Source organism: Oncorhynchus tshawytscha, linkage group LG22 (assembly GCF_018296145.1).
Source record: "Oncorhynchus tshawytscha isolate Ot180627B linkage group LG22, Otsh_v2.0, whole genome shotgun sequence".
NCBI classification, from domain to species: Eukaryota; Metazoa; Chordata; class Actinopteri; order Salmoniformes; family Salmonidae; genus Oncorhynchus; species Oncorhynchus tshawytscha.
In genome coordinates this window covers 10,861,644-10,933,628 of record NC_056450.1, presented here as the reverse complement: position 1 = coordinate 10,933,628, position 71,985 = coordinate 10,861,644, and the positions used below count along the sequence as shown (strand labels likewise).

Genomic DNA, 71,985 nt, shown 5'->3' with positions numbered 1-71,985 from the left:
TCATTGTGAAAAAAATATTACTTCTTAAACAACATCTCTTTCTCTGAGAAATTGTATTAGTATAAAAAATTATAATTTCCCCATTTCATTTAGCATAGCTCAGTATTGAAATATTTATTTTGTACAGTCAATTTTGCTAATTTTTATCAAGGGTGTCAATAAATTCGGAACCCACTGTATATGCGAATGTCAAAGCAGCTCATAAAAGTCCGTCATTGGTATGAATACTTGGTAAAACTGTAGTACATAAACCAGCTACCCTCTGAATGTACACATGGTGCTGTATTGTTGTGTATTATCATAAAGATTCTACTGAAAATGTTATATACTGTAACTTAAAGGATTTGGGTATGCTTTTTAAGCATGCTGTCCTCCCACTGAGCACAGACGTCAGTTCAACATCTAGTTTGGATTTACAATTGGTTGAGTTGTCAACTTACGTGAATTCAACGTGAAATCAACAAAAAAATGTAGGTAGAAGTCAGGTGAAAAAAGACTAAATAACCTTACGTTGATTACTTTTTGCAAATCCAATCAGTTTTCCCCATTGATTCAACATCATCAAATATATTTTTGGGGTTGAAATTATGTGGAAACAACCAGTTTTAGCCCAGTGGGATAGCCCCTACAGTACCACTCCCATTGTTTCACACTAACAGTGATGCTAATGCTGGCTGTGGTAAAGTAAATAAAGAAAACTCAGTTTCACTTTTGGAAGTGAATTGAATCACTTTTTGTCAATGAAATTAAGCATATTTCAAATTCTGGTCTACTGCCCCTTTAAATGGCAGTTGTTTTTACCGCAAAAGTATGACAACATTTTTTATTTCTGAAAAATTCTGAAAACGAAATGATACTATAATCAAATGATAGTAAATGAGATTTTAATACTAATGTTTATTGAACATTGGAGAAAACAAATGCACATAATATAAAATAAAATGAAGATTTTATATTTTTGTATTTCTTTTCAGATACCATTAATTACATGTCTAATGATGTTTTGATAAGAAATAAGTTGATATTTCTCTCTGATTGTTGCTTTTTCCAATAGTTGGTAATAAAAGTACAGTACGGACACACCTACTCATTCAAAGAACACATATGTCAATAGAGTGCAAAGCTGTCATCAAGGCAAAGGGTGGGAACTTCCAAGAATATCAAACATAAAATATATTTTGATTTGTTTAACACTTCTTTGTTTACTACATGGTTCCATATGTGCTATTTCACAGATTTGGTGTCTTCACTGTTATTCTACAATGTAGAAAATAGAAAAAATAAAGATAAACCCTTGAATGAGTCCAAACTTTTGACTGGTGCTGTATGTAAAAATACGTTGGTAGCTTGAGGGTTAAGAAGACTTCTAACATTCATCATGTAGAATATTGCTTCAATGGAACCTTCAAATGCAGATTATGCCTTTTCTACAAATAGCCTCTGAAACTTTCCATAAATCTAGAAAAAAAGTGAGAGTACATTTTTGTTTTTCACTGACAGACTAGTCAAATGCAATTCCAAAGGGAGTAGCGTGGCGTGATTATACCCTGTGTTACAGCGACTACTAGTGTAGAATACAAGGAGGAGCAAAAAGGAACCCTATTCGGAACATGCTGAGTTGAGGGTAATGTGAACTTGTGCAGTATGGCTATCAGCACAGAGGCCATTCACTTCTATGGAAGCATAGTAAAAGGATTACCAGGTGACATTATTTGTGTCATGTCTCAGTGTAATATTCTCTTGTCTTTTTTTTGTTGTCTTTGTTTGCATATGCCAGCACTTCTATCGGTCTGAATTGAATTCTGCAATTTGCAAAATGCAATTAGCGTGAACATTTTGACAACAGAAATGATGAAGATTGTATGAGAACATACAATTCCACTGCATAATCTGTCCGTCAAAATAAGTAGGCCTATTCAAACACAACAATCCTTCAGAGTACTGTACTGTATGTGCAATCTCCACATGCAGAAATGAACACGTGGGAAGAGTAGCCTAGGCCTAACTACAATGCACAATGCCACACAATTTATCCCATGTGCTCTTCCATTTGTCTATCTACAGTATGGCCACAGTTTACGGCTGTACCAGGTATGTATGTTGTTAGAATGGTTCATTATTATTACCATTCAGTCTCATTCCCTCATTGCCGCAGATGGAACAATAGTCCTACCACTGTAAATATGCCTGCCGCCCACCTAGCTTCAATTGGAGATAGGTCATCTATATATTGTAGTCCCCTGCTCTTGTTGTAGTTAAGAGTTCCATGTTTTACATAATGCTTCATAGCACTGCTGCAGTCTACTTTTCTGCCACTTGAATGGCCTAGGAGCACAGTTAGACTGGAACTTTCTGGCTGTTTAGTGTGGGAAATGCGGCTATAACAATTGAATTTCAATGTTGCGTTATGCTTCTCAGATCTCAGAAGCTACAGTTTTCAAGGGTCCTTTCCCTGCAGCGTGTAGTTTTATGTACAATACAATATTTCCAGCAGATTAAGACCAGCAGATTGAGACCCATTGCCAATGAGAATAAACTGAGCATTTTGTTCATGACATCATTTTGTCAGCTACATCATACACCAGAGATGGATTCTCCTGCACAATGTCTCACAGCACGGCTCTGCCTTGAGATAATGATTATTTTGGCCTTTTGTGAGTTTAAGGGATGACCTTTTAGCTCGCTGGTGCAATATATAGCCCTATAAACTATAATAACATGATTCTCCCAGTACCATAGGTCCCTCAACTAAGATCAGTAGTACTCATGCTATACCTCTTGAGTATCAGTCTAACACTCCTTGGGTTCCACTGTTTGTTGTGGACATGTTGCTCTGCAGTAAAACACACGGTTGCATGTCAGCTCTCTAGCTCTTCACTCCTTTTGGAATTTGTAATAGGGTCCACTGAAAACACAACATTGATTTTTTTTAAATTTAGCAGACGCTCTAATCCAGAATTAAATACAGGGGGGGACTGACGTCTGAGGATCTGTGCTCAGTGGGATGACACAAATAATGTTTCCCTGTGGGAGGGCAACACTGTGGAAGGAGCAGATCTCCATGTCACTTGGTAGGAGCGGCCTCCCAGGTAGGATGCAGTCCAAGAGTGTGCAGAGCCTGAGACGCCCAGTCCTGAGAGGAATGGAGAAGAGGGTCTGATGGTTCACGGTGTTGAATGCAGGGGACAGATCTAGGAGGATGAGAACAAAGGAGAGAGAGCCAGCTTTGGCAATAAGGAGAGCCTCCATGACACAGAGAAGTGCAGTCTCAGTTGAGTGACCCGTCTTGAAGCCTGACTGGTTAGGGTCAAGAAGATCGTTCTGAGAGAGAGATAACGAGAGAGTTGATCAGAGACAGCGTGCTCAATTGTTTTGGAAAGAAAAGAAAGAAGGGGTACAGGTCTATCGTTTTTGATGTCAGATGAGTCGAGTGTTGGTTACTTGACGAATGGAGCGACTCTGGACATTTTGAAGTCAGAGGAGACGCAGTCAGTGGTCAGGGATGAGTTGTGACTGTTGGCTTTTAACCAGAGAAGATGACCTATATGGTTTCTAACGGAGATGAAGAGAGGGATGAGAAAGCACAGCTAGATTTTACTACACAGTGCAAACAAAAGCCTGATGTATTATTCCTCTGCTGGCTGCTAGCTAATGATTGATATCAAATCAAATCAAATTTTATTAATCACATACGCTGAATACAACAGGTTTTACAGTGAAACACTTACTTACAAGCCCCCAACCAACAATGCAGTTTAAAAAATACAAATAAGAATAAGAAATAAAAGTAACAAGTAGTTAAAGAGCAGCAGTAAAATAACAATAGTGAGACTATATACAGGGGGTACCGGTACAGAGTCAATGTGTGGGGGCACCGGTTAGTTGAGGTAATTCAGGTAATATGTACATGTAGGTAGAGTTATTAAAGTAACTATGCATAGATAATAACACAGAGTACCAGTGGCGTAAATGGGGGGTGGGGAGGCAATGCAAATAGTCTGGGTAGCCATTGGATTAGATGTTCAGGAGTCTTATGGCTTGGGGGTAGAAGCTGTTTAGAAGCCTCTTGGACCTAGACTTGGCACTCCGGTACTGCTTGCCATGTGATAGTAGAGAGAACAGTCTATGATTAGGGTGGCTGGAGTCTTTGACAATTTTTAGGGCCTTCCTTTGACACCGCCTGGTATAGGTCCTGGATGGCAGGAAGCTTGGTCCAGTGATGTACTGGGCCGTACACACTACCCTCTGTAGTGCCTTGCGGTCGGAGGCCGAGCAGTTGCCATACCAGGCAGTGATGCAACCATGGTGGTGCAGCTGTAGAACCGTTTGAGGATCTGAGGACCCACGGCAAATATTTGTGGCTACTTGAGTTTGTTGCTTTTTATAAATATATTTGTAATTGATTACCAGATGCCATAGAGGAGGTGCAGGGGAAACGGAAGTGTGGTGAATAAATGTGTCTGTTTGCCAATAAGTTTTGTCATCCTCCAAGTAGTGCACAGTAATTCTGGCATGCACTGTAATAAGGAAAGTGGCGTCGGCATGAATACAGATGTGGGATCTTAATTTGAGCCAGATTCTTAAGCAAGAATATAATTCTGCATGAACAGGAAATGTGAATTATTATGTGCATTAATGTCACGGGCATCGTAAGAAGTGGACCAAAGTGCAGTGTGGTGAGCGTACATTTTCCTTTTTAATAGAATGTCGCCAACAGAAACCATTCAACACTACCGTGAAGCTTACCAGGGCTATGATGCCTCTAACAAAGTTAACTACCCACACTGAAAGGAGGGAAAAATGGCTACCTAAGTATGATTCCCAATCAGAGACAACGATAGACAGCTGTCCCTGATTGAGAACCATACCCACCCAAAACATAGAAATAAAGAAACATAGAAAACAAAACATGGCGTGACAATCAGGGCGTGAGAATTAAAGTAAATATACATTTTTGTAAGGGTTGATACATCTTTCATAATGAAAAAATGTAGTCTGAAAATTCTATTTGGAAATTACAAACTTCAGAAGCCTTTTTGAACCTCAAGTTGCATTGCAGGAAATGTCTCCTGCAACTGGGTGATCAAATTAAGGTCCTACATCTGTGACAGCGCATGGTGCCCAGTATTACATTATATCAACTCTGCCACATCCTGTCAGGCTCTCAGATTTCAGATGCACTCAGGCCTGTGGGAGGGAGAAGTCAGTCTGTCCAGGAAATGAAGGTGACAACAACAGAGACTGACTGTATCTTCTATTCCAGCCACGTGCTTCCCAGCTAACCGGTAATGATGGCCATTGTCTACCACCCACATACTTAGTCTTCTTCTCCTTTCTGTGAAATCACCATGCAATGTAGTATATTGAACTCCATGCATTATTAAAATATACAATTTATATGCATACCCAGATGCTGTTAGCTGAACACCAAAAAGGAAGATTCATTAGTGGTTGATAGTGGATGGTTTGACAATTTGTCATTTTTCACTTGACTGATTCTGAACTAAATTAAATGTGTTGACAAATGTGTTATTGGCTGTCCAATTAGTGAGAGAACCCCATGTAGGCCTAATGGGACAACATTTCCATTTCCTTTGGTTTTCCTACTGTTGGGGGGGTGCAATGCTCTGTGTATTCCTTGCCTGTTCTATTTAATTAATCAACCTAGCAGAAAAGCTTATAAAGTTTATATGCTCTACATTACACATTCTAAACGGTATAATATAGTCCACAGCTGTAAAGGAATACAAGGGTTAGGGTTGAACCAGGATGTGGACATGAAGCTAGGCTTATGGTTGGGTTTAGGTTTAGAGTTGAGGTTAGGGTTGAACCGGAATGTGGACTGGGAGTTAGGGTTAAGGTCACTAGCGTCCCACACCCCCCTGCAGACCCTGCAATATGGGGTGTCTGCAATATGGGGGGTCTGACCTCTAGGGGCCACAATCCCCTAGAGGTCAGGCCCATCCCCAGATATCAAATGAACACGTAATAAGCCAAGGCTTAATGTATAGAATTGCAGGTAATTAGCTTTAACCCTGTAGAGTCGATTGACACACTGGTGCATCAATATAAGTTACAAAACCAAAAATCCCCATCAAAATCCATAATTTTAAGTTAGAAATTAATTTTTTTGCGTTGGAAGCGTCTGAATCCACCGCATCTGCCAGTGTTGCACTTCCGCATCTGCGATGAAAGGTGACAGAGCTAGAGCGTTGTCTGTCAGACCACGAGACATCACCAAAAATTGGTCTTCTCACAAAAGAAGACGGATTTTTGACCCATAAACTATTAGGACCACAGCTCTATGTAAAGAGGAGACTCATTTTTGCTCTACAACCACCACAAGTGTCAGAAGACTTGTCTGAAGTTGGTACCGTTGATGTGCCAACTGCTGTTTGGTAGCGTCAGAATGGTGGGCTACAAACTAAAGACCCCACTGTGGAAAGGGAAGATTACCACGAACACGATGGTGTTCTCTGTTTTTCTCTACGGTTTAAAAAGCAAATGGAAGTGTGAAGGCAGATTTTTCCTAGCCCTAAATATGTGTAAAAATAAATCAATATAAATATTAGTACCAGTCAAAACTTTGGACACCGCTACTCATTCAAGGGTTACTCTTTGTTTGTACTATTTTCTACATTGTAGAATACTAGTGGACATCAAAATGATGAAATAACACATATGGAATCATGTAGTAACCAAAAAAGTGTTAAACAAATACAAATTATTTTAGATTCTTCAAAGTAGCCACCATTATTCTACAATGTAGAAAATAGCAAAAAGACAGAAACCCTTGAATGAGTACTGTAGGTTTGACTGGTACTGTATATGTGTGTGTATATATATATATATATATCTCCTAGATTTAGGACAGACAGAACCTTGTTTCGTGTGATTTATTTTATTAACTGTAATTTATGAATGTGTTATTCAATGTGTTTCTTTGGGCTTTGGTAGTAAAGGCCCAAATAAATATGTTATCAAATTATTTTTTTATATATATATTTTTTATTCCTTCAAGGGGTACTAAAATTCAAAATAAAGCAGATAAATTATCTATAGTATGACCATCTTAAAGCAATTGTCAGCTAGAAATCTGAATAATCAAGATGTTTTCCCCTCAAGAGATTTAAATTCTATGTTGAGTGCAACACCTGAGGTGAAAAAGCAGATACTATTGCATGCATTTTCACATTTTCTCTCTTTGGTTTGTACATTCTTGATATTTTGACTCAATGGGCTTTACTCATTTACATGAACCACGACTAATGCCAAGTTGGCTCTGCATTGAGAATCTATATTTTCTCTGATCCTTACTTCATTAAAAATAAAAACATACTTGTGCCGAGTTGAACGGAGCCAGTCACCAAAGGCCTCCTGTTTGGTTTCATCTTCCATGCCCCAAAAAATGCAATTTGCACTGTGAGAGACTGGCTGTTGCTGATAGTGTGTGAATGTGCATGGTGTGAATAACCTTCCTCATCATGAGATATACAGTATATCAAGTTTTAATGATGGCCATGACTTCTGTTATTCCATCAACCACAGAACATAGTCAAATCTCCAATGATTCACTCTCTGTTGGAGATCGTTATCATTTACATTACCCAGTTTATCAAATTAATGTAAAATGTTACACTGTATCATAAATAGATTAATTGATTGCTATGTTACCATTATCCTGGTCCATGGTCCCTTGAACCATAACATGCAGGTCAATGAAGCTAAACGAACTGAGCCTCAACACAATAAAACATTTACTACATCATTTTGGAGCTAAGATTGTGTTATGTTCCATGGCCAGAAACTTGCATCGATTGCTTTGGGGAGGGACATGCTATTTTGCATAATAGAAATCAACATGACTGCTGAGTTTTACCCATGCCAGCTCCATTCTCAGAAAATATTAGATATATACTCTAACTGAACCAATGGTTCTGTCACGTTCTGACCTTTATTTCTGTTTTTGTCATGATTTAGTATGTTCAGGGCATGAGTTGGGGTGGGCAGTCTATGTTAGTTTTTCTATGATTTTGGGATTTCTATGTTTCGGCCTAGTATGGTTCTCAATCAGAGGCATGTGTCATTAGTTGTCTCTGAGAATCATACTTAGGTAGCCTGGGTTTCACTGTTTGTTGGTGGGTGATTGTCTATGTTAGTTGCTTGTGTCAGCACAGTTCTCATTATAGCTTCACGGTCGTTATTCGTTTATTGTTTTGTAGAGTTTGTATTCAGTGTTCAGTACTTTCTTTAATTAAAAAATAATCATGAACACATACCACGCTGCGCTTTGGTCCGCTTCATACGACGATCGTGACAGGTTCATTGTAACAAATTCAAGTATTTCAATCTATATAGATTTGTCTCAGATTTTGTGAAAAATTACTTTCATCGTAGCTAATGTTACTAACTTCATGACAAATAACTTACTATAATTGTATGTAATGTCTAAATAGAGTACCACAGAATGAGTCATAATACCCATAAAACCCAGCAGTCGAACAGGGAAATGGTTCCAATCGTTTTTCCACAACTCATTTTTCCAATAGGGGATTAGAAACACTTAAAATAAGGGCTGCTTACCCTGGCGTGACGTTTTGATAACCATACAAATATATTCATCACATGCACATGAAAAAGTATATAAATATATTCGCCTGTATTTACCCCAAACAAATTAAATGCAAATTAGCTGCTAATGCGGCTATCCTACAGAACTACAAATGCCACTATGATCTGGACAAGACTGCTGAATTGAGGCAAAGGTAAGAACCTTTGGATTAATTATCTAATTTTAGCTAAATGTAGTAATTAATACATTGGCAAAATGTCTTTAAATGTACAATTCTGTTAGCTCAAGTGTCAGCTAGAGATGTAGTGCAGGAGTATACTTTGATGCTAATAAGCATTTTCAAATCTGAGAGTAAATAGAGTTGAATTTATTAATAAAAGTCACCTTGTCCGAGAAAGATTACATGGTAATCAAAACGTCACGCCAGGGTAAGCCTACATGAAACACAGCCCTTATTTGAAGTGTTTCTAAAATCTCCTATGGGAAAAATGATCGGAACCAGTTCCCTGGGGCGGCAGGGTAGCCTAGTGGTTAGAGTGTTGGACTAGTAACCGGAAGGTTGTAAGTTTAAACCCCCGAGCTGACAAGGTACAAATCTGTCATTCTGCCCCTGAACAGGCAGTTAACCCACTGTTCCTAGGCCGTCATTGAAAATAAGAATTTGTTCTTAACTGACTTGCCTGGTTAAATAAAGGTAAAATAAATACGTACACATGAAGACAATTGAAAGAGTGAAATGAGAAACGTCATTGTTTGCTAACTGATTGACTTTGATCATGGGGATTATAGATTGTATCACCATTCACCGTTTGTATTCTTTCATAATTTATGATAAATAGTTACGAGCCTAAATAACTCGCGGATGATTACTATTGACTTCTTAATGAACTGGACAGTTGAATTCCCTAAATTATGTTAATAATGAATGATATGATTTGATCTTTGATTATGAATTTGATTGGATACATGTTATTTGTTTCCTTTGTGATGCAGCACAGACTACTCAGTAAATATACCACTTTATGGTTAAAGGAATTCCTGCCTCAGTCTCATCCATTCCTCTGTCACCTGACACGTGACCACCTGTTCACCTTCACTGTCAGTCATCCTACCTGTCCAGCTACCCACACAGATTCCACTAATCTTTCAGTCACACTACCTATTACCCTATATCAGTACATGGGTAAATGAATTGACTTGCCAGTGATGGTGAATGATAGTCTTGTATCAAAACCTCCATGTAGCTTTTGCATGGCAAATTCAGCAAATGTTATACCATTTTTAAAAAAAAGTGTTCTTGAAATTCACATGATTCTGATTGAAATCAATAAAAAATTGTCAATTGATTGAAAACATGAAACCTACTCTACTGTAAAGATTCAAGATGTACACCATACATGGAAAACACAGTCTCCCCACTTCATGTCTCAACTCTGTCACATAGCAACAATATGGTATCCATAGAAACTGCTTCAAACTAAAAAAGTATATATTTATCTCTTTTGTTAGAATAAAATGGTTCTCTAATTAGGGGTGGATTATTGCCAGTGAATCATTCTTGTTTATTTGTATTTTACCTTCTGTAAGACTTTACAATGCCTTTGTCTAGATTACATGTGCCCAAAGGAACTATTTATAAGGTAGGGAAAATAAGCGTTACGTACCATGTGACTACAAATGTCTTCAGGAAAAGGGTACAAAAAGTGTATTGAATTTTCTCCACTGTGACAAAAGAGAGCCTACATACTAAAACCTCCACAGGCATCACTCATACAGTACCCTACACTCATACCCTACACATGTGAAACAGCTGTTTTCATAATTTGAGCTAAAATGAAATAATGTTTTAACATGTGCACTCTAAATGTAATACATGTGAACACAATCTTTTTACATGACGAAAATAGCATGTTTGCACCTCACATGTGAATTGCAGTTTCACAGTGAAATTTGCAGTTTCACATGTTAAAAACGTTCACATGTGAAAATTGGATAGGCAGTTTTACATGTGGAAGTGCACGCACATGAGAGGTAGACTCAGCAATATAACGTACAGTGGATGCAGAAAGTCAACAGCATACTTAGTGGGTGCAAAGGCTCAACTTCGCCACTGCACAAGGCTCAACTTCTCCACTGCACAAGGCTCAACTTCTCCACTGCACAAGGCTCAACTTCTCCACTGTTTTGGTCCCATGGCTAACACGCTGTAACAGTGTGAAGTGAACCAGTGTACGTGCGCAGATACTGTGTGAGAGGGAAGTCTTACATCTCACTCATCTCAATATCTGCAGTTTCTGCTCGTGGCAACGTCATTTCGCTGATTCTACCTTTAACATGTTGCAGTAGCAATGTTTCCACCGGTAGAATTAGTGTGACCACATCTAAAAAGCCCAAATGCAGGACAAGGGAATGAATTTTTGGGACATTCACGGAACAGTGGACCATTTTCTTTGGTGGGAGCGGGGCAGGTTAATGTATCACGTTCAAATGGGGACATAGTTCTACTGTATGAAGGTCACTGCCTGTTACAGGAGAAATCCTTAGTTGCTACATACATTTTTGGACTTATAAATGAATGATATGACGAATATAACATATAAATGCCTCATGTGCTTAGTTCAACTGTCGTACCTCATCAGAACCCAAAATAATCGCTTGTTTCTAAATTAAGTAAATGTAAGTGAACACTGGTCACATACACATATTTAGCGGATGTTATTGCTGGTGTAGCAAAATACTTGTATTCCTAGCTCCAACGGTGCAGTAGTATCTAACAATTCACAGCTAATGTTAGCCACCTAGCTAGCCTAGCTAACGTTAGCCACCTACCTAGCCAAGCTAACGTTAGCCACACAAATTGGAATTTGTGTCATTTACACAAATGCATTATGAAGAAAGAAATGGTGTAATACACACAAACTGTGTTATGATGAAAATCGTATAACATACATAAACATACATGGACTTTTTCATGTGCATGTGATGAATTTCGAATAAGTAATTTGTGTCTATTTCACAATAAATTGTGATAATGTGTTGAATTTTCCATATCTTTGATTATTGTTACCCAGGCCATTTTACTTCGCTGCCTTGTTTCCAGTCTGATGCTAAGCGGGAACAGTCCTGGTCGTTCCCTGGATGGGATACCAGATGTAGCTGGAAGTGGTCTAAATAAATCTGTGGATTTGTTTTTTTACATGTGGGGATTTTTTTTTTATTCATGAGGGAAAAACATGTCAACTGTGAAACATAAAACGTGTCCAAAAAAAACAAGTGTCTGACTCATGTTAAAATAAAATGAAAGAAAAAAGTTTCACACGTGTCTGAAAACCACATCTGTTCTTTTCACGTTTCACAATTTTTTTTTATGGTTATCAAAAACCTTTAAAAAAAAGTATTTAAATAATCTATACAGTTGTCTAATATGATTATATCCAGCCTAAATGGACAGCAAACATCTTCACATGTGACATTTGTTCTGAGGTAGAATACTTTTAGTTGGTAGCAGTATTTCTTCATCACATCATCCCATCAGTACTGCTTTGTTTCAATTATTCTAAAAGCCAGATTCCCAATTAAAAAGGTACTCCAACTGAAACACTATGCCGTCCCCTATCAACAACAACACTGGCGCCCGCAATGAAATTACATTTGAATTGCAAATCTGTCTGCCTTTTGTTTGCTTTGAATAAGATTTGGATGTGCATTTTGTTTGTTTTGGGTGTGCATGGGAATTAAAATGGAGTCCTGGAAGAGTGACTGTGTATTGTAATAGATCTGTACTCCTCGTTTTCATAACAGGTTGTGTATTAGGCTGGTTAATGTTGCTGCAAAGGTCACATCACTTCATTGCTCTGAGGAAAGCATTTGTAGATGTTGTGCATATGTTATTACTATGTTACTATGAATGAATAGATTGCTAAATGCTTCTGACAGAGTTGCCAGACAAAAACGTTGCCAGTCAAAAATAGGGATAATTCACACAATTGTCATGCAGTCTATGTGGACTTTTTGACTGTAAACACCAACAGTGGATATATGGGAATGAAGTTATAAACAGACCGAACCAAAGATGTGTATGCTGCTCACACCGACAGGACCATGAGACATTAAAGAATGTCAAGTACATTTACTTCAGTCGTTAACCTGGAGCTACGCTTTTGAACAGTCATTTTTGAATCTTTTAATAGGAGCCTCTTGAGTTTGTTTTCTCGTGTGCTCCGGTCACTAACCTTCCCTCCAGGACAATACATCACCATCATTTTGCTTTGTTGGAGAGAGACATCCTCAATTCCCACAGAGATGGAGAAAGAGACGGTATGCGATTTCCGCTAGGATGAGGCGATGAGGCGATGAGGTGATGAGGCTTGGAGCTGTCTGGAAAGGACCAAAGGTCATGAACTGTACAACAACAATCACCAGGTTGACCAGGTTCCTAAGAGCTTCTCAATGTGGGCCGGCTGGTCACGAGTTTTGGGTTTGAGCATCAGTGTTCTCCAGTTGTATTTGAGGGGAAGGAGAGTGGACAGGTGTATATACTGTACCTACAGTGAGATCTTTTAAATTGTTTGTGGCGCAACCAAGATCACCAGTGTGCTGTGGTTTCTACCTTTTCATTGACTAACCTGGCTTTTTGTAGACACCTATTAAAATCTATGACAGTAATCTGCTGTTGAATAAATTCACAATCATACTGTACATTGTGCAGTGTAAATTTCAACCAGCGCATAAATGGAGATGTGGCTCTGATTTGAACTCCGGCCAGTCAGAGCAAGCAACCACTCTCCAATAAACAATTGAACAACAATATGTTGAAGCTCTCAGGAATTCAAGTGATATTCATTACAAAAAGGTATGTTTTAAGTGAAATATTTAGAGTATGTCAGAAGTCGAAAAAGACAGGAAATTCAAATGAGCATCAAAAGTGAATTTGACCTATGCACTAACAAGGTTTTTCAGCATATGCCGCTTTGACACCTGCTAGAGTACTGTAGCTGACCTGCTGCTGCTAATGTGGAGGCTGGGTTCCAGTAACATAGTCTGCATCCCAAATTACACCCAATTCCCTATATAGTGCACTACTTTTAACCAGAGCCCTATAGGCTGATTCCAAGCCAGTGGCAGTGGAATATATTTGGGTATCTCAGATTGTTTTGGCAATTCTCACAAAGAATTTCATTGGGAAGAAGTACTGTTTGTTTAACATTTTTTAAAAGTTTGTATCACTTCATTTGTTTTGGAAAGTCATAATAAAAGTGGCCATTTTGGGCCCTTTACATGCCCCCTGTAAGACCCTACGATCCAGGAACCGTACTTGATACAGACAACATCTTGGTGTCATTATACTCCTTATAGTGTGCTCTCAAATATGAAGTATTTTTTTCTAGATTCTGAAAAAAGATTTTACATTCATTTATTCAAAATAAAAAATATGAAAACAACTAATCCCTTTGAAAATGGCCCATGTGGCATCGATATGAGTCAGAAACATTTACTCAAGTGTCAGAAACAAAATGATGCCCCCCTTTTCCCAAGCTCCACGTGCAAATTGCCCCTCAGCCCACTTCGCTTATAAAAATGTGAAAGCAACGATAAGGTTGGTTCCACCAGGCTAATCATAACCACCATTGATAATGTAATCAGTGCTCTCTGTGTGTGTGTTTGTGGGGTGGGGCTCTGGCACAGACCCCCCTCCAGCCTGACCTCTTGTCTATTCACCAATGTTTGTCGATGGGGAGAACAGAATTAGGTAGGTTTAGTCTGACTTCAAACTTCAACATAGTATCTGTTTGTGTGTCAGATATCACTTATCCTAACTGCAATTGGTAATATAACTTGGACTATGCGTGTATGTGTACACAGAAACATGTACTAAGTATTGGTCTAAGTATTTTGTGTTTTCTTTATTATTTTGGTCAGGCCAGGGTGTGACATGGGTTTGTTATGTGGTGTGTTTAGTCTTGTTTTTTTTTGTAGGTATTGGGATTGTGGTATAGTGGGATTTTCTAGAAAAGTCTATGGTTGCCTGAAGTGGTTCTCAATCAGAGGCAGGTGTTTATCATTGTCTCTGATTGGGAACCATTTTTAGGCAGCCATATTCTTTGAGTGTTTGGTGGGTGATTGTTCCTGTCTCTGTGTTAGTTTGCACCAGATAGGCTGTTTAGGTTTTCACGGTACGTTTGTTGTTTTGTATTGTTCGTGGTTATTCGTTTTATTAAACATGTATCAAAATTACCACGCTGCATTTTGGTCCGCCTCTCTTTCCCCAGAAGAAAACCGTTACAACATGGACCTGTTACTACATTTGAAAGTTATCAAAACACTTATTTTAGAATATATCTACAGAAATTCAGAAATGGTATTCTTCTAATATTACTCTGTAGGCTTCTGACCTCTTCAAAGCTTCCTCTGGCATCTCCACATACATTTGCCTGTAGTTATTGAACTCAACGTTCTGGAGGTTTGTTTGTTGTGATTGAGTGGGGGAAAACAGCTGCGAGCAAGGTTCTGACAGATGAGTGTGTCTTGGTGGTGGCAAGAATCACCCACATCAAACCACACTCCCAAGCCAACTCACGTCTGGCTTCAGTCATTGCTGCCAAAAACGAGGCCAATTCAGCGGGTGCAGTTCCCCTTTAATTTGAATATCTCAAAACTGCCCTTTTGATTTTGCTTATTTTTAGACAACATATTTATAACAATATACTCTTCAAACACGTACAATTTCCAGAGTGGTGCTCTGGTACGTTTAATGATGACCCATTTTAAACATAAACATTTACATTATAGGTCATTAACCAATCACATCCCTCCTTTAGGATTGCACATTAAGCAAATCACCAGCAGAGGGAGTTCCCTTGGACTCTATTTACCATTCACTGTATATTGGTGGTACTCATAAAATGTATCATAAACTCAGAATTAGCAGAGAGCCCACTCTCTAAATTTGATGTTCTTGTAGAGTATATTGTTCCAAACAATGTGTCTTAAAATTACAAAAATTAAAAGTTAGTTTTGAGATATTCATATTTTTTGTGTTGAATATATGAACGTGAACATTTGTATTTCAGAATCTGAACATACGTCATATGTTAGAGCAAGTTCCCATGTGAGAATTGCCAGAACAATCCAAAAATATTGTGCACTCCCTCTGGCGTGGAATTGCCCTAAAGTCTTGGAAATCCTTGACCTAAGGGCAATGTCAGAACATTGTTAATGTGGGAGGCAACCCGTCTTCCTAGGGCGACTAAGAGCCATATGGATCTAGGTCAAACGTAGGGCACTATATAATGAATAAGGTGCCATTTTGGGACACAGACACATTGTACCAGTGGGCTAATATTAGCATGTTAAGAGAAACAATGTCTAACAGAGTCGCACTGTAATATGGTCTCCGGAGAGGAATACACAAGACACTTATCCATGGCAACAACACAATTATCAACACAGTGCTGAACATTTAAAACCTCCCCTTCAACAGCTCTGTTCCCTCGTGTCATAACTCAATTACCACACTCATTCCTGTAGGGATGTGAAAATTAAGCACAAATTTGTCAGGTATATGCCAAGCCAAATGTGTCACAGTCACACAGTGAAGTGTCAGCATACCACTCGCTACTCTATAGATTATATCTGATTATATTTAATGTAACTCATGTATATTATACATTTTCAACTTTGCAATACGACGTCTGTATCAAATAATGTAATAATTTTGAAAAAAGATGGACTGCATTTAGCCGAGTAAAATACTGACACTTCAAGTACTGTATTATCATAACGATTAAAGGTATATAGATCAAATCTAATCGGATCCAGTGTCCTCCACGTGATTGATGAGGAATGCATTTCACTCGTTAGTTACTGGTCGACAGAGAGCGATCCAGGAAGCTTATGCTCCCTCAATCTGTGATCTATTAAACTCTGCGGCGCTAATTGTTTTTAACACATCATTTTTCTCTCTGAATATAAATTAGTAGGCTTACCCTCACAGTCAGAGCATTATAGGATACGTGCAGAAGAAATTGCACTCAAGCAGATCAATGAAGTGAACTCTTTTTTTTATGAACTCTTCTATGTTTCATTTATTAGATTTAGGTCATGTGCAAGAAATACAGTATGTTGAGTGTGAATTTACACTGAGACTTGCCCGCTTCATGAGTTCCTTATCCAAATAGGGTACTTATGGGATTACACATATGTGAAATTTAAAAACAATTCTGACAGGATTTTCATGATTTATTCCACTGACTGGCATGTAGATGAAGATGAAAATTACAGGGAGGGAATAGATGACCCTTTTAAATGATGGAGATTGAAGGTCAATTTTTCTTTTGATTACTGTCTCTGAACCTTTTTCCATTATCATCATTTTGACCATATGTGTTCAGAAATGAATTCCAATGCCGTATTCTCTCCCATCATGACATTTAATGGATTTTCATCAAGGAGATTCAACCTATAGGTACTGTTGCATGATGATTTTATCAGAGAAAAATATTAAGCTTTTCATGAACATCGCTATTCCATCTTCCGCGACGCATATAAGGCCCTGCCCCGCTCTCCTTTCGGAAAAGCTGACCACGACTCCATTTTGTTGATCCCTGCCTACAGACAGAAACTAAAACAAGAAGCTCCCGCGCTGAGGTCTGTTCAATGCTGGTCGGACCAATCTGATTCCACACTCCAAGACTGCTTCCATCACGTGGACTGGGATATGTTTCGTATTGCGTCAGACAACAACATAGAATACGCTGATTCGGTGAGCGAGTTCATTAGAACGTGCGTTGAAGATGTCGTTCCCATAGCAACGATTAAAACATTCCCAAACCAGAAACCGTGGATTGATGGCAGCATTCACGTGAAACTGAAAGCGCGAACCACTGCTTTTAATCAGGGCAAGGTGACCGGAAACATGACCGAATACAAACAGTGTAACTATTCCCTCCGCAAGGCAATCAAACAAGCTAAGCGTCAGTATAGAGACAAAGTAGAATCTCAATTCAACGGCTCAGACACAAGAGGTGTGTGGCAGGGTCTACAGTCAATCACGGATTACAAAAAGAAAACCAGCCCCGTCACGGACCAGGATGTCTTGCTCTCAGGCAGACTAAATAACTTTTTTGCCCGCTTTGAGGACAATACAGTGCCACTGCCCGCAACTAAAACATGCAGACTCTCCTTCACTGCAGCCGACATGAGGAAAACATTTAAACGTGTCAACCCTCGCAAGGCTGCAGGCCCAGACGGCATCCCCAGCCGCACCCTCAGAGCATGCGCAGACCAGCTGGCTGGTGTGTTTACGGACATATTCAATCAATCCCTATCCCAGTCTGTTGTTCCCACATGCTTCAAGAGGGCCAACATTGTTCCTGTTCCCAAGAAAGCTAAGGTAACTGAGCTAAACGACTACCGCCCCGTAGCACTCATTTCCGTCATCATGAAGTGCTTTGAGAGACTAGTCAAGGACCATATCACCTCCACCCTACCTGACACCCTAGACCCACTCCAATTTGCTTACCGCCTAAATAGGTCCACAGACGATGCAATCTCAACCACACTGCACACTGCCCTAACCCATCTGGACAAGAGGAATACCTATGTGAGAATGCTGTTCATCGACTACAGCTCGGCATTTAACACCATAGTGCCCTCCAAGCTCGTCATCAAGCTTGAGACCCTGGGTCTCGACCCCACCCTGTGCAACTGGGTACTGGACTTCCTGACGGGCCGCCCCCAGGTGGTGAGGGTAGGCAACAACATCTCCACCCCGCTGATCCTCAACACTGGGGCCCCACAAGGGTGCGTTCTGAGCCCTCTCCTGTACTCCCTGTTCACCCACGACTGCGTGGCCACGCACGCCTCCAACTCAATCATCAAGTTTGCGGATGACACAACAGTGGTAGGCTTGATTAGCAACAACGACGAGACGGCCTACAGGGAGGAGGTGAGGGCCCTCGGAGTGTGGTGTCAGGAAAATAACCTCACACTCAACGTCAACAAAACTAAGGAGATGATTGTGGACTTCAGGAAACAGCAGAGGGAACACCCCCCTATCCACATCGATGGGACATTAGTGGAGAGGGTAGTAAGTTTTAAGTTCCTCGGCGTACACATCACAGACAAAATGAATTGGTCCACCCACACAGACAGCATCGTGAAGAAGGCGCAGCAGCGCCTCTTCAACCTCAGGAGGCTGAAGAAATTCGGCTTGTCACCAAAAGCACTCACAAACTTCTACAGATGCACAATCGAGAGCATCCTGTCGGGCTGTATCACCGCCTGGTACGGCAACTGCTCCGCCCACAACCGTAAGGCTCTCCAGAGGGTAGTGAGGTCTGCACAACGCATCACCGGGGCAAACTACCTGCCCTCCAGGACACCTACACAGGAAGGCCATAAAGATCATCAAGGACAACAACCACCCGAGCCACTGCCTGTTCACCCCGCTATCATCCAGAAGGCGAGGTCAGTACAGGTGCATCAAAGCTGGGACCGAGAGACTGAAAAACAGCTTCTATCTCAAGGCCATCAGACTGTTAAACAGCCACCACTAACATTGAGTGGCTGCTGCCAACACACTGACTCAACTCCAGCCACTTTAATAATGGGAATTGATGGGAAATTATGTAAAATATATCACTTGCCACTTTAAACAATGCTACCTAATATAATGTTTACATACCCTACATTATTCATCTCATATGTATAAGTATATACTGTACTCTATATCATCTACTGCATCTTTATGTAATACATGTATCACTAGCCACTTTAACTATGCCACTTTGTTTACATACTCATCTCATATGTATATACTGCACTCAATACCATCTACTGTATCTTGCCTATGCCGCTCTGTACCATCACTCATTCATATATCTTTATGTACATATTCTTCATCCCCTTACACTTGTGTCTATAAGGTAGTAGTTTTGGAATTGTTAGCTAGATTACTTGTTGCTTATTACTGCATTGTCGGAACTAGAAGCACAAGCATTTCGCTACACTCGCATTAACATCTGCTAACCATGTGTATGTGACAAATAACATTTGATTTGATTTGATTTAGCTAAAGGGATGCAAGATCCACAGCTATTGTACTCGTCCTGGCCTCAAAGAATAACAGAATATACTATTACTGCAAACTGTACGCATTGTTAATTTATCAATTAAAGGCCATTTGATCCACTTGGGAAGAAGTGAATCTGTTATGGTCACTCTATTCTACAGTGAGGCTAATGGGGATACTTAGCCCAGTTCTGCAGCCTCTCACTGATACACTGAAATGAATATGTCGGACAGATAAATGATCACCAAATTGTACATAAAAAGCATTTAGAGTGTGTGCCATAGTTGTCAATTGTAGATCTGTGGGACCATTGTCTGATAATGTTCTGTTCATAAAAGGGGATATCCTGGTCCATAGCAAGGTTGGGTCATCCCATTTAAAAAAATCTCCTCTCAGGGTGAAAAGGCCAGTGTGAAAACACCTAGCTACCAACTGACAAACCCCTTGCGTAACAGACATGCTGTTGTTTCTGTGATCAGCAAATGTTGTTTACTATCCCTTAACTCTAAGCCATACCCAAACATTTGGAAATGAATGTTATGTCCTGAAACTAGATAAACAAATCCATTTTGACATGTAGTCAATAATAATGACTTTTCCCATGTTTTCTTCAGCCCAGGTGTCAATTGGAAACGGAAAGCAGACACAAACAGTGCTCTTAGCAGAACTTGGCTAGGCGAAGTGAACTGTGCTTGCATACTCCCTAAAGACCTACATTTGTCCCTCTTGATCCATCGTAGCAACAGCATAGCTATAACACTTCCTCAAAATAGTCAGAACTAATCTAAAATAAGTTTTTGCAGAGGAATTTTTTAGTCACATGCAATTTTACATCTAACTAAGATGTTTAACGCAAATTGCATTAGAACGAGTCATCTGTTGTTGAATGACAACAAACAGTTCATTGAAGAATCCCGTCCATAGTTCCCACTCCTACCATTAGTTTTACTGTTGACCAATCACCGACAAAAGGGCATAGACTTCGGCTACCGAACATCGACTTGCCTCAAGAAAAATAATGTGTGCAGGAACAGCCAAAAAACCCACCAAAACAAAGAAAAAAACCTTTGTTATAATATATGTGTGAACTGTTTCAACTGGGAAATTCATGCAGCCACGTTACAAGTTCAAACACTCTAATTAGGCATAACCCCCCCCATCCAAATGAACATGAAAACATGCATTAGCCTGACATCATTGGTTTGATATTTGAGAGTCATTATTTTCTAACTTTGATGGAGCTTACACTTTCTAGCGCCGTTTTGAACTCATAACGGAATAGGGATAATAAGGAAGCGATTGGTCTGTGACACAGAAGAGCAGCCACTCACCAATAGCCTATGTCAGCTCATACTGCAATACACCTCCATATCCGTCGAAACATCTGCTATGTGCATGTCGGCCAACGATGGTTAACGCTCAATCTGATTGACTCTAGGTCTAATGCTAATCCGTTGACTGACAAGACAGTTCCACCATATACAGTTTTCTTCAATAAGGTCCTGTGATGATACGGTGCTATAACAAAGCAATGAGAGCACAAAGAAATTCACTCTTCTAGTTCAACCCTTTCTTCTGCTGTCAAAGGCATGCTGCTTCTGATGATACCTCCATCCAATAAGAGCTGGACGAAGTAAACACTTTTCATGTCCTTTTACATAGGAACATACAGTCCCATTTATTTGTGCTGGACTGAAGAGAAAAATAATTGCGAGACCAGCAAGCAGTGGTGGCAGCCTAGACCAGCTGGACCAGAACTCAGTAAATGACAAACGAATAACTTGTTTTGCTGTCGGTAGCTAGCTAGCAATATAAGCTTTCTTTTAACCGAGACAGTGTTGTTCAGTAGAGTACACTTTAGTGATCGATTCAGCCATAAAGGAGCTTGCTAGAACCACTACAAGCCAAGCTAGCCAAGTTTAGATAGCTAGCTAGCTGTGCTGTTTATCTTGATCACTCATATTAGTCTTGTAACTATTGTAACTATACCTGAATGCTGTAGCTAGCTAGCTAACGTGTGTCTGAGTTTACTCATATTTTACACCATGCTGCTACAATTGGAATACAGACAGTACAAAATGATTGCCATGAATGTGTAGCGTTTTCGTCTTTCTGTCACAGACAAAACAGCTTGGCTACAAAGAAATTGATGACTCTCAAGAGGAGATGTAAAAGGTCACGTAACCACAACTCTCCTTATATAAAAGGTGACTCTGAACACCTCGCTGCACCATCCAAACATACCATTTGCAAGTATTACCTTTGTACTACTGTAGTATTTACTATACGCGTTAGTAGTATATTTGTTTTTAACTGTATATACAGTGCATTCGGAAAGTATTCAGACCCCTTGACTTTTTCTCCCCACTTTGGTACGTTACTGCCTTATTCTGAAATTGATGCAATAGTTTTTTTCCCTCATCAATCTACACACCATACCCCATAATGACTAAGCAACTGTAATGAATACTCAGGGAGAAAAAGGTGTTGATTCACGCGCAGAGAGTGGCAGGTGTTTATTTCGCCTTCACAGAAGGCAGGAATCGTGGTCACAGGCAGGCAATGGGCATACACAGGTAGGCAAACAGGCAGGTGAATCAAAACTAAGACTGAAGGCTTCAACTGGTTCTAGGAAAGGCTTAGTGAAGTCTAAACGAACAATACCTCACAAAGGCACAAACAGAATGAACTGAACAAAATAAGGAGCTGATGAGACCAGGTGAGTAACTAACACAGGTGAAAACAATGAATAAAAATGAAAGACAGGGCTACGTTCAATAACACAAAGAAACAGGGCTACGTTCAAGAAGACAACAAAACAGAACACAAAGTTGACAAAGAAAATAAATACAGAACCTTACAGCAATAACAGGTTTTTAGAACATTTTGCAGATGAAAAGAAAATACAAAAACTTAAATATCACATTTACATAAGTATTCAGACCCTTTACTCAGTACTTTGTTGAAGCAATTACAGCCTAGAGACTTATTGGGTATGATGCTACAAGCTTGGCGCACCGGTATTTGGGGAGTTTCTTCCATTATTCTCTGCAGATCCTCTCAAGCTCTGTCAGGTTAGATAGGGAGCGTCGCTGCACAACTGTTTTCAGGTCTCTCCAGAGATGTTAGATCAGGTTCAAGTCCGGGCTCTGGCTGGGCCACTCAAGGACATTCAGAGCCTTCTCCAAATGTCATTCCTGCATTGTCTTCGCTGTGTGCTTAGGGTCGTTCTCCAGGTGGAAGGTGAATCTTTGCCCCAGTCTGAGGTCCTGAGCGCTCTGGAGCAAGTTTTCGTTAAGAATACTTTGCTCCGTTCATCTTTGCCTCGATCCTGACTACTCTCCCAGTCACTGCCGCTGAAAAACATCCCCACAGCATGATGCTGCCACCACCATGCTTCACCGTAGGGAGGGTACCAGATTTCCTCCAGACGTGATATTTTGCATTCAGGCCAAAGTGTTCAATCTTGGTTTCATCAGACCAGAGAATGTTGTTCTCGTGGTTTGAGAATCCTTTAAGTGCCTTTTGGCAAACTCCAAGCGGGCTGTCATGTGCCTTTTACTGAGGAGTGGCTTCTGTCTGGCCAGTCTACCACAAAGGTCAGATTGGTGGAGTGCTGCAGAGATGGTTGTCCTTCTAGAATGTTCTTCCATCTCCACAGAGGAACTCTGGAGCTCTGTCAGAGTGACCATCGGGTTCTTGGTCATCTCCCTGACCAAGGCCCTTCTCCCTCGATTTCTCAGTTTGGCCGGGCGGCCAGCTCTAGGAAGAGCCTTGGTGGTTCCAAACTTCTTCAAATTTAAGAATGATGGAGGCCACCTTAAATGCTGCAGAAATATTTTGGTACCCTTCCCCAGATCTGTGCCTCGACACAATCCTTCAACCTCATGGCTTGGTTTTTGCCTGACATGCACTGTCAACTGTGGAACCTTATATAGACAGGTGTGTGCCTTTCCAAATCATGTCCAATAAATTTAATTTAGCACAAGTGGACTTCAATTTAGTTATAGAAACATCTCAAGAATGATCAATGGAAACAGGATGCACCTGAGCTCAATTTCAAGTCTCATAGCAAAGGGTCTGAAAAGCTATTTTGTATTTCTTTTTTATACATGTGCAAACAATTCTAAAAACCTGTTTTTGCTTTGTCATTATGGGATATTGTGTGTAGATTGATGAGGAAATGTTTTTATTTCATACATTTTAGATTAAGGCTGTAATGCAACAAAATGTGGAAAAAGTGAAGGAGTTTGAATACTTTCTGAATGCACTCTATGTGATGCACTGCCATCCATAATTGTTCCTGCATACTGTTGTGTAAACTCACCTCGTCTCCAGAGAAAATAACCTTTGTCTTGAATACAAGCCATGCCTATTTATTTGCTATATTGACAGACTAATGTACTGTTTTATTAAAGCATGTTCACTTGCCAATAAATTACTGTAAATGATACACCAACTCCTCATCATTTGTTTTAGCAGTAAGTCTAAAGCTAGTTTATCTAATTACAATTCATGAATATCACAATGAATTGATCAAGAAGTTGAAGTCAACACTTTAGTCACATGTAAAAACATTTTTTTTTTAACAATGATGATATAAAACACCATTATAAACATACATATGTACAACAGCTAGCAATATCTATACCACAATGCAGTTGTGAGCATACTAAGCATTCTACATTATACTACAACATCAAATCAAATCACATTTTATTGGTCACATACTCTACACATATTAAGCAGATGTTATTGCGGGTGTAACTGAATATGGATGTTGTGTGGGTTGAATGTTCCAGGCAGTTTCCAGAATGTTCTTCAGCTGGTGAACCTCTTCTTGTGTTGGGTAATGGCAGCTGATTTAGCACGCTTTGTCACCGTGGCAATGTTGGCAGTGATGTTGGGTTAAAGGGGCTGTGGTCGGATCCTTTCTAAACTCTACAGCCAGGTGGACAAGCCTCTCGTACACTTTCTTCACCACCCACTGCTTCGACCTCTTACAGAAGATTTGTTTGTAACGCAAGTCTCCTGGAAAGACATGAAGACTGATCATGAGGATGTGTAACCATACAATAAACCATGTGTAACCAAAAAAAGGTACAGTAGACTGGTATGTGTTTTGTTACACTCTGAGTCAATAATGCGGAATTGCGATTGGCTTTTAGCAAAGAAGTGAAAGGTTTGAGAGGGGGCTTGACTTGTAGAAAGTCTAGTTGTGTTTGGTTGTGTATGAGCACCTACAGTTGTGCTGTTGAGTAGACAAGCACTGCCAACAATAGAGTGAATATGCTAGAAGAGTACACTAACAGCCCCTCTCCTGCATGCCAAAGAACTGACTGCAAAGGTGTGAAAAGTTTGAGGAGCACTCATCTTCTAGAAAGTGTATTGATGATTTTGTTTTCTCAAGGGGGTATTGTGCATTTAAAAATATTGTTGGGGATACAAGTTAGGGATATTCAGCTGTGCAGTTACATGTGGCCATTACAGTCTTCACATACTAAGTAAACTCATAACATTTCCCAAAATCAAATACAAATTCATCACACAGACAGTACAATACTGATCTGAGAGGCATGTACTGTAGGAGTTCTTGCCAACATCAGTCAGTGTGTCTGGTTATGACCGGTTACAATTATGTTCCCAGTTCCCCCATGTTGTTTCTATTAGATTCCAACCTCCGATGGTAGATAATGGCAGGTAATGGGACAGAAGCACAATCAACCTGTCATCTGACTTCAGCGTGAATAGATCGTACTGCTGCCTCCACTTTCCCCTGAGGCTGACAGCAGCAAGCTAACAGAGTATTCCTTCCCACGGAAATGTAAACAATGCTAGCAGGAGTGTTGTGAACCTCTTGTTTGTTTTCTTTAGGAAAGTGGCACAGATGGGCAAATTCCTTCTCTTGGACTAAGTATGTGTAAAATAAACGATATCTTCTGTATTTTAAGTGAAAAAAATAAGGGACTAAGCTCAATGGACTTGACATTCCTTAAGGCTAGTACAACAACTAATCTCAGTCATACACCAACATCTGAAACCAGAAAGACGACACAAATAATCTGCTCTACGGCAGAGCTTAGAGTATGATGGTGAGATATGCCTTGGTATTTATCGGAAGGTAGTCTACCAGTTGATATTGCTACTGTAGCTAGGTAAACAAATGGTTTACAAGGACCTCTGCAAGGTTTAAATGAAAATACACATAAAAAACTACATTTTGGTTTTTGTTTCATTAGTCCACTGTTAATATAGTCCCAAAATGTTTTGCAGGTTGGCAATCAAGTTTTCAAGATATAGAACGTTCAAAATAGAGAAAGTGTAACAGCAAGGTGCGTTTTGCATCATACGATGATCCGGCTTTGCGTTATAGCACTGGGAAATTGCATTTGAGTCATTTGCTTTCTTGTCCAAAGTGACATGTAGACCACATAAAAAACTATTGATGAAGCAATTGCGTTTTTCTCTTCCTTCCAGTGACATGACTATTAATTCAAGCTTAATCTCTGGCCCTTGATATCTGTTATCAAGCCTGCTCAGCTTTTTTTGTAGCAAGCAGAGCCGTGTTGCAGAGCCGTGCTGGAAGTTGTACTGTGACAAATGAATAGGCCTACTGTACATTCTTCTACAAAAACATCCCAGATGGACTAAGAATCTATCAATAAAAGGATTTGCTGATCCAATGAACGTACCGATTAGACAAGTAAGACACAAATGGCCTACGTTTCACATCCTGCGAATGTGCTCTTATCGCTTTGTCTTGGAGCACCTATAGTATTTATATGTGCCATTGTCTTGACTCTCTGTTGCGACTAAACTTGCGGTAACACCTTCATAGATTACCCCCTGAAGAGCCCATAAAAGTAATTCAAATTTTAAAAAGCAGCAACAAAAAAGTCTCCAACAGCAGAGTGGAGCAGTCAAATTCATCCTCTCCTTATTCACAGATCTGTGATCACCTGGCCAGAATTACAAAACAACCTAAGCTACTGTAGTTGACAGATAGAGATGAGTGTTTTATTGATGTTTCCATTAGCATTACTTTAGCGTTAGTATTGCCCCTGACAGCATAAACAAAATGGCTGCCGTTAGATTTGTATTTTTTTAAAGGAAGGCTACAGTACAATACACAGTACCTCCCTAGTTCTGATAACAGCCACAATAACACATCTAGGTTTCTCCAGTTTATTGTGAAACTGATGCTGGATAGAGAGGTCTAGGTATTTTCCGCATATATTTAAACTTTGATGTGTTTGTTGTGTCTCAGAATTTGAGTGTGGCCAGGCTGAGGCAGGATGGGTTTTCCGACATGCATAATGCATGTTCACAATGGCTAGATAACTCAAACTGGAGAGAGAGAAATTGTTTATCCACATTACAGGAGTTGAGTTATAATTTGAGATGTATTGATCCATTATTGATATATCGATGTACAGAGAACCCTCCAATGCACACATCTCAGTTTATTGCCCTCCATCGACCTCCATCGTTACAGTAAAATTCTGACCCATTATATCTAGAACTGCTTAATGAGAAGAACACTCAAAAAAGGGTTAACTTAACTTAACTATACCTCTGCTCTTCCCCTGGCTAATGTTCATACTTCAGACCATTGGTTGGGGGGGTATTTGGGAGAGTGGAGAGGACACATCTTCAAATCTTTAAAAATGTGGTTAAAAAAATCATATAGTTATATTTACATGCATTGGGACATTTTGTATGCTGTTGTTTTTGTGGGCAGAGCAGGTTATATTACTCCAGCATGGTGAGACATATGGTTCTCAGACATGTCACTATCTCCACGCTGCTCAAATGAGATTCTGCTCCAGCCCCGATGGTTTGGAGGGGAATTGAGTTTACCACTGGTTCCTAATTTTTGTCATTAAAATTGCAATAAAAAGGGAGGGCAAATGGCAGCGAGTCAACGTGCCAATAAATCTCAAATAGAGGCCTCAAAACAACCAACTTGTAACTAATTGATTGTTTTGTATTTCGGTCTAGAGAAAGCTTGATAAACAGACTTTCGTAAGTCGTTTTTTTTGTCCTGTATGTTAGACAGAAAATCCCTGCTTATTGAATGTCCAATTGAATTATGTAGAAAAACATGTTCAAAGCATTCTTGCTCTTTAATATTCATCTGTTTGTATTAGAATTAGCCCTATATGTAATACATGTGTCAATATACATTTACTTTAGTGTACTGAATAGTTTGATTCATTATATTCATTGTCAACATGGATAAACATTGAGGAATAAAGACAGGTGGAATTTGATTTCCAGGATATTTTATTATTGTTGTAATGAACACGAGGGGAGACAGAGAGCTGGTTTCAAGAGCAGGGCGCAGCAGGTGTTTATTACAAAGTACCACAGGAGGAGGCAGGTAGCTGGGTCCAGGGGCAGGCAGAAGGTCATACACAGGCGGTCCAAAAGGGCAACAGTACAGGCAGGGAAAAGGATAGTAACGTAGTCCGGGAGATCAGACAATAGGTAGATAACAGGAAATCCGATAGGCTAAAATACAGGCAGGGAATAGGCAAAAGGCGTCGTTAGTGAGGCAGGCAAAAAATATCATACACAGGAGGAGTAAATCACGGGAAAAACAGCGCTCCGAAAGACGTGTCACAAAACAAACAATACCTCACAGTGATGGGGTGCAAAGAACAGAACTAAATAGCTAGTGGTAATTACATATAGGTGTGTGAACAGGTGATTAGAATTCAGGTGATTGGGATCTGGAGAGTGGTCTGCGTTCAGGGGATCTAGGTGTTTGAGAGTGTGAGCTGGAAAGTGGGCTGGAAAGTAAGCTGCGCTCAGGGGATCTACGTGTTTGAGGGTGTGAGTTGGGAGCAGACGTTACAATTGTAAAAATGAAATAATATAGCCAGTGCATGCACACATCCAATACACCACTTACAGAATTTAAATCATTGTTCACGGTAAGTGATATGAACAATATGTTATTCCCATGCCATGGTCAAATACACTAATTAGGAACATTTGATTTTGGATGATTCATAAAATGCTTTCATGCTGTTACTGTAACCCAAACTGCTTGAACACTTATCAAGTCTCTTTTTAATTCATAGTGGCCATTGCCCCAAGAGGGTGATCTGATCTGTAAGCGACTGTTTCTTATACTTTGGGAGACTTACCCTTTAGCAAAATGGTTCTCACATATACAAATGCTAGCGTTTCTGCCAGGAAGTCGTTTCTAGTACAAATGAATGGAATAGATGCTGCTTTTAGAGCTACCAAGAGAATGGCTTAACATTTCATGAGGTGGGAGGGGAAGTGTGTCGAATACCAAACACTGTGTTTGAGTTCATACTCTTAGATTTGTGTTGTGTGATGATTTTTTTCCCCACAATGCTGGCCCTACAGAGGAGGATGTTATGGGAAGTGAGTTGAATACCAAACACTGCAGAATATAGTTGTTTGAATTAATCATTTTTTTCAAGTGGAGTAGCTGCATGTGTCCAAAATGACTGCTAGCTGATTCTGATTATTTTTTAAATGTAATAATGCTGTGCGGCTGTTATCCACTGGTAAACAAAGAGAAGGTACAGTACAATCAAGCTGTTATGACAGACCTGAATTACACAGGGATTCTGTCACAAATAGGCAGAGGTCACGGCCCATCCTACATACAGTTGAAGTCGGAAGCTTACATACACTTAGGTTGGAATCATTAAAACTCGTTTTTCAAACACTCCACAAATTTCTTGGTAAACAAACTATAGTTTTGGCAAGTCGGTTAGGACATCTACTTAGTGCATGACACAAGTCATTTTCCAACAATTGTTTACAGACAAATTATTTCACTTATAATTCACTGTATCACAGTTCCAGTGGGTCAGAAGTTTACATACACTAAGTTGACTATGCCTTTAAACAGCTTGGAAAATTCCAGAAAATTATGTCATGGCTTTAGAAAGCGTCTGATAGGCTAATTGACAACTCAATCATCAAGTTTGCGGACGACACAACAGTGGTAGGCTTGATTACCAACAACGACGAGACGGCCTACAGGGAGGAGGTGAGGGCCCTCGGAGTGTGGTGTCAGGAAAATAACCTCACACTCAACGTCAACAAAACTAAGGAGATGATTGTGGACTTCAGGAAACAGCAGAGGGAACACCCCCCTATCCACATCGATGGAACAGTAGTGGAGAGGGTAGCAAGTTTTAAGTTCCTCGGCATACACATCACAGACAAACTGAATTGGTCCACTCACACAGACAGCATCGTGAAGAAGGCGCAGCAGCGCCTCTTCAACCTCAGGAGGCTGAAGAAATTCGGCTTGTCACCAAAAGCACTCACAAACTTCTACAGATGCACAATCGAGAGCATCCTGGCGGGCTGTATCACCGCCTGGTACGGCAACTGCTCCGCCCTCAACCGTAAGGCTCTCCAGAGGGTAGTGAGGTCTGCACAACGCATCACCGGGGGCAAACTACCTGCCCTCCAGGACACCTACACCACCCGATGTTACAGGAAGGCCATAAAGATCATCAAGGACATCAACCACCCGAGCCACTGCCTGTTCACCCCGCTATCATCCAGAAGGCGAGGTCAGTACAGGTGCATCAAAGCTGGGACCGAGAGACTGAAAAACAGCTTCTATCTCAAGGCCATCAGACTGTTAAACAGCCACCACTAACATTGAGTGGCTGCTGCCAACACACTGACACTGACTCAACTCCAGCCACTTTAATAATGGGAATTGATGGGAAATTATGTAAATATATCACTAGCCACTTTAAACAATGCTACCTTATATAATGTTACTTACCCTACATTATTCATCTCATATGCATACGTATATACTGTACTCTATATCATCGACTGTATCCTTATGTAATACATGTATCACTAGTCACTTTAACTATGCCACTTTGTTTACATACTCATCTCATATGTATATACTGTACTCGATACCATCTACTGTATCTTGCCTATGCTGCTCTGTACCATCACTCATTCATATATCCTTATGTACATATTCTTTATCCCCTTACACTGTGTATAAGACAGTAGTTTTGGAATTGTTAGTTAGATTACTTGTTGGTTATTACTGCATTGTCGGAACTAGAAGCACAAGCATTTCGCTACACTCGCATTAACATCTGCTAACCATGTGTATGTGACAAATAAATTTTGATTTGATTTGATTTGATTTTTGACATCATTTGAGTCAATTGGACGAGCTCTGACTCCTAGAGATTAACTTTGGTGTGAAAAGTTCAAATCAATCCCAGAACACCAGCAAAGAACCTTGTGAAGATGCTGGAGAAAACGGGTACAAAAGTATCTATATCCACAGTAAAATTAGTCCTATATCGACATAACCTGAAAGGCCGCTCAGCAAGGAAGAAGCCACTGCTCCAAAACCGGCACAAAAAAGCCAGACTACAGTTTGCAACTGCACATGGGACAGAGATCGTACTTTTTGGAGAAATGCCCTCTGTTCTGATGAAACAAAAATAGAACTGTTTGGCTATAATGACCATCGTTATGTTTGGAGGAAAAAGGGGGAGTCTTTCAAGCCGAAGAACACCATTGCAACCGTGAAGCACAGGGGTGGCAGCATCATGTTGTGGGGTGCTTTGCTGCAGGAGGGACTGGTGCACTTCACAAAATAGATGGCATCATGAGGTAGGCAAATTATGGGGATATATTGAAACAACATCTCAAGACATCAGTCAGGAAGTTAAACCTTGGTCGCAAATGGGTCTTCCAAATGGACAATGACCCCAAGCGTACTTCCAAAGTTGTGGCAAAATGGCTTAGGGACAACAAAGTCAAGGTATTGGAGTGGCCATTACAAAGACCTCAATTCTATAGAAAATTTGTGGGCAGAACTGAAAAAGAGTGTGCGAGCAAGGAGGCCTAGAAACCTGACTCTGTTACACCAGCTCTATCAGGAGGAATGGGCTAAAATTCACCCAACTTATTGTGGGAAGCTTGTGGAACATTTGACCCAAGTTAAACAATTTAAAGGCAATGGTACCAAATACTAATTGAGTGTATGTAAACTTCTGACCCACTGGGAATGTGATGAAAGAAATAAAAGCTGAAATAAATCATTCTCTGTACTATTATTATGACATTTCACATTCTTAAAATAAAGTGGTGATCCTAACTGATCTAAGACAGGGAATTTCTACTAGTCAGGAATTAAATGTCAGGAATTGTGAAAAACTGAGTTTAAATGTATTTGGCTAAGGTGTATATACATTTCCAACTTCAACTGTACTTCCACACTGTGTGATGCTGCTGCTGCATGGTAGATCTACATTCTAATGATAACAATATAGTAATCCAACCCTACTGTAGGAAGCGGAGTGGCAGCTGTGTGGCATTCAGTATCAAGACTAGTGACCATCAACCAGCACACAAATGAGTGTCACAAATAGAACACTGGAAATCATATGTATTGCATAAATTGAAAACATATACATATGCTAAGCATTGTGTTAATTACTCTTAACTGAATATTAACTTTATTTATCTTATGTACTGTAGTCCAAATACCAAATGACAATTTTCTGTCGAAGGAAAACAAATGTAAATATCTAATCATGTCTCTTGTTGATAACTACGAGTAGCCACATTATTTAGTGCCTTGAATAAACCGTCTGTAATACATTTCTTAGCCACTTCCTCTTTGTGTGTGATATTCAGTCATGATATATAAAGATATGTAAACAAGATGACAAACAAATATTCTTAAGTAGGCATTAAATGTATTCACTGGGTAACCAACCCCAAAAGTCATGTAGTGTGAGTTGATCAGAAACACACTCTTTGGCTCTCCAAGTGAAGTATAAGCATTACCACTATCAACATTTGTCGGTTGCCTGAGGGAGATGCAACTGTGGATTTTGGCTCCAGAATGCCAATAGTATTTATCTACCAAGAGACAGCCCACTGGGCACACCACCTCATTTCAACGTGGAAATTTGGGTAATATTTAGTTGGATCAATGAGTCTTCAACCTTTTTTCACCCACTCAAAAAGATAGCCAGAATTTGATCATTGAATTCCCAAAGTGTTACCGCTAAGCTTTCAACCATCTAAGCACAGCCCGGTTCCAATGGAGAAACAATGTCTGATTTTGGGGGGTTTATTTGTTATTTGAATGTGTTTTCACTGCACTTTCAACCATTTAAAAACACAACAAAGATCAAATGGGAATGTAATGTCAGATATTTTGTATTTTACATCAACTTAATGTGTTATCACTGTGCTTCATCTAATAACACAACCAAATGACCTGGATTGCAGTTGAGATTACATTAAAAAGTACAAAGTGGAAGTGATCAATGCTGTTCGAGAATGTCCACAGATTATTACAGCAATTGTGAAGATATCCACAGACCTGCGACCTTTGCATGCTATCTTGAACATGCACACTTTCTATGCTTACAAAAGAAGACATTGATAGTTACAGTAAGCTAACCTCAAAACATGGCCATGGATGTTACTCCTTTTAATTAAGGTTGAATAAAAACATTTACATTAGTTTACAAGATTGCCTTAACTTTAGGCTATTTACTGTATTACAAAAGTAATATTAAATTGGAGTCTCCCGTCAGTCTCCCGTCAGTCGTGAGCCGTCAGAGTCTCCCGTCCGTCCTGAGCCGTCAGAGTCTCCCGTCCGTCCTGAGCCGTCCGAGTCTCCCGTCCGTCCTGAGCCGTCCGAGTCTCCCGTCCGCCCTGAGCCGTCAGAGTCTCCCGTCCGTCCTGAGCCGTCAGAGTCTCCCGTCCGTCCTGAGCCGTCAGAGTCTCCCGTCCGTCCTGAGCCGCCAGTCCGTCCTGAGCCGTCAGAGCCGCCAGTCCGTCCTGAGCCGTCAGTCAGCCAGGAGCTGCCAGAGCCGTCAGTCAGCCAGGAGCTGCCAGAGCCGTCAGTCAGCCAGGAGCTGCCAGAGCCGTCAGTCAGCCAGGAGCTGCCAGAGCCGTCAGTCAGCCAGGACCTGCCAGAGCCGTCAGTCAGCCAGGACCTGCCAGAGCCGTCAGCCAGCCAGGAGCCGCCAGAGCCGCCAGCCAGCCAGGAGCCGCCAGCCAGCCAGGACCCGCCAGAGCCATCAGCCAGCCAGGAGCCGCCATAGCCGTCAGCCAGCCAGGAGCCGCCAGAGCCGTCAGCCAGCCAGGAGCCGCCAGAGCCATCAGCCAGCCAGGAGCCGGCAGAGCCGTCAGCCAGCCAGGAGCCACCAGAGCCGACAGCCAGCCAGTAGCCACCAGAGCCGTCTGTCAGCCAGGACCCGCCAGAGCCGTCAGCCAGCCAGGAGCCACCAGAGCCGTCAGCCAGCCAGGAGCCGCCAGAGCCATCTGTCAGCAAGGACCCGCCAGAGCCGTCAGCCAGCCAGGAGCCGCCAGAGCCGTCAGCCAGCCAGGAGCCGCCAGTGCCGCCAGTCAGCCAGGAGCCGCCAGAGCCGTCAGCCAGCCAGGAGCCGGCAGAGTCATCAGCCAACCAGGAGCTGTCAGAGCCGCCTGTCACACCGGCGGTGCCGGAGTCGCCCTCCTGTCCGGAGCTGCCAGAGCCGCCAGCCAGCCAGGAGCCGCCAGAGCCGTCAGCCAGCCAGGAGCCGCCAGAGCCGTCAGCCAGCCAGGAGCCACCAGAGCCGCCAGCCAGCCAGGAGCCGCCAGAGCCGTCTGTCAGCCAGGACACGAGAGCCGTCAGCCAGCCAGGAGCCACCAGAGCCGTCAGCCAGCCAGGAGCTGCCAGAGCCATCTGTCAGCAAGGACCCGCTAGAGCTGTCAGCCAGCCAGGACCCGCCATAGCCGTCAGCCAGCCAGGAGCCGCCAGAGCCGTCAGCCAGCCAGGAGCTGCCAGAGCCATCTGTCAGCAAGGACCCGCCAGAGCTGTCAGCCAGCCAGGACCCGCCATAGCCGTCAGCCAGCCAGGAGCCGCCAGAGCCGTCAGCCAGCCAGGAGCCGCCAGTGCCGTCAGTCAGCCAGGAGCCGCCAGAGCCATCAGCCAGCCAGGAGCCGGCAGAGTCGTCAGCCAGCCAGGAGCTGTCAGAGCCGCCTGTCACACCGGCGGTGCCGGAGTCGCCCTCCTGTCCGGGCTGCCAGAGCCGCCAGCCAGCCAGGAGCCGCCAGAGCCGTCAGTCAGCCAGGAGCCGCCAGAGCCATCAGCCAGCCAGGAGCCGGCAGAGTCGTCAGCCAGCCAGGAGCTGTCAGAGCCGCCTGTCACACCGGCGGTGCCGGAGTCGCCCTCCTGTCCGGAGCTGCCAGAGCCGCCAGCCAGCCAGGAGCCGCCAGAGCCGTCAGCCAGCCAGGAGCCGCCAGAGCCGTCAGCCAGCCAGGAGCCACCAGAGCCGTCAGCCAGCCAGGAGCCGCCAGAGCCGTCTGTCAGCCAGGACCCGACAGAGCCGTCAGCCAGCCAGGAGCCACCAGAGCCGTCAGCCAGCCAGGAGCTGCCAGAGCCATCTGTCAGCAAGGACCCGCCAGAGCTGTCAGCCAGCCAGGACCCGCCATAGCCGTCAGCCAGCCAGGAGCCGCCAGAGCCGTCAGCCAGGCAGGAGCCGCCAGTGCCGTCAGTCAGCCAGGAGCCGCCAGAGCCATCAGCCAGCCAGGAGCCGGCAGAGCCGTCAGCCAGCCAGGAGCCACCAGAGCCGTCAGCCAGCCAGGAGCCACCAGAGCCGTCTGTCAGCCAGGACCCGCCAGAGCCGTCAGCCAGCCAGGAGCCACCAGAGCCGTCAGCCAGCCAGGAGCCGCCAGAGCCATCTGTCAGCAAGGACCCGCCAGAGCCGTCAGCCAGCCAGGAGCCGCCATAGCCGTCAGCCAGCCAGGAGCCGCCAGAGCCGTCAGCCAGCCAGGAGCCGCCAGTGCCGCCAGTCAGCCAGGAGCCACCAGAGCCGTCAGCCAGCCAGGAGCCGGCAGAGTCATCAGCCAGCCAGGAGCTGTCAGAGCCGCCTGTCACACCGGCGGTGCCGGAGTCGCCCTCCTGTCCGGAGCTGCCAGAGCCGCCTGCCAGCCAGGAGCCACCAGAGCCGTCAGCCAGCCAGGAGCCGCCAGAGCCGTCAGCCAGCCAGGAGCTGCCAGAGCCATCTGTCAGCAAGGACCCGCCAGAGCCGTCAGCCAGCCAGGACCCGCCATAGCCGTCAGCCAGCCAGGAGCCGCCAGAGCCGTCAGCCAGCCAGGAGCCGCCAGTGCCGTCAGTCAGCCAGGAGCCGCCAGAGCCATCAGCCAGCCAGGAGCCGGCAGAGTTGTCAGCCAGCCAGGAGCTGTCAGAGCCGCCTGTCACACCGGCGGTGCCGGAGTCGCCCTCCTGTCCGGAGCTGCCAGAGTCGCTCCTCAGCACAGAGGCGCCTTTCCGTCCAGTGGCGCCCTCTACGATGATCTTCAGTCCGGGCCCGGTGCGAGGGTCCCCGCTCCTGAGGCGCCACCTAAATGGGCCAAGACTGAGGAAGAGCGGGGCCCAGGTCCCTCACCCGAGTCATCGCCGTGAAAGAGACCCACCCGGACATAGGCAGCCTTTTTCCCCCCTTTAGTTTGTGGGATCTTGATTTTGTATAGGTGCTGTGAAGCCTGCAGAACATTACGTTAGTTTTGTATTTTGTTGGTTTTTCGGTGTTCATTTTAAATAAAGTAAGATGTTCGTCTACCACACTGCACCTTGGTCTAATTCATCCAATGAACGTAATACAAGATCCCACCACAAATGGACCAAGCAGCTTGGCCAGGAGGAGCAGACATCCTGGACATGGGAGGATATCTTGAATGGTAAGAGAGCCTGGACGTGGGAGGAGATCCTAGCCGGAAGGGATCGCCTTCCATGGGAGCAGATGGAGGCAGCGAGGGAGGAACAACGACGACCCCGGGGTTCGCGGGGTTCGAGAGGTGGTCGGTCGACCCAGGGAGAGTACCAGAGACCTCCTGGGATTCAATAGAACAGTGCGAGGAGGGATTTCGGAGAATGGAGTTGGCGAGGAGTATGCGGCAACGTAGGCGTTTGGAGGAGCGTGTCACCAGTCCGGGGAAATCTGGGCCGGTCCCACGCATCAGGCCTCCAGTGCGCCTTCACAGCCCAGTACGTCCTGTGCTACCTCCCCGCACTTGCCCTGAGGTGCGTGTCACCAGCCCGGTGCCACCTGTACCGGTCCCACGCATCAGGCCTCCAGTGCGCCTCTTCAGTCCAGTACGTCCTGTGCTACCTCCCCGCACTCGCCTGAAGTGCGTGTCACCAGCCCGGTGCCACCTGTACCGGTCCCATGCATCAGGCCTCCAGTGCGCCTCCCCAGTCCAGTACGTCCTGTGCCTGCTCCTCGCGCTCGTCCTGAGGTGCATGGCACCAGTACCGGCCCCACGCACCAAGCTGCTGGCGACAGTTCCCAGTCCAGAGCTTCCGGCAACAGTTCCCAGTCCAGAGCTTCCGGCGACAGTTCCCGGTCCACAGACCGGAACCTCCAGCGACGGTCCACAGTCCGGAACCTCCAGCGACGGTCCACAGTCCGAAACCTCCAATGATGATCCACGGCACGAAGCCTCCAGTGATGATCCATGGCCCAGAGCCTCCAGTGATGATCCATGGCCCGGATTCTCCAGTGATGACCCAAGGTCCGGAGTCTCCAGCAAGGGTCTACAGTCTTGAGCCTCCAACGACGGTCGGCGGTCCAGAGCCTTCAGTGACAATCTGCAGCCTAGAGCCTCCAGCGGGGATTCCCAGTCCAGAGCCTCCGGCGACGATCTACGGTCCCGAGTCTCCGGCGACGATCTACGGTCCCGAGTCTCCGGCGATGATCTACGGTCCGGAGTCCCCGGCGACGTTCTACATTCCAGAGCCTCCGGCGACGATCTACGGTCCAGAGCATCCGGCGGCGATCCACGGTCTGGTTCCTCCGGCGACGATCCACAGTCTGGTTCCTCCGGTGACGATCTACGGTCCGGTTCCTCCGGCAACAATCCACGGTCCGGAGTCTCCGGCAACGATCCACGGTCTGGTACCACGGAAGTGGAGGGATCAGTGAGCGGAGCGGGGTCTACATCCCGACCCGGAGCCGCCGCCGAGGCTAGATGCCCACCCGGACCCTTCCCCATGGAGTCTGGTTTTGCGGCTGGAGTCTGCACCTTTGAGGGGGGGTACTGTCACACCCTGACCTTTGAGAGCCTTTTTATTTCTCTATTTGGTTAGGTCAGGGTGTGATTTGGGTGGGCATTCTAGTTTTCCTATTTCTTTGTTTGGCCTGGTATGGTTCCCAATCAGAAGCAGCTGTCTATCGTTGTCTCTGATTGGGGATCATACTTAGGCAGCCTTTTCCCCCTTTAGTTTGTGGGATCTTGCAGAACTGTATGTTCGTTTTGTATTTTGTTGGTTTTTCGGTGTTCATTTTAAATAAAGTAAGATGTTCGCCTACCACGCTGCACCTTGGTCTAATTCATCCAACGAATGTAACAACTACTGTATCTACTGGGTACAGATGTAGGATCTTAATTTGAGCCAGTTTGTACACAGAAGGAAAATAATCCAACAGCAACAGGAAATGTGAATTATTATGTGGATTGCAATTAATGGACATTTTTGTAGAGGTTGATAGATTTTCGTAAGGAGAAATCAAGTCTGACATTTCAAAATGGAAATTACAAACTTCAGAAGCCTTTTTAAACCTCAATCAAATACACTACAAGTTTAATATGTCCTGCATTGCAGCAACGTTCTCCTGCAACAGGGTGATCAAATGAAGATACTACATCTGTATGAAATGCTCAAAAGCTTACAACACATATATTGCACAGAAAGAATCATAAGACATGTGCCTTTTCAATTTCTCGATCTGCCTTTTTTTAAGTTGCGTGCAACATCCAGTGGCCTGTATTCATGGATGCCAAGGGAAGCCAGGCTTCCCCAAAAACGTACAGAGAAAAAAATAAAAACTTTTCTCATGTTTATTTAGTTCATTCCACCGGAGAAAGCATCCAAGCGAGCAAAACACTACCCCTCTGTCTCTGTATGTGTAGCCTACAGTATCTACCTGATGCTGTCTGGTCAAAAAGAGTATGGCATTGTTTCTGCCCATGGTATTGAATGCAGGGGAAGCCAGTGAGCATTTAGCCTCACTTGATAATAAAAGTATAAAATAATAGCAAATTACCGTTGAGCTAAACTGAGTGTGCTAAACTGTGAATGGGCCTTGCGCACTAGGGAAATGTGTCAAGGGAACCCCGTTTGGATTTGGCTTCGCACCAATCTCAAAAGCAAAACGTAATTGATAGAAAAAACTTGAATGCATCTCGTTGTGTCATTGTCCTCCGGTGGCTAGCTACAGTAGCAAGCTACAATTGTCCCTTTCATAAATTAGCCATGGATGGAGATAGGGAATTGGACTTTCTAATTGTCTGTACTGGCCAATGATTATAAGGATGATTCTGATCCAACCATAAATTCATACATCATGCCCCTGGCCTGTGAGGATGGGAGGTTAATATGTAGCTAGATGTAGTAGACTAACTAGCTGGCTCATCGTTACCCATGAAAGGATATTAGCCAGGTAGCCTAGGACAACAAAAACTAAAAGAGTGTACAGTATGAGTCATAGACCGTTTCATCAACATGAAAGAGAGGAGGATGACATTGGCGTTTCTACGAGTAGGGTGAGTCATTATGTTTTTTCTACTTGCATGAATGCACACACACACACACACACACACACACACACACACACACACACACACACACACACACACACACACACACACACACACACACACACACACACACACACACACACACACACACACACACACAAATCAGAACCATTGACAGCCACATCATATTTATCTTACGTTGATTGGAATAGTTTTTGGTATCTTTTAGTTGTCGCTGTTACCATAGGGGATTTGATGATGTTGAAATGTTGAAGTTGAAATGGTCCTGGAATAATGGAGGTAGGTCCTGTTTTATTTGTGACTTGCGGTAACTCTCTGTGGTTCTAAATCAATAGTTGTTGAGTAGTCCAACAATGTTGGAAACATTAACTTGCTGGACCATGCTGTAGGTCACTGTTTGTTACATGCAATATGCTTTGTGGACTTCACTGGACAGAGGTTGCTCTCCGGTTTTGTCTTGGCCTTAGGCCTACATATCACAGTCGCAAGGCATATTAACTAACATGTTATAGAGCAAACAACGCAATTATCACAACACACAGCCTATAATATGGCTTTTTTTCGGGCTTCCCAAGTGATGTTACCCACACACCACTACTGGCAACATCGGCACTTTCTCAGTTCTGTTTGGAATTATTCAATTAACCAAACACCAAAGCTTAGTTTCCGTCAAGCAGAGCCGAGAAAATAAATTGGAATAGGCCCAAAAAAGTATAAACATTTGGAACTATCTGCATTTTTGTCCACATTTTGTTATTGACATAGTCTTGTTCTGTTCAATGGTCTCTACCTACATTACCAGTCAAAGGTTTGGACACACCTACAACATTCCAAGGTTTTTATTTCTAACTATTTTTCACATTGTAGAATAATAGTGAAGACATCAAAACTATGATTCCAAGAACACAGGATGAGATGTTACTATCCTTTGTGCAAGCACTTCCAAGAGTTAATGAACAGTGAGCGTGGTGAAATTTGGGGAGCGCATCGTCAGTAGTGTACCTTTGGTTCCTAGGGTGTTTCGGCCTTTCACACTATACACCCTCCCCAAAGGCGGCCAGCGACAGGGTGATCAATCCTACGCTTGCGTCCCATTCCCAATTAGTCATAAGAGTTGCCTTGTTGTTGATAGCCAACATCCCATGGGACTATGCATGGCAGGGGCGTCCTCCTCCCTGAGTCAAGCATTGTTGACCGCATACCTCCTGGCCCTCTCACTTCGGTGCCCAGCTGGGGTCTTTCCTCTTCATCCAAAGCCACTGACTACTGCCTTCTGCCGCCTCCGATACAGCTTTGATTGCCGAACGCTGGCTCTGGCCCTTAATTCCCAGGTCTCTAAGCAGTCTGGTTGTAGATGTTGCCACAAAACCTCTGCAGCCCACCTCCACTGGTCGGACTTCTGTGTTCCAGCCATGATGCCGTGCTTCGGCAGCTAGATCAGCATAGCGCAGATGTTTTCGCTCATAAGCCTCATCTACTGAGTCCTCCCAGGGTACTGTGAGCTCAATGATGAAGACCTTATTGAGCGAACGGGACCAGAGCACCATGTCAGGTTTTAGGGTGGTGGTTGCGATCTCCGGAGGAAACACAAGTTGCCGGCCAATGTCAGCTAGCATTTTCCAGTCGCGGGCCAAGCACAGCTGGTCTCGCTCTAATGGTGTAGAGCCGCTCTTCGGTGGTTTAGCCCCTTCGCGGACAAAGTTTGTCCGTAAGGAGTGTGATGCTGCTGTGGGTGGTAGGGAGTTGGTGGCAGCTCGCTTGTCCTCCAGGGCGGACGCAAGGTTTGTAAGGACTTGGTTGTGACGCCAAGTGTAGCGTCCTTGGGTGAGGCTTGTTTTACACCCTGTGAGAATGTGCCTGAGGTTGGCTGGCATGGAACAGAGGGCACAGTCCGGATCTTCACCATACCATTGGTGAAGATTAACTGGTGTTGGAAGGACGTCATATGTTGCTCTGATGGAAAAGCTCAACCGCCTCGCTTCCATGGCCCACAGATCCTTCCAGCTGATCTTCCTCTTCTCCACACTGTCCCATCGAGTCCACTGTCCCTGTTTGGCAAGGAGACTGCCTTGGCCCACCTTGCAGCCTCCTCCTGATGGCGTACTTCCTGCACTACCATCTTCCGCCGCTCAGGTGCAGTGGCCTTACTCCAAGCAGCACGGCTAGTTAGCCCAAGGCCTCCTCTCCCTTGCTGAACATGACCCACAATGTCAGCATGTCTGAGGGCTGCTGTTGCCTCCTGGACTGCTTTTCCTGGCCTCCATTTTCGCCCAGTTGCCAAGGTCGGCGCGTTGTTGCTCACCACTGGGTCTCGAGATTCATTCAGTGTCATCTGGAGCCTGGTTTTTGCACACTTGAATTCCTCTGTTAGACTGGTGAGGGGCAGCTTGAGGACACCTTCTCCATAGAGGCCTATGGTGGTAAGGCATCGTGGAACTCCGAGCCACTTCTTTAAGTAGCCTGTGACTCCTCTTTCCATCTTCTCCACTGTTGAGATTGGAACCTCATACAGTGCTAAGGGCCACAACACCCGGGGTAGGAGACCAAACTGCAGACACCAGGCCTTTAACTTTCCAGGTAGCTGGGTGTTGTCGATGGACTGTAGGCTACTACTGATGTATTTGCACAGCTGTTGCACCTGGTCTTTGTCCTTCAGGCTTGCATCATACCACCTTCCAAGGCTTTTTACCGGCTGCTCAGACATTGTGAATGTCAACGGAGAAGTGGTACATCCCGCCATTATACCTACATTCAGGCACTGCCATGAGGTGGTGAACACTGAGGTGGTGAAGCAGAACTGCAGATCCTGGAAGTACGACTTTACCAGGTTTGTCATGGTGTCCGGTATGTGGAAAAATCTGAAGGCAGACCACAGGAGTTCATGGGGCACGCCACACTTTGGGTATTACCTTCTTCTGCCAAGCTGTTCTCATAAGCCTCCAGAGGAACCTCAGGACGTCTGGTGCGTTCTTATACACTTTGTACGGGACTCCATTTGGCCCCGGGGCTGATGCTGTTCTTGCCCGTCGAACTGTGTTTTCCACCTCTTTCCATGTCGGAGGGCTGGTCTCAATATGATGTTCCGGGGGTTCAATGGGTGGGATATCTGATGGGATGGCCAGATGTTCATGTCGCTTTGAGTCAAAGTTTGTTGTTCTCAGGTGCTCCTCTAGGTCTTTCTTTGTTGTTTTTAGAGCTCCACTTTTTTCCTTTGTGAAGAGACTTTTAAGGAACTTGAAGGGATCTTTACAGAATCGAGTTCTAGTTTGCTCTTTCTTCCTTCTGCGTTTCCGTAGGTTCTCTGCTCTACGGAGGGATGCCAACCGGGTTTTGATGTCAGCCTGAAGTGCCTCTATGCCCTCCTTTTCCACTTCTGAGGCCTTCTTCCACTGTTTCTTAAGCTGCCGCCTTTCTTGAACGAGGCACTTGATTTCTTGTTGCCTCCTGGAAACTGGTGGGGTTGGAACCTTTCTCCCGCCTTTTGCCTCTTCCACTCCAAATCTTTCTGTCCCGTACTCATAGATGATGTCCCCCATCCTCTCCAACTTCTTCTCCACTGTGCCTCGAAGTTTCTCGAGGGTCAAGTTAAGGTCCGTATTCACTTCACCTCAGTTGTTACTTCGGTACTTGAGTTTACGTCCTCCATGACAGTGGTACTGATGCACTGCAAACTATGGTTTACGTCCAGTTGCTGTGCTTCATTCGACTGATTTGATCGCTTTCGCAGAAAGTAATCAATGCGAGTTCTCTGTCTCTCTTTACCCAAACACCCCTTCTTCCCCTGGTGGATCCTCAACCCATGGTGTGATGTAACTTTCCTCCAACCACAGACACATACCTGCATCTGTTTGTGGCCCACTGTTGCAGCAGAACTTGTGACAGTTGCTGTGGTGTTCTCTTGTGCTGTGCTCTCATTACTCGTAGTCGTTTCCAGTCCAGTCGTTACCATGTTGTCAGCCGATGAGTCATCTTCCGCCCCCGCTCTCGCAGACTCTAGGGGTATTCTCGTATGTTGACTTTCTGTAGCTAAAGTGGGTGTTTCCAACATACTGCGAAGCATGGGAAACTACAGAAATGGGAAGCTACCCCATGACTGTCCCAGTGGGGTCTATTCCCTCCGGTCAGCCGTCTCTCCGTGCCGCCACAAGGACTTTCCCCTGTTGTCAGCTGATCTTTCTCAGCAGTCACTGGACAAGTCCAGATATTCAGATTCCAAGAACACAGGATTAGATGTTACTATCCTTTGTGCAAGCACTTCCAATAGTTAATGAACAGTGAGCGTGATGAAATTGCACATATGAAATAATGTAGTAACCGAAAAAGTAATAAACAAATCAAAATATATTTTCTATTTGAGATTCTTCAAAGTAGCCACCATTTTCCTTCATGACAGCTTTGCACACTCTTGACATTCTCTCAACCAGCTTCATGAGGTAGTCACCTGAAATGCAATTCAAAATACAGGTGTGGAATTTCTTTCCTTCTTAACGCGTTTGAGCCAATCAGTTGTGTTGTGACAAGGTAGGGGTGGTATACAGAAGATAGCCCTATTTGGTAAAATACCAAGTTCATATTATGACAGTCCATCATTACTTTAAGACACGAAGGTCAGTCAATCAAGTGCAGTTGCAAAAACCATCAAGCGCAATGATGAAACTGGCTCTCATGAGGACCGCTACAGGAAAGGAAGACCCAGAGTTACCTCTGCTGCAGAGGATACGTTTTTGAGAGTTACCAGCCTCAGAAATTGCAGCCCAAATAAATGCTTCACAGAGTTCATGTAACAGACACATCTCAACATCAACTGTTCAGAGGAGACTGCGTGAATCAGGTCTTCATGGTCAAATTGCTGCAAGGAAACCACTACTAAAGGACACCAATAATAAGAAGAGACTTGCTTGGGCCAAGAACCACGATTAATGGACATTAGACCGGTAGAAATCTGTTCTTTGGTCTGATGAGTCCAAATTGGAAATTTCTGGTTCCAATCACTGTGTCTTTGTGAGACACATAGCAGGTGAACGGATAATCTATGCATGTGTGGTTCCCAGCATGAAGCATGGAGCAGGAGGTGTGGGGGTGCTTGGCTGGTGACACTGTCTGTGATTTATTTAGAATTCAAGGCCCACTTAACCAGCATGGCTACCACAGCATTCTGCAGCAATACGCATCTAGTTTGCTCTTAGTGGGATCTTTTGTTGTTCAACAGGACAATGACCCAACACACCTCCAGGCTGTGTAAGGGCTATTTGACTAAGAAGGAGAGTGATAGAGTGCTGCAGCAGTAGACCTGGCCTCCACAATAACCCAACCTCAACCCAGTTGTAAGGTCCTGGGTGTCGTGAGGGTGAAATCAGGCGCAGGAAAGCAGAGTTCAATAAAGTGCTTTTTTTAATGTACACACGGTGAACTACGGTCACCCCACTTACGGGTGCTCAAACCAAATGCCCCAGACACAGGGAAACGAAAACAGTCTAGCACTAAGTACACAAACATGTACATCTAATGCAAACACCAGGGTTACAATAATCAATCCCGCACAAAGAACCAGGCGGGCCGGCTGACTAATAAAGCCTCACTAATTATAACCAACTCAAAACAGGTGTACTCAATAAACACATAAGGAGTGGGAGAAAAGAATCAGTGGCAGCTTACAGTGCCTTGCGAAAGTATTCGGCCCCCTTGAACTTTGCCACCTTTTGCCACATTTCAGGCTTCAAACATAAAGAAAATTATTCAGCCCCCTTAAGTTAATACTTTGTAGCGCCACCTTTTGCTGCGATTACAGCTGTAAGTCGCTTGGGGTATGTCTCTATCAGTTTTGCACATCGAGAGACTGAATTTTTTTCCCATTCCTCCTTGCAAAACAGCTCGAGCTCAGTGAGGTTGGATGGAGAGCATTTGTGAACAGCAGTTTTCAGTTCTTTCCACAGATTCTCGATTGGATTCAGGTCTGGACTTTGACTTGGCCATTCTAACACCGGGATATGTTTATTTTTGAACCATTCCATTGTAGATTTTGCTTTATGTTTTGGATCATTGTCTTGTTGGAAGACAAATCTCCGTCCCAGTCTCAGGTCTTTTGCAGACTCCATCAGGTTTTCTTCCAGAATGGTCCTGTATTTGGCTCCATCCATCTTCCCATCAATTTTAACCATCTTCCCTGTCCCTGCTGAAGAAAAGCAGGCCCAAACCATGATGCTGCCACCACCATGTTTGACAGTGGGGATGGTGTGTTCAGGGTGATGAGCTGTGTTGCTTTTACGCCAAACATAACGTTTTGCATTGTTGCCAAAAAGTTCCATTTTGGTTTCATCTGACCAGAGCACCTTCTTCCACATGTTTGGTGTGTCTCCCAGGTGGCTTGTGGCAAACTTTAAACGACACTTTTTATGGATATCTTTAAGAAATGGCTTTCTTCTTGCCACTCTTCCATAAAGGCCAGATTTGTGCAATATACATTGTTGTCCTATGGACAGAGTCTCCCACCTCAGCTGTAGATCTCTGCAGTTCATCCAGAGTGATCATGGGCCTCTTGGCTGCATCTCTGATCAGTCTTCTCCTTGTATGAGCTGAAAGTTTAGAGGGACGGCCAGGTCTTGGTAGATTTGCAGTGGTCTGATACTCCTTCCATTTCAATATTATCGCTTGCACAATGCTCCTTGGGATGTTTAAAGCTTGGGAAATCTTTTTGTATCCAAACCCGGCTTTAAACTTCTTCACAACAGTATCTCGGACCTGCCTGGTGTGTTCCTTGTTCTTCATGATGCTCTCTGCGCTTTTAACGGACCTCTGAGACTATCACAGTGCAGGTGCATTTATACGGAGACTTGATTACACACAGGTGGATTGTATTTATCATCATTAGTCATTTAGGTCAACATTGGATCATTCAGAGATCCTCACTGAACTTCTGGAGAGAGTTTGCTGCACTGAAAGTAAAGGGGCTGAATAATTTTGCACGCCCAATTTTTCAGTTTTTGATTTGTTAAAAAAGTTTGAAATATCCAATAAATGTCGTTCCACTTCATGATTGTGTCCCACTTGTTGTTGATTCTTCACAAAAAAAATACAGTTTTATATCTTTATGTTTGAAGCCTGAAATGTGGCAAAAGGTCGCAAAGTTCAAGGGGGCCGAATACTTTCGCAAGGCACTGTAGTAGGTCGGCGACGACGACCGCCGAGCATCACCCGAATGGGAAGGGGAGCCACCTTCGGTCGGAGTCATGACACCAGTTGAGATAGTTCGGGATGAGTTGGCCCGCAGAGTGAAGGAAAAGCATCCAACAAGTGTTCAGCATATTTGCGAACCCATTCAAGACCTTTGGAAAAGCATTCCAGATGAAGCTGGTTGAGAGAATGCCAAGAGTGTGCAAAGCTGTCATCAAGGCAAAGGTGGCTACTTTGAACATTCTAAAGAATAAAATATACTTTGATTTGTTTAAACACTTTTTTGGTTACTACATGATTCCATATGTGCTATTTCATAATTTTGTGTAGAAAATGTAGAAAATAGTCACAAAAAAAGCAAAACATTGAATGAGTAGGTGTGTCCAAACTTTTGACTGGTACTCTATATAATACTCTAAGTTCCAAATTCATGTTAAGTTCTAAATGGCCTTTATTGTTTATGCCCTTAATGCTGATTGGCTGAAAGCTGTGGTATATCAGACCTTACACCAGGGGTATGACAAAACATTTATTTTTACTGTTGTTATTACGTTGGCTAACCAGTTTATAATAGACATTTGGCACTTCAGGTGGTTGTGGTGTATGGCCAGTATACCACAGCTAAGGGCTGTTCTTAGACATGTAAATTAGATATGTCTTTATTTCATTTTCAATACATTTCCAAAAACATGTTTTCACTTTGTCATTATGGATATATTGTGTGTAGATGTGTGAAGAAAAAAAAAATATTCAATCCATTTTGAATTCAGGCTGTAACACTACAAAATGTGGAAAAAGTTATCTTTAATCTGATCTGTTTTTGCAGAAAATTTTCCAGCAAACCAGCGGCTTACAGTTAGTGCATTCATCTTAGAATAGTTAGGTGGGACAAGTACATCACAGGCATAGTAGGTACACTTTTCCTCAATAAAGTAGCTATCCGCAAAGTCAGAGCTAGGGGGGTCCAAGTGCAATTGTGTTGGGGGGTCAGTTGAGGTGAGGAGGGGTTTTATTTAAGATACTATTTGAAGAGGTAGGGTTTCAGGTGCTTTTTGAAGATGGGCAGGGACTCTGCTGTCCTAGCTTCAGGGGGAAGATGGTTCCACCATTGACCAGGACAGAGAAGAGCTTGGACTGGGCTGAACAGGAGCTGGGTGGGAGGGCCAAGAGACCAGAGGCGTCAGAACGGAGTGCTCAGGTTGGGGTGTATGGTTTGAGCAATTAGGGTTTGAGCAATTTGAACAATTATAATCCACATAATAATTCACATTTCCTGTTGCTGCAGGATTATTTTCCTGCTGAGAAACTGGTCAAATTAAGATAGTAGGCTATATCTGTAACATTTTGAGTGAATATATTTATACCATTTTGAAATGGACATAGAGAATAGGATGGAGGAAGAGGGTATCTGACAGTGAAAAAAGAACACTTTTTTTTGTACTGTTAACGCTTTTTTTGTACATTGACAATGGTCGACTGTACCTACACCAACCACTAACTCTGGACACAGTGACGGCTGTCGGAGTACACAAGAGTGATGAGGAACCACACTATGTGAACCTCAGGAGGGTAACTTCAGGGGGCGCATATATATATATATATATATTGTATCTTTATTTAACTAGGCAAGTCAGTTAAGAACAAATTCTTATTTTCAATGACAGCCTAGGAACAGTGGGTTAACTGTCTTGTTCAGGGGCAGAACAACAGATTTGTACCTTTTCAGCTCAGGGATTCGATCTTGCAACCTTCACGGTTGCTAGTCCAACGCTCTAACCACTAGGATACCTGCCGCCCAGAGCTGTATAAATATAAACTGTCCACATGAGTGATTTTTCCTCTTTCGAAGGTGGAACACTCCGCTATGCTCACCAGCTAGATGCTGGTTGCTGTGGATTTCTGTGAAAAGCTCTCAGAATAATGGCAGAATAGCACATCCCACCTGTGATGTCAGAGCTGCGAGACTAGCTGTTGATGTAGAGAGGAAGGGGAGCCTATAGCCTGTTGCTTATGATCATCAAATAGCCTGCTAGGACTCTATAAGCCTTGTTCCTGTGCGCAGAGAGAGCAGAGTTGGTGTGCGATGCAGAAGCGACAGCAACAGTTAGGACTTCAGGTTTTCTTGTATTTCTGATCACTTTGTACGAACTAAAACTCACAGCTGTGGGAAGAACTGATACGCGACCACAGTGAGTATTTCATCATATTTGTTCTTATTTACCTCATCTCAGAGGATGTTAATACACATAATGTACCGTATATCAATCCCTTTTGACAGCTCATGTAACAGTAAAATGCATGGCGGTATAAACTAAGTGCTATCAGTATTCACCAAGACTTCAGTAAGTGTGCATCTGTTGATGCTGACCACCCTATCAACATTATAGAGGCTGTAATTTGTTGTAATTTTCAGTATAACACATGATAAACCATTGAGTGGTTTAATATTAGAATTGCTAATGTACTAATCACCCCCACAGTTGCCATGATTATGATCATGTTTATCTAACGAGCATGTTTTTATATTCAGCAACAGTTAGTTGGAAAAAATGAGTCAACCATGTGAAAATATAAATGTGTGCAAGAGTATCATTGTAAAAACGTTATAATTCTGTCATCTGAATGTGATGTAATTCAGATGACAGAATTATGACGTTTTTATAATGATACTCTTGCACACATTGATATTTTCACATGTACAGTAGCTACGTATATAATGCAAGTTTACATTTCCCCTCAGGTTTTTGAATTTAATATGAATGATATACTATTCTTCCAGGGCCATGAACATTTTAGCTACTGTCCACTCTGATTGTATCCAATGGGTCCCATCTGTTCATTTATTATAATGTTATCGCTCCATCTCCATGTCTCTGACAGATGACTATGATTAGCATACCGTAGATCACTACATGGGAATAGAGTGGCCGATATACTACATATGGTACATGGTAAGTCACTTTTTTTTTTTAAATGTATTTGCCAGATTTTGTTGAACTTCCGTAGCTGTAGCATCCGAGCAACATACAGAAAATATAGTACATGTTCTATTCAAAATGGCCAAAAAGACTTGAAGCTTCAAATCAAAATAAAATCAGAATTATTTATATAGCCCTTCGTACATCAGCTGATATCTCAAAGTGCTGTACAGAAACCCAGCCTAAAACCCCAAACAGTAAGCAATGCAGGTGTTGAAGCACGTTGGCTAGGAAAAACTCCCTAGAAAGGCCAAAACCTAGGAAGAAACCTAGAGAGGAACCAAGCTATGAGGGGTGGCCAGTCCTCTTCTGGCTGTGCCGGGTGGAGATTATAACAGGACATGGCCAAGATGTTCAAATGTTCATAACTGACCAGCATGGTCAAATAATAGGTCTGGGACAGGTAGCACGTCCGGTGAACAGGTCAGGATTCCATAGCCGCAGGCAGAACATTTGAAACTGGAGCAGCAGCACGGCCAGGTGGACTGGGGACAGCAAGGAGTCATCATGCCAGGTCTGGCCACTGAGGCAAGGTCCTACGGCTCAGGTCCTCCGAGAGAGAGAGAGAAAGAAAGAGAGAAAGAGAGAATTAGAGAGAGCCTACTTAAATTCACACAGGACACCAGATAGGACAGGAGAAGTACTCCAGATATAACATAAACTACTCCAGCATAAATACTGGAGGCTGAGACAGGAGGGGTCAGGAGACACTGTGGCCCCATCCGATGATACCCCCGGACAGGGCCAAACAGGAATGATATAACCCCACCCACTTTGCAAAAACACAGCCCCCACACCACTATAGGGATATCTTCAACCACCAACTTACCATCCTGAGACAAGGCCGAGTATAGCCCACAAAGATCTCCGCCACGGCACAACCCAAGGGGGGGCGCCAACCCAGACAGGAAGATCACACCAGTGACTCAACCCACTCAAGTGACGCACCCCTCCTCGGGATGGCATGAAAGAGCACCAGTAAGCCAGTGACTCAGCCCCTGTAATAGGGTTAGAGGCAGAGAATCCCCGGTGGAAAGAGGGGAACCGGCCAGGCAGAGACAGCAAGGGCAGTTCGTTGCTCCAGAGCCTTTCCGTTCACCTTCACACTCCTGGGCCAGACTACACTCAATCATATGACCCACTGAAGAGATGAGTCTTCAGTAAAGACTTAAAGGTTGAGACCGAGTTTGCGTCTCTCACATGGGTAGGCAGAACATTCCATAAAAATGGAGCTCTATAGGAGAAAGCCCTGCCTCCAGCTGTTTGCTTAGAAATTCTAGGGACAATTAGGAGGCCTGCGTCTTGTGACCGTAGCGTACGTGTAGGTATGTACGGCAGGACCAAATCAGAGAGATAGGTAGGAGCAAGCCCATGTAATGCTTTAGGTTAGCAGTAAAACCTTGAAATCAGCCCTTGCCTTGACAGGAAGCCAGTGTAGGGAGGCTAGCACTGGAGTAATATGATCAAATGTTTTGGTTCTAGTCAGGATTCTAGCAGCTGTATTTAGCACTAACTGAAGTTTATTTAGTGCTTTATTCAGGTAGCCGGAAAGTAGAGCATTGCAGTAGTCTAACCTAGAAGTAACAAAAGCATGGATTCATTTTTCTGCATCATTTTTGGACAGAAAGTTTCAGATTTTTGCAATGTTACATAGATGGAAAATAGCTGTCCTTGAAACAGTCTTGATATGTTCGTCAAAAGAGAGGTCAGCGTCCAGAGTAACGCCGAGCTTCACAAGACACAATGGTTCCAGCATTATTGGTACCTAGTAATTTCACAGTCTGACAGACGTATTAAACATTAGAGAGTGAATACTATTGATTGACAGATAGGTCACTCAATATAATATATGTTTCTGGAGTCAAAAACTCATAACAATGTTTTATCATACTCCTTGCCCACAGTTCCCCATATTTGGTTGTAAGTGTAGAGACCCGCTACATTAATGTATTCAGGGCTTGGAGACACAAGTTAGACAGACATTGATAGCTATATCAGTCTGACTACATGAATGTCGAGTCTATGCATAAGGAGCTAAGAGACTTTTGGCTGCTTTAGGCATTTCCACACTCTACATACAGTACCTAACATATTTCTGCTCTACACTGTAAACCCCTACACAGATGTTCTATATTTAGTTGCAACCGGCAACACGAAGGAAGCAATGCTCAAAACCTTGATTACATCTCTGAAAGCCACTACTGGAAATTGATTAATGGCAAATTATGAGCAATACCAGACCTAAGAAGGGAAGCAATAAGAGCTGCGTTGATTTACTAGCGCTACTGTTGTTGGATCACATATGTAAGAGGGTCATTAATCAATTGTTATACTACCAATAATCTGACCTTGGTTTTCCTCAAATGCAATCGTGCACAGAATGCAAGTTCTTTCTTCAGACCCCTTTATGATGTATGTTGTGTAATCTATAGATCTATTTCACCCACTCTGCAAGGTCATTCCGATTTGAATGAGATGAACTAGTGACTTTCTTGTATTTACATCTATGGCAGTCATGCTCCCCCATTCCACTCCGACTGGGCTAGTGCCAGAGTAAATATAATCTGCTTATTCCCAGATGTCTTTAGAAGTGGAGGACCTGAGCGACATGTCCTTACATGTCATTAGATCAGACCGCAGAGTCGCCATTTTAACGGCATTAATTGACTTACATTCTCAATGCACCTGAGGAAAATAGTCTACAGAGCCCTTTCTGCTCTCTGGTCAGGGCTAACTGTTGACACAAATTAGGCTGGGATAGGTGGTGTGTGATTGGAGAGCAAAACACTTCACTCTTCTCCCATTTTCACAACTTGAGTTGAGTGCCTTAAAACGTTGGCTAGTTCCAGCATTAAATATTCAACAGCAATTGATGTACAGTACAAATCTCCCATCTAGAATGATTTAGATATTTTGGATTTAGATATTTTGGGCAAACCAACACTGGCTGAACAGTTAGCAGACAGAAGCTTACATTAAAAAAATGATGTGCATTTAAACAGCATTAGACATTTAGACATTAAACATTAAACAGCATTAGACATTTAGACATTAAACATTAAACAGCATTAGACATTTAGACATTAAACATTAAACAGCATTAGACATCTCCTTTTCTACAATAACATGTTACAGTACAAATCCTTGCTGACAGCAGATTATAATTGACAGAGGAACCTACTGTCCATCCTTTTGAGTCACTAACCATTCTATCAAAACGATCATATTGGCTACCAGTACCACTGGTTAAAGTACCAGTCTTCACTCAACACCACACAAAACAACTTTTCCCTTTGACTCACTACCATTCTATTTGCTACCACTGCAGAAAATACTAGCCTTCACTCAACTCCACACAAAACAACTTTGTCCCTTGTTGTAATTTCCTAGAGCCCAGATCTGTTAATCCATCCCATCAACTAAAGTAGTTTCTCCTCTCTGTTCAGGCTGACACAAATCTAATAAGGGCTTCCAGAAAGACTGTATGTTGTTTTTTTCTCTAATTTTTAGTCCAAAACTATCCATCTCTCATCCCCCCCATCTCTCTTTTATCTGTCGTTCAATGTCCTCCCTGCCAGACCATCCCAATGAGGCCTGTAGTGGGGTCTGGTTTGGTCTCGTAGCCACTCAGAGCAATCCCTTCAAACACTCTGTCCATGCAGTGACAGGACAGACAGGACAGGCAGCTCTCTTCATGAACATCAAACATCAGACTGTCTGTCTGTGCACATCCCTACTGGGACTCTTTTAGCAGTGAAGAGCAGGATTAGGGTCAATTGAACCTTAATTAAACATGCATACCCTGCACCGTCCGAGACAGGTATGGACAGTACTATAACAGGATACTAATGTGTGGTTATGTAATGCACACAGTCTCACAGCTGAGATCTTGCGTAATCATTACGCAATCTAAAGTTGTGTTCTGTTCCATCTGTGAGTTTACTTTCCAACTCAGAGAGTGTGATATCAAACAAAGAGATCACAGAAAATGTGGATGGGCAAGAAAGAAACCATATGCATAAGAACCAAACCCATGAGAACAAGATAGGAATACTTACCTCATATAGCTAGATAGAAACTACATTTTGCTTTACAAATGTCCTTTTACGGGCATAATTAATCTAAATTATGAAGATTGAGAGGTACTCTCTACAATTTACAAGAAAATCTAAGTTCCTTGGGCAGAAAGATACAGTAGATTATGAGCAGAATTCCCCAAGTGTTGTCCATTAGCCAATTATGTTCCCAGTTCTGTCGCCTAATGATCACTTAAATATGACAGGGAAAACTACTCTCTATTCCAAACCAGTGCCGTAGTAAGTCAAGACACTTCAGAAAGAAGAATATGGAGGTTATGTTAAGGTGGAGGGTGGAGGGTGTAGGGTTGAGGGTGAGCATTTGGGTGCTACCCGAAATATTGTCAGTCACGGTGTGGTGGCTTAAGGGGATGAGGAGGAGTGATGAGGCATAATATGGAGCAGCCAGGCAGAAAAGGAGGAATTGGCAGTGTCTTCTCAGTTTCTGTCTGCGTAGTCCAGAGGGCACGAAGAAGGTCAAGGACGGAACACTAAGATTAATGGAGAAAATGGTAAAAGTTCGATAATTCCCATTAGCGGCCTGACATTTGCTGAGAGTGGAAAGAATCTACCGAAGGAAAGACAACTGCAACTGCAAGAAAGGACATCTCCATAGGCTTTGCGTCGAAAGGTTCCCCACTACACACATAAATTAGAAAGATGGCATAAAGGATTTTCCTTTAAAAATATATTTTTTACCCCCTTTTCTCCCCAATTTCGTGGTATCCAATTGTTGTTAGTAATTACTATCTTGTCTCATCACTACAACTCCCGTACGGGCTCGGGAGAGATGAAGGTCGAAAGCCATAAGTCCTCCGAAACACAACACAACCCAACTAAGCCGCACTGCTTCTTAACACAGCGAGCCTCCAACCCGGAAGCCAGCCGCACCAATGTGTCGGAGGAAACACCGTGCACCTGGCTACCTTGGTTAGCGCGCACTGCACCCGGCCCGCCACAGGAGTCGCTGGTGCGCGATGAGATAAGGATATCCCTACCAGCCAAACCCTCCCTAACCCGGACGACGCTAGGCCAATTGTGCGTCGCCCCACGGACCTCCCGGTCGCGGCTGGCTGCGACAGAGCCTGGGCGCAAACCCAGAGTCTCTGGTGGCACAGCTAGCGCTGCGCTGCAGCCACCCGAGAGGCCCCAGGATTTTCTTTTAAAGTAAGAGCGACAGGAAAGATAAAGATGGTAGTACAGTATGTAAAATATACGATATACTGTATGAAACCAACTGTTGGTTGTATGAAAGATATAAAGTAAAAGTATTAAAGTATGGTGTGGATTAAAGTAAATCACATTTGGATATTGTGGACCACGGTGGCTAGCAAGGCAATTACATCCCTTGAGATATTTCCTGTTCCAATGTAGTCCGTATTTATTAAATCCACCCACTTACATCAGAAAAGGGTATTTTTTTCTATTCCGCAATTCCTGCCGGAGTTTCTGTTGGCATAGGTCTTACAATGTAAGGTTTGCTCCAGGCATTGAATCTTGCCTGCATAAAAAAAAAAAGATTTGAAAACAGAGAGGGAGAGAGCGAGCAAGAGAGACAGAGACAGAGTATTGGCTCAGTATTTCTGTGGTCAGAAGTCCATTTCAACACTACCCACTTCGAGTTCATTAAGTTAGATGGGTTTCTAAAGGAAAACAATGTTGTTCAGATGGTCATTATGTGGTCTGAATGGTCATTAGAGGAGACTGTAAGACTCCAGGCCAGGCTGTATACTGTTGTCATCTTGAATAGCCTACTTGCCACCACACATTTGAGATCGGGGTCAAAAACAAATGGTTTTCGGTCTACAGTATGTAGACACTGTTACGGGTTGATGGGAAGGATAGTCCTTCCAGGAGAGGAGAGCACACAAGCCATTAGAAAAACAGGGACCCAGTCCTCCAGGCAGACTTGTTTTGATCAATTTTGGCAAAGTAAGACACGTCTGTAGTAGAGGGTGAAAAATAGTTACCACTCTACTCACACCACATAGACAAGATTATTCAATAATGACAGAGAATACAAAACGAATAAAAAGTAACGAATATTACTAAAGAAATATACAGCACCACTCAAAAGTTTGAACACACCTAATCATTCAAAGGTTTTCTTAATTTTTTACATTTTCTACATTGTATAATAATAGTGAAGACATCAAAACTATGAAATAACACATACGGAATCATGTAGTAACCAACATTAAACAAAGTGTTAAACAAATCAAAAGATTTAGATTCTTAGAGCCAACCTTTACCTTGATGACAGCTTTGCACACTCTCGGCATTCTCTCAACCATCTTCACCTGGAATGTTTTTCCAAAAGTCTTGAAGGAGTTCCCACATATGCTGAGCACTTGTTGGCTGTTTTTCCTTCACTCTGCAGTCCAACTCATCCCAAACCATCTCAATTGGGTTGAGGTCGGGTGATTATGGAGGCCAGGTCATCTGATTCAGAACTCCATCACTCTCCTTTTTGGTCAAATTGCCCTTACATAGCCTGGAGGTGTGTTGGGTTATTGTCCTGTTGAAAAACAAAAGATATTCCCACCAAATGCAAACCAGATGGGATGGCGTATTGCTGCGGAATGCTGTGGTAGCCATGCTGGTTAAGTGTGCCTTGAATTCTAAATAAATCACTGACAGTGTCATCAGCCAAGCACCCCACACCATCACACCTCCTTCTCCATGCTTCACAGTGGGAACCACACGTGCAGAGATCATCCGTTCACATACTCTGCATCTCAGAACCCAAAATCTCGAATTTGGACTCATTAGACCAAAGGACAGATTTCCACCGGTCTAATATCCGTTGCTCAAGTTTCTTGGCCCAAGCAAGTCTCTTATTATTATTGGTGTCCTTCAGTAGTGGTTTCTTTGCAGCGATTCGACCATGAAGGCCTGATTCACACAGTCTCCTCTGAACAGTTGATGTTGAGATGTGTCTGTTACTTTAACTCTGTGAAGCATTTATTTGGGCTGCAATTTCTGAGGCTGGTAACTCTAATGAACTTATCCTCTGCAGCAGAGGTAACTCTGGGTCTTCCTTTCCTGTAGCGGTCCTCATGGGAGCCAGTTTCATCATTGCGCGTGATGGTTTTTGCGACTGCACTTGAAGAAACGTTCAAAATTCTTTAAATGTTACAGATTGACTGACCTTCATGTCTTAAAGTAATTAAGGACTGTCATTTCTCTTTGCTTATTTGAGCTGTTCTTGCCATAATATGGACTTGGTCTTTTGCCAAATAGGGCTATCTTCTGTATACCAAACCTACCTTGACACAACACAAGTGATTGTCTCAAAAGCAATATGAAGGAAAGAAATTCCACAAATGAACTTTTAACAAGGCACACCTGTTAATTGTAATGCATTTAAGGTGACTACTTCATGAGGCTGGTTGAGAGAATGCAAAGAGTGTGTTAGCTATCCTCAAGGCAAAGGTTGGCTACTTTGAAGAATCTAAAATGATTTGTTTAACACTTTTTTGGTTACTACATGATTCCATATGTGCTATTTCATAGTTTTGATGTCTTCACTATTATTCTGCTATGTAGAAAATAGTAAAAATAAAGAAAAACCCTGGAATGAGTAGGTGTGTCCAAACTTTTGACTGTCACTGTATATGATTTGCATATTCAAATTCAACCTGAGTTTTGAATTTCATAGACCTTGATTCAGTATTGAATTGTAAATATTTGACTTATAAGAGATTAGGAAAATGTGGACATTGGATTTAAACTTAACATATAAGTGTATAGATCAAAACGGACTCGATAAGATGAATTTAAGCATTGTATAATTAGTCAACTATAATGTACTTGTTTTTACACAGACTTATCTGAAAACAAAACATATTTTACTCATGACCAAACCAATGGCCTCTGAAAGCTAACACAAACTTCAATGTTTATTTAAAGTGTGCCAGAATTGAGAAAATATCACCAAATAAGGATCACCCCTGATCAACTTTATATTTGGTCCATTACCAAGCCGTGAACAACACGACTCCAGGATCTCAGTTATAGCCTTTCTCAGACACTTGAAGTGAGTTTATCACTACATTTCCAAAGCAGTTTGAGTCAGATTCTCATGGCGCTGTAGGAACTGTAGGATCTGCTGTATTTCTGTTACATTTCGAAGCCACAGACAACTCTAACATTTCAGTAATAGCGTTTCTCAGACCCTTGAAGTGTCCTGTGTAATCTGGTAGTGCTTTTCAAAGACAGTTAGTGTCAGTTTCTCGAAGCACAGTTGGAGACGCATGAGCTCTGCAGATAGAAAGAATCACAGCCCAGGCCAGTGACTCACAAGCAATCTGGAGAGAACATGCCCTTTGGCAAAGCTGCGATAGACAGCACGGCATAGCACCGGCACGGAGAGGCCCATCGACAGAGGGCTAGACCTTAGGCGATCTGGTGGAGACAGAAACATTCTCTGGCTCCGTGTTGTTTCATCTCTTCCTCAGAGATTTCTGGGAGATACAGCTCTCCCTCAAGGAGGTGTTTAAAGGCACAGTAGAGTTCAAAACACAACTACTTCATGGGTGCTCCTGTGACTGGAAACAGACCAAAGGACCACCTGTTACTACTGGCCCCAGAGAGAAAACAAACAGTGCCAGAGCGATTGAAGGGTTTTATCTATCCGGTCTTTGCCATCCATGTCTTTGGGTGAAGAAGAGGAGAGGAATTTAAGATAATTTATTTGATAATTTTATCTTTGGAGCATGAAGAAGACATAATTGTTCTGCAATTTAGAGTGGAATGTTCTTTTTACTGTCTTTGGGCAAAGAAGTGGAAAGGATTTTAATAATGTCTCACAATAATGTTTCTTCCAGATTGGTATCTATCAGTATAATATCCTTGGAGCATCAATAAATGAGCCAATTTAATGGCCATTTCATTTTACTGGATATTTAGGATTTTGTAAGCAGATAGGACACTGTTTGTTGAAACTAAAATGGCCTATTTATCACACTACTGGTGATATGTTTTGAGTACTCCATCAAGATACAGAATGCTGTTGAGAATAACTGCAGTGTCATTGGCCATCACAAAAGTGGCCTGTATAGTTTGTTCAAGTGGTTGAGCAGATTCAAGCTGCTGTTCATTGTGACCGAAATGTTTCTCCTCACCCCATCTCGAACATATCCAGATATACACTTTAAATTTCCATTTGAGTCATCTATCAGACCCTCTTATCCAGAGGGATTAATCAACAATCCCATCCTTGCTGAACTCCACTGGCTTCCGGTCAACTATACAATTGACTTTAAAATAATCCTTGTAGTGTTTTAAAGCCTTGAATGGATTGAGGCCTACCTACTGACCTCATTTCTATCAATGAGCCACCTCGGACTCTCAGCAACTCCCTATTGCTTCAATTCCCTAAGACACGTCTTCGTACTATGGGGGACCGAGCCATCTGAGAGATGCTCCATCAATCAGAACTTTTAAAACATCCTTAAAACACATTTCTACATACTGTCATTCATATAGTCCTCATCTGGAAAGTCCTTTTAGGACATATTATTGCCACTTCCTGCCTTGATTCAAAACGTAGAATGTTTATTGTCAGGAAGAGTGGGGTGTGCCCAACTACACAAGCGGCAATGAGTAAACACACAACAAAAGAATTCAAGTTTTTGACGCTTTTACTTTAGCTTTTAGTTTGACAGATTTTACTTGCTAAGCTTTTTAGTGTCTCTGTAGTTTTACTCCACAAAGTTTCCTAACTGCTTCACTTGAGTGAGGTCCAGCCTGCACTCTTGTGCCAGTCAGTTGATTAGGGACTGCCTTGCAGGTGTGCTGATTAGTAATCCTGCACAGGTGTGTTGGATGAGCAGAGCTGTGGCGCTGTCTTCCGCTGGCCTGGGGCCGATGGCAGTGCAGCTTTCCACAGTGCTGCTGTCCACTATGCTGCAGCCAGGGCCGCTGCCCATGGTGCTGAAGTGAGCACACCTGTCTCCTGTGCTGAGGTGGCTGGCTCTGTTCATGGTGCTGAACTGGGCATCCTTCAGCCACATCTATGCCCATGTCTCTCACAGTGCCACATGTACTGCATATTGTATTTTATTACAATTATTTATATTTTTGCCTATGTAGAGCTTTAAGACAACACTGTAATGAAAAGCACTATACATATTAAGTGCATTATTAGTAGTATTATTAACCTCTCTGGTACAAGTGGGATGCTAGCGTCCCACCTCGACAACAGCCAGTGAAATTGCAGGGCGCCAAATTCAAAACAACAGAATTCCCATTATTAAACATCCTCAAACATACAAGTAATATACACCATTTTAAAGAAAAACGTCTTGTAAATCCAAACACAGTGTCCGATTTCAAAAAGGCTTTACTACGAAAGGACACCATGCGATTATGTTAGGTCAGCGCCTAGTCACAGAAAACCATACAGCCATTTTCCAGCCAAGGTGAGGGCTCACAAAAGTCAGAAATAGCAATTAAATTAAACACTAACCTTTGACGATCTTCATCAGATGGCACTCATAGGACTTCATGTTACACAATACATGTATGTTTTGTTCGATAAAGTTCATATTTATATCCAAAAATCTCAGTTTACATTGGCGCGTTATTTTCAGAAATGCATTGTCTCAAACAAACATCCGGTGAAAGTGCAGAGAGCCACATAAAATTACAGAAATACTCATCATAAACATTGATCTAAGATACAAGTGTTTAACATACGATTTAAGATAAACTTCTCCTTAATGCAACTGCTGTGTCAGATTTCAAATAGGCATTATGGCAAAAGCACACCATGCGATTATGTTAGGTCAGCGCCTAGCCAAGGAAAACCATTTTCCAACAAAGGAGAGGTGTCACAAAAGTCAGAAATTGCGTTAAAATGAATCACTTACCTTTGATGATCTTCATCTGATGGCACTCCCAGGTCTCCATGTTAGACAACACATTTTTGTTTTGTTCGATAAAGTTCATCTTTATGTCCAAATACCTCCTTTTTGTTTGCGCATTTAGTCCAGTAATCCAAGTGCACAAGGCGCGGAGACTAAGTAAAAAAAGTTCCATTACAGTTTGTAGAAACATGTCAAACGATGTATAGAATCAATATTAAGGATGTTTTTATCAAAAATCTTCAATAATATTCCAACTGGACAATTCCTTTGTCATTAGAAATGAAAGGGAATGGAGCTCGTGCTCACGGCCGCGCGTGTGACTAAACTAAAGGCTTTCAGCCTGACCACTGGTTCAAACAGCTCTTATTCGCTCCTCTTTCATAGTAGAAGCCTGAAACAATGTTCTAAAGACTGTTGACATCTAGTGGAAGCCTTAGGAAGTGCAATCTGACCCCATAGACACAGTATATTGGAAAGGCATCTCTTGAAAAACTACAAACCTCAGATTTCCCACTTCCTGGTTGGACTTTTCACAGGTTTTCGCCTGCCATATTAGTTCTGTTATACTCACAGACATCATTCAAACAGTTTTAGAAACTTCAGAGTGTTTTCTATCCACATCTACTAATAATATGCATATCCTAGCCTCTGGGCCTGAGTAGCAGGCAGTTTACTCTGGGCACGCTTTTCATCCGGATGTGAAAATACTGCCCCCTACACCAAAGAAGTTAAGATACTTTTCCCCTTCTATTTAAGATGGGGCCCTCTGTTCTTTAGAAACAACCAGTGGCAAACCAAACACAGATTGCTCCCATGGGAAACCAAGCAGGCTAAATGAGAGGAATAGGTGAATGTCAATGTACTACATCATCTTTGGCTTCGCTTGGGGTGGTTCACTCTAATGTGACAGGTGGGAAACAGAGAAGTAATCATTGGCCCGAGGCACTGACAGTGCAAACACCTAATAACTACCCACTGACCGTGACGCACTCTGATACATACATTTTTTTGCGTTTTGTCATATGGGTTTTTTATTCACAGCTAAAACGTGTGTTGTATTGTGGGATTGGTAGTCATTTCACACACAGCAAGATGGAAATTGGAGTGTTTCAAAAGGCTATTCTTTGTAGTTGCAGAAAGTGAGGCTGTATAACTAAGAGGTGATCGTATTGTAAAAAGTGTTAAGTATCACATGCAATCAATCCATCCCTAAGTGCTATAGCTACCATATAGTCTGAAAAAATCAAAGCAGCACTGGAAAAACTACACTGCAACTGTTACACAATGGATAGCAGATGTTTTCTGACAGAAAATGGTTGGCTATGTTTATATCAATTCATCTAGATGAGTAAACGTGTTCAAATATGTGTGCATGGTATCTTTATGTAACAGGGACCAACAGTGTGGGTTTAGTGTTGCATCATTAGACGATAATGATCCGTTTGTTGTGACAGAACTGGGTACTGGGGTTGGGGTTGCCTCTGCTTAGCTGCCTAAAAGTTATTAGGGGTCTGCCATATGATGTACAAGTAGGGGGACATCAAGAACAACTACATTTGTCCAATGTTGTTGAACCAATGTGGCAGGAATGTTTATATTGGGAAGAGCCAATATTGGAAGTCTTGGCAGATTACAAATCCATTTTTGTAAGCAGGAAGTCACCCTGCTCTTTATGATGATATCACATTGCTGAGTCTAGGTCTACCTGCCTATGTGTTTGTATCTGTGTGTGTGTGTGTGAGTGTGTGTACTGTGTATGCAGTGTCATTATGCAGTAGTCCTGAAATAGAAGTTTACTATAAGATCTTGATTCCCATGTAGTGTAAATGTAACTATATCACCTTCGGCTATGAATTAGTCTTGCCAAGTTCTCGCCAGTGTTTTCGTTCCAAGTACATTTATCATCTCACCCCAGTGTTTATCATAGTTACATGACTCCTCTACATGATACATGGTTGCCCTACGGCTGTAAAGAATCAACAGCATGTGTGGCATCCACTACAATTATATCCATTAGACAACCAGACCCCAGATAATTTCAGGTGTTGTCCATCGAGCATCAACATCACAGTGAAATCATATGTTGCCAATCCATTAGACAGAGCTTTTAAGTGCATTACAGGGTAAATCAATCACAATCAGCAACCGTTTCAAGCATCTAAAATCAACCAATACATGTAACAGGGTTTATTTTATTGAGGCTTTTGCCTATTAGTGACACATAATGAGAAAAGACAGGGAATCAATGATTTATTAATGTTTTTAGTTTTTCATATGATTCCACATCTGTTATGTGTTAACTGTACATTATGGTCACATCAAATCAAACCAAAGTTTATTTGTCACGTGCGCAGAATACAACAGGTGTGTTTCACCTTACAGTGAAATGCTAACTTACAGGCTCTAACCAGTAGTGCAAAAAAGGTATTAGGTGATCAATAGGTAAGTAAAGAAATAAAACAACAGTAAAAAGACAGGCTATATATAGTAGCGAGGCTATAAAAGTAGCGAGGCTACATACAGACACCGGTTAGTCAGGCTGATTGAGGAAGTATGTACATGTAGATATGGTTAAAGTGACTATGCATATATGATGAACAGAGTATCAGTAGGGTAAAAGAGGGGTTGGTGGGTGGTGGGTGGCGGGTGGCGGGACACAACGCAGATATGATAAACAGAGAGTAGCAGCAGCGTAAAAGAGGGGTAGGGGGGGCACACAATGCAAATAGTCAGGGTAGCCATTTGATTACCTTTTCAGGAGTCTTATGGCTTGGGGGTAAAAACTGTTGAGAAGTCTTTTTGTCCTAGACTTGGCAGTCTGGTACCGCTTGCCATGTGGTAGTAGAGAGAACAGTCTATGACTGGGGTGGCTGGGGTCTTTGACAGTTTTTAGGGCCTTCCACTGACACCACCTGGTGTAGAGGTCCTGGATGGTAGGCAGCTTAGCCCCAGGGATGTACTGGGCCATACGCACTACCCTCCGTAGTGCCTTGCGGTCAGAGGCCGAGCAATTGCCATACCAGGCAGTGATGCAACCATGCTCTCGATGTTGCAGCTGTAGAACCTTTTGAGGATCTCAGGACCCAGGCCAAATATTTTTTGTTTACTGAGGGTGAATAGGCTTTGTCGTGCCCTCTTCACGACTGTCCTGATTACATAGTAATCCTTGAAATGGAAAAACATGTTATCCTATTTAAAAGTCAAAGGATTTAGGCCTACTACATCTGTGACATGAACAGACCACTTGAATGAACTTCTAAGTTAAATTGCAGGATACATAAAGTCAATTAAAAATTCTAACTAGCAACAAAGATGCTTTGCCTCTTCCTCTCTGTTAGCAAGTACATTCCCCCATATGAAAAGTACATAGAATACTAGCTAGCTAGCTACCATTATTACATTAACCAACATTATCTTCGATCTTAATCAAGATATTGTGGATGACTGACTGACATCAAAAATAATAATGGGTAGTCATTAAACAAATATGCCAAGAATAGCAATGCTACTAAAAACAAGTTAGCACAGTTAATACATTTACTAAAGAGAAATGTCCACCGAGTTGTGTGGACATAGGACAAGCAGCTAGCTATCTTCCCAGCTAGCTATCTTCCTAGCTAATTTTTATTTGCTACCAGCCAGAAAAGTCAAAGCAGAGACGGTATTTTGTAGCTAACTACCAAGCTACACTACCAAAGCTATGTCGGTAATTCAGTTAAATGAAAAGATGTAGCGTTAGGAAAAAGTCACTCACCAAAACAGTGAACTCTGGAGTCACCAGTTTGTTATTCAGACAGAGTCTGACTTCAACTCGAGTGCTTTTACCTCAGAAAAAATGACACAATATTTTTGCTGGGGTGGAGGAGAACTTGGAGTTTCATGTATACTACATCCTACATTTTAAAATATAATTTCAAGCAAAAGTATTTTTCAATACTTAATGTCTAATATGATCAGTTGGTGGCTTTAACACTCAAAGAACACAAAGATCTTAATCAGGAAAGAGTTCAACGTGGTCCTGGAACCCACAATCCAACAAAGAACAATCTACGAACGTTCCTTTGTAGTACATGTAGTCCTACCCAGTACCTGTACCCTTTGCATATGAGATTATGAAATAATGATAATAACATAGAATTTTGTGTTTGTCCTTTCCTCTCCTTCTAAAGGTAAGCATGTGCCAGAGAAAGGTCGACCACAGGGATGTGACCAGCGATGGAGGTAGAGGGGTTGTTCCTGTATAGGTAAAGATGACGCTGCTGGCAGGTGATGGCTCGGACTACGACTACAGCGCTCTGAGCTGTGCCTCTGATGCCTCCCTCCTCCTCCTCCCTCAACCCCCGCCCCTGTCAGAGCAGGAGGCCCTCAAGGGGGCCTACTACAAACGAGCCCAATTACTTCCCGAGGACTCAGACCGCCTCCTCACCAATGCTACCTCACTCTTCGCTACCCATAAACTCCACGTCATCATCAACGTGGGTGGGCTGCGTTATCAACTACCCTGGACCACCTTGGAGGACTTCCCCCTGTCCCGACTGGGCCAGCTGCGCCTCTGCAGCAGCTTCGACGAGATCATGTGCGTCTGCGATGATTACGACATCGCTCAAAACGAGTTCTTCTTCGACCGCTCGCCCTCTGCCTTCCGCACCATCCTGACTTTCCTGCGGGCTGGGAAGCTGCGGTCCCTCAGGGAGATGTGTGCCCTCTCCTTCAGGGAGGAGCTGCACTACTGGGGGGTCCCTGAAGAGAACCTGGAGTGGTGCTGCCGTCGCCGCCTCATCCAGCGGGTGGATGAGTGTGACGAGTTGGAGCGGGCTGCCCTGGAGGACGAGGAGGAGGAGCTGATGATGGACACGGACAGCGGGCACCGTAGGGGTTCCACCGCCCTGGCTACGGAGACCCGGATGGGACATTGTATGAACAAGCTGAGGGACATGGTGGAGCGGCCCCACTCGGGCCTGCCAGGAAAGATCTTTGCCTGTCTGTCGGTGCTGTTTGTCACCATCACAGCTGTCAACCTGTCCATCAGTACCATGCCGGCTATGAGAGAGGAGGAGGAGCAAGTAGGTGGAAATTTTGAGGACCAGGAGGCCTCAGTACAGGGCAAAAGGTCATACACTCTGTACACTTCCCAGACACTTGATAACAAAACTTGCACTTTGAAATTGTAAAAAAAAAACATTTTGAATATCAGAGCTGTAATGTAAAGCACAAAGAGCATTTGTCAAGTTAAAGTAATAATGGATTATGTGCATGGGCTATAATTTGCAAAGAAAAAACATCTGAAACATTTGGAAAAGTCTTGTTCAAATTGAATATACATGCTCATGAACATGGCTGACTTGAATCACTGCAGTAATTCCTCTTTTTTGGGCCTCGGTAGCCAGATAAAAAGAGAATTGGAGTGACACACACACACACACACCACTGCACTTCTCTGGTTTCACTGTGAGTTCTAGGAGAGTACTTCCAGGAGCAAAAGCAATTCATTCATTTTTAGCCTCCGTTATCTGGTGGTAACCATCATGGAACATATTTTGTAACCCAGAAGGTAATTCATTACCCCAGAGGTGATGGACTTTAGATGGTGCTCCAAAAGGCTGATACCTGAGCACAGCATTCCAAAATTGCATCCCTGATAGATTCTATTGTTAGATGGTTAGAATCAATTGAAGAAGAGTATTTTGCTATCTAAACGCTGTTCTGTCTGAGAACAAGCTTATTGTACACTCTGTGTAGAAATGATACACTGGTATAAGTTGTTTCCTACTCTGTGGGAGTGTTTCATGATAATATTGCATGTTTTCAACTCAAAGGCCACTTTATATCATACCGTATGTGCTTTGAATTGGTTAATAATTTAATATCAACAATCGAAAAACAATTTCTAAGAAACAATCTCTCAAATAGTACATAACCTTCAGCCTTGGAGAGCATTATTTTGTGTTAACTAAATTCAGGAATTTGTTTATGTTTTTGTTTCAGTACATAGATATTTTAAATATTTTATGTAGCTGAATAAAGCAACACATACTTTCACAGCACCTCACTCTGTGCAAGAACTGTCTGACCAGAGAACAGAGAACATAAAAAATATTGGTAACAAGCTGTGAACATAAAATATTTGGGCTGTAATGAATGGAGTCTGTGTTCAATGCCCTGCAGTCTACAATTTGACATTTGAGGAATAGAATTTGGCATACCTCAATGACGTACCTTGGATTTTAGGCAGCACCATAGCTCCCTCTAGTGTCAAACTACTCATGCAACAACCAAAAGTCAAGAACGAGTTCAGAACAAAAGCCTATACACCTTGTGGCTTGGTGGATACAACACTGCTGTATATGCTAGATGTTTATATACAGGTGATAACCAGTATCTCGTGTCTCATAGGGCAAGTGCTCCCAGATGTGCTACAACATCTTCATTGTGGAGACGGTGTGTGTGGGCTGGTTCTCCCTAGAATTCACCCTGCGCTTCATCCAGGACCGAGACAAACTAGCCTTCCTGAGGCGCCCTCTGAACCTCATAGATGTGGTGGCAATCCTGCCCTACTACATCACCCTGGTCATGGACAGCTACCAGGGGGAGAAGAAGCTGGGCTCGGGAAGTAGTTACCTGGATAAGGTGGGCCTTGTGCTCCGTATCCTCCGCGCCCTGAGGATCCTATATGTGATGCGACTGGCCCGCCACTCCTTGGGCCTGCAGACTCTGGGGCTGACAGCGCGGCGCTGCACACGGGAGTTTGGGTTGCTCCTCCTCTTCCTCTGTGTGGCCATTGCCCTCTTCTCCCCGCTGCTCTACCTCATCGAGAACGAGATGGCCGCCACCCACGAGTTCAGCAGTATCCCCGCCACCTACTGGTGGGCTGTCATTACCATGACAACGGTGGGCTACGGGGACATGGTTCCGAGGAGCATCCCGGGTCAGGTGGTGGCACTAAGCAGTATTCTGAGCGGGATTCTTCTCATGGCATTCCCAGTCACCTCCATCTTTCATACGTTCTCCCGGTCCTACGTGGAACTGAAGCAGGAGCAGCAGAGGCTACTGCAAAGACGGACACACTTCCTGTTACGCAGGAGGATGGGTGGGCTGGGAAGTAACATGTCGCTGGAGAGTGACAGCTGTGGCTCCACTAAGACCAGGGACCGGGATGACTGAAGAGTAGGAGGAGGAGGAGGAGCAGGAGGAGCAGTAGGAGAAGCAGTAGGAGAAGAAGTAGGTGGAGGAGGGAGAATTAAAGGACTCGAAGCACAGAGAGAATAAAACAAAAGAGGGGTTAGGACTTGTCAACTTCATCTGTGAACAGCGACCTATGAACAGTGACTGTGGATGATGAGAGAAAGAAATCAAGGACACAAAGCACAGAGACAACGGAGAGAAAATCTGAGAGAGAAACAAATAAGGGTTAAGAGGACCTGGCAATGCTCTGCTAAAAATGTTTTAGTTTATTATTCTTCTCTGGACGATGTCATCTCTGTCTGCCATTATGCGGTAATAGAGGCCAGAAATATTCCCATAAACCAGAAGATCTGCACAATAACAGAAAGAAGATTGTAATGAATCCTATTAGATCATTGACATTTTGCTGTATAACAGTACATTATATTCTATAAATGCATAAATCCAAAATAACCTACAGTATAAGCTATATGTAATATGTGATTGATTTCTTCTTCATTTTTGTGTCTCAATTGTGAAGAGTCCAGTCCATAACCATATTTCTTAAGAGTTAGGTGTATTGGAGGTGTATTGGTGCTCAGCACTGTTAGGGGTTGCATATGCAATTTTATGTATGAAACATTGAAGAAACATGTATATGTCCGTAGTTGTTGTTGTGCTCCGTATCTTGAAAATGTATTTCTAAATAATGCTGTCGGTTGCTAAATATTGACAACTGAACTGAAGCTGATCTGCCTCATGATTTCTTGGACTTATTTGTAATTTCACTGACTTTGTTGCTATTTCCCAAACAATTATATGTCTATTGGGTCCTACTAATCACCCCAAACAACCCAATAGTACCAACAAGTACCTAAAAGTACCCAAAATAACCCAATAATAGCCAAAAGAACCCAAAAGTACCCAGGAGAATAACAAAAAACCCTAATCAGGTACCCGAAATAACTCCAAACAGAAGTGGAGGCTGGTGTAAGGAGCTATAGGAGGACAGTCTCCCACATTGTAATGTGGTTTCTATATATTTGATGTGTTTGATACCGTTCCATTATTCCATTCCAGGTATTACAATGAACCCGTCCTCCTATAGATCCTCCCACCTGCCTCCTCTGCCAACCCGGTACCAAAAGAACCCATAAACAAACCCAAACAGTTACTCAAATGATCAGTTCAGGTTCACGTTTCTGATGTTTCAGGTGTTACGCCACATGCTAGTCATAACTAGGAAACGCTGAAATTTCTGACTTGCTGATTTGTTGAATGCGGCACGTCTATAACTACAATCAATTAGGATCTTTTGGGTTCTTTTGGTACCCGGTTTGGCAGAAGAGGCATGTGGGAGGATCTATAGGAAGATGGGTGCGTTCACTTTTGTCAAGATAGTGACCAACGATGGTCACCAACTTTCAAAGTGTGTTGCAATATGGGCATAAAAATTGTCTGACTACATCGGCCGCATGACCTTTACAGCAATCATATGATCAAAGGTCATGCACTTGGACTGCAGTCAACTGAAGATTTCTTCAGTTGCTCCTCAGCAAAAAACTTGAATTTTGAATTTTGAATTTTGAAACTTGAATTCGAAACCAAAGCATTGTGTGAGATGAGCCTCTTCATTGGTTATTATCAATGCATGTTTACTGTTTTTGGGTGGATGACTATTTAGAGCATAAATACATCTTTATCTTTACATCCTAACAATCTAATTACATAGGACTACATGTGATCCACGTTTCTAACATAGATAAATGAAATATCCAACCAGATGCTACTGTAACGTTGTGTCCCATGTTATATCCTGCAATTTATTTGTTCAGCCTGTAATATTGTTGTCACCAAACAAATGCAAATGTGTTGATTGTCTATTGCGTGTGAATAAAATTGAATACATATTGTAAGCTACACATGGCTTATTTTAGGGGATTTCTACACTGGCAATTTTAGAGGCTTAATCTGTGGCCAAGAAACCAGCCCTTAATGAGCAAGTATCCCAGACACCAGTCGCGAGGTCAATACCAACTGCATTTGACTGCTTGGCATGTTGTTTAGCATATTGTTTGCCAAGTAATTTATGTGAACTGATGTACATGTATAGTCTAATCCTGTTCATATTGTTTACCCAGTATGTGAACTGATGTACATGCATAGTCTAATCCTGTTCATAGTGTTTACCCAGTATGTGAACTGATGTACATGTAAATGATTCCTTTTCTGTACAGTGAGTGTTTTGTCCTTCATGCGCTTGAATCAAATTCTGTTCTTTACATGCTGACAAAAGCAACATTAAAGGTTGAGAATTAAAGAAATTACACTCCCGGCTGTAGCGATGCTACCATTCAATCAATTACCATACAGTAAGAATCTTTGTGGACTAGGTTTAATCACATCTGTTACAACTCCATGTTGCACAAGCACAAATAATGAGGAAGGTGCAAGGCCATGACGAAATTGCAAACAACACATCATATCTCACATGATGCAAAAACACCGATATGTTCTCATTCTAGTAGCCTATGCACTCACAGAACAATTCCTGTGAATGTGAGAGAGCTTGGGCTGGTATCTAATATCAGCATATTAATTCCTTGGACCATGTTGATCGTGTTCAGCTTCGGGTATGAGATGTCGAATTTCGATAGCCTCCACTTCATCGGCAGTAACAAAGGCGAATGCCACATCTGCAATTGGCTATGTTTCTGTTAAGGTGTCCAGTGATTTTCTTGTCGACATTTAGAAAGTGCTCGCATAGAAAATAGATGTGACAATTGCCTGCTAGGGTGAGTTTCCATTTAGGCTAACTATCTTGTGTTGATAAAAGCAGCATGACATCACACCTAAGAAACACCTATGGTCAGTGTCGAATACAAATGTGGTGGTTGAAGTGTTTCCATTAGCCCTATTTGGCAAATTGCACGTTAATAAATTGGCCACAGCCTGTAGGCCTATGTGTCATGTAGCCCGCAAAAGCCTGCACGTATAGAATGCAATAATTGACTAATATTTGCCAGTCTAATAATTATTCTGTGCCAACCTATCGCCACAGTCCATGCCAGGGTGGAACTTGCACTCATGTAGATCTGAAATAATTGGATGGTGAAACTAGAAAAGCAAGGCAAAGCAATTCGGGTATTCTGGAAAGTCTGGACAACCCTTGTCCTGCAAAGAAACATACATTTTATAGCTGAAAAAAAAGGATTTTGCAAGCAGTAGGCATTTAGAAGTACATGTGGGTGGAGTGGAGTTTTATAGTTATGTGGGTGCCATCAAGTCCCTTCAAAATGATTCAGCATTTTTTTTAAAACATTGTTTCCATCATAATCTGTCGCAATAAAGAAAGTTCGACAAAAGACAAATCCACCTGTCAAACATATAAAAATGTTGTTGATCTTTAGAAAATGTTTGCTATTGGCCTATCTGCGTTTCCATTATGGAATAAACCTGGGTCAATGGAAAACTGCCTATAGAGCACCATTGTGGAGGTGTAATAATACCCATAAAACCTAGCGGTCAAACAGGGAAATGGTTCCAATAATTTTTCCACCATTCATTTTTCCCATTGAGAATTTTAGAAACACTTAAAATAAGGGCTGTGTTTTTTGTAGGCTTACCCATTTTGATAACCATGCAAATCTCTCTCTGACAAGGTGACTTTTATCAATATATTAGGCTCTATTTACTCTCAGATTTGAAAATGCTAATTAGCATCAAAGTAAACATCATGCAAGACTACAAATCCCTGCAAGCTCCTGCACGTCATCTCTAGCTGACACCTATGCTAACAGGTATTGTGTCCATTTAAAACATGGACAAGACAGTTCACAGAATTGTTAATTTAAAGAAATGTAGCCAATTTATTCATTGCTAAATTTAGCTACCTTTCTCAATCAAATCATATTGTATGGGTCACATACACTTGTTTAGCAGATGTCATTGTGGGTGTAGTGAAATGCTTGTGTTTCTAGCTCCAACAGTGCAGTAATATCTAACAAGTAATATCTAACATTTTTACAACATATACCCAATACACACAAATCTAAGTAAAGGAATGGAATTGAGAATATATAAATATATGGTCAAGCAATGTCAGAGCGGCATAGCCTAAGAGTAGAATGGAATATAAACTACCGGTCAAAAGTTTTAGAACACGTACTCATTCAAGGGTTTTTCTTTCTTTTTTACTGTTTCCTGCATTGTACAATAATAGCGAAGACATCAAACTATGAAATAACACATATGGAATCAAGTAGTAACCAAAAAAGTGTTAAACAAATGAAAATATATTTTATATTTGAGATTCTTCAAGTAGCCACCCTATGCCTTGATGACAGCTTTGCATACTCTTCGTATTCTCTCAACCAGCTTCACCTGGAATGCTTTCCAACAGTCTTGAAGGAGTTCCCACATATGCTGAGCACTTGTTGGCTGCTTTTCCTTCACTTTGCTGTCTGACTCA

General features: G+C 42.7%; 1 protein-coding gene across 1 annotated transcript; it reads left to right on the top strand.

The window, feature by feature from the left end:
- The first annotated feature begins 48,474 nt into the window (after positions 1 to 48,474).
- LOC112221782 (potassium voltage-gated channel subfamily G member 1) lies at positions 48,475 to 69,841 on the top strand. The gene is made up of 4 exons (XM_024384103.2): positions 48,475 to 48,616; positions 49,308 to 49,378; positions 64,523 to 65,416; positions 66,747 to 69,841. Exons 3-4 carry the CDS (start codon positions 64,604 to 64,606, stop codon positions 67,512 to 67,514), a joined length of 1,581 nt encoding a protein of 526 aa, XP_024239871.1. The 5' UTR covers positions 48,475 to 48,616; positions 49,308 to 49,378; positions 64,523 to 64,603; the 3' UTR covers positions 67,515 to 69,841.
- The last annotated feature ends 2,144 nt before the right edge of the window (positions 69,842 to 71,985 follow it).

Bases quoted from the DNA above. Each gene is read 5' to 3' on its own strand.
- LOC112221782 (XM_024384103.2), top strand. From the start codon at position 64,604: ATGACGCTGCTGGCAGGTGATGGCTCGGACTACGACTACAGCGCTCTG. The intron at 65,417-66,746 runs GTAGGTGGAAAT...CGTGTCTCATAG, and splicing joins TGAGAGAGGAGGAGGAGCAA to GGCAAGTGCTCCCAGATGTG.